General features: G+C 36.6%; 3 protein-coding genes and 1 pseudogene across 4 annotated transcripts; all 4 read left to right on the top strand.

Moving 5' to 3' along the window:
- The first annotated feature begins 18,786 nt into the window (after window positions 1-18,786).
- LOC113317583 (non-classical arabinogalactan protein 30-like) lies at window positions 18,787-19,648 on the top strand. The gene is made up of 2 exons (XM_026565743.1): window positions 18,787-19,114; window positions 19,226-19,648. Exons 1-2 carry the CDS (start codon window positions 18,793-18,795, stop codon window positions 19,543-19,545), a joined length of 642 nt encoding a protein of 213 aa, XP_026421528.1. The 5' UTR covers window positions 18,787-18,792; the 3' UTR covers window positions 19,546-19,648.
- A 33,210-nt stretch (window positions 19,649-52,858) lies between these two features.
- On the top strand, window positions 52,859-54,670 carry LOC113315742 (annotated as a pseudogene).
- Window positions 54,671-55,690: 1,020 nt separating this feature from the next.
- On the top strand, window positions 55,691-59,362 carry LOC113319588 (dynamin-related protein 5A-like). Of its 2 annotated transcripts, none has more exons than XM_026567840.1 (8): window positions 55,691-56,087; window positions 56,302-56,493; window positions 56,597-56,803; window positions 56,901-57,329; window positions 57,463-57,690; window positions 57,783-57,981; window positions 58,108-58,807; window positions 58,926-59,362. In XM_026567840.1, exons 1-8 carry the CDS (start codon window positions 55,713-55,715, stop codon window positions 59,107-59,109), a joined length of 2,514 nt encoding a protein of 837 aa, XP_026423625.1. In that variant the 5' UTR covers window positions 55,691-55,712; the 3' UTR covers window positions 59,110-59,362. The 2 variants fall into 2 exon arrangements, with proteins under 2 accessions (XP_026423625.1, XP_026423623.1); XM_026567838.1 differs by having other exon boundaries at window positions 58,923-59,362.
- Window positions 59,363-59,489: 127 nt separating this feature from the next.
- Window positions 59,490-60,770, top strand: LOC113319589 (VQ motif-containing protein 4-like). The gene has a single exon (XM_026567841.1). The coding sequence runs from the start codon at window positions 59,853-59,855 to the stop codon at window positions 60,546-60,548; it is 696 nt and encodes a 231-aa protein (XP_026423626.1). The 5' UTR covers window positions 59,490-59,852; the 3' UTR covers window positions 60,549-60,770.
- The last annotated feature ends 4,210 nt before the right edge of the window (window positions 60,771-64,980 follow it).

Here is a 64,980-nt window from a genome sequence, read left to right as displayed (position 1 = left end):
TTTGGTTTTGATTTTTTGATTGGTTTTGGACTGGTAGATGATTGAGGATTTTCTTTTGGATTTGATAGAGATTTTATTTAAGTAAAATGAACTGAATTTTGATAAATTGCTGAATTCAAATACTGAATGCAAGTATTGCAAACATTTTGGAGAAATTGAAATACAATGAAAGAAAATACTAAATGCCAAATCCAGACGTCATGAATATTCAAACGCCTAGTACCTCAAATGCCCAATAATTTCAGGCGTCAAATGCTTTAAGCCAATTCTCGTGTATTATTGGCACGGACCTGCCATCCGTGTTGATCAGCCTGTAATATCCTCCAACTATGGATTTAGCAACCAAGAAAGGTCCTTCCCAATTGAAGTTTCTTGCAGAATGAAGGTTGCGCTTAGTTTCTTTGAGAACTAGGTCTCCTTCATGGAATTTATTAGGCTTAGTCGTCTGCGCCTTGAATATCTTCTGTTGATTCGGAATTCCTCGTGCGGTAGGATTCCATGGTTGTGGCACATATGGACACTCATGCAAAGGGGAGTATCCAGAGTACTGTCTGTCATGCTCAGCCATGTCTTCAACAATAAATCTTTTGATAGAATGCTCAGTTTGAAGAAACTCTGTATTCAACCATTTGGTGTAATATTGTCGTGGTGAGGCTATCTACTCATAGCACTTTGCGACGGCTAAGTTGTCAGTGGGAAGAAGTCCCCGGACCAGGGCAACATGATTAAACATTGGTAGTATAGGCGCATGAAGGGGAATCATACTTGCCTGAGTACGGAACCTTTTGATGAAAGAGTGTGCACTTTCTCCAGGTTTCTGTGCTAATTCCACCAAGGATTTAACTTCCTCCAGATGCTCGAATGATGGAGTATCTTCTATTTCTTCTGAATCAGAGATTTCTTCAACCGAAGGCATTAGAGTCACCTTTCCAGCATGAATCCAAGGTCGTCCAAGAATCATGTCATATCCTGGATCTTCCCGGATTATATAAAACTTGGTCTCAGTGCAGATCGATTTTTCTCTGACCTTGAGGGTGATGTAGCCGTATGCATCTCCGAGTGCCCCTTCATGATCTCTGATTGACATGGGAGAATGCGTAGCTTCTTGTCGACTAATGCCAGCGGCTCTGAGAGTTTTCAAAGGAATGATGTTGATGGTTATGCCAACATCAACGAACACCCTTCTAAATTCATTTCCTTTGAGATGCACTGTGGTGAGTAGTCCCCAATCATACATTTCTTTGTCAGTGGCTGGAGGCTCAGGAGGTACTTATGGGATCAGTAGACATTTACCAGATACTATATGATTCAAAGACGTGAACATGTCTCCCCTTTGAGCCTTCGACAGATAAATCAATTCGCAGACATGTTCGATCAACGACTGAACTGCTTCTTTGACTGGTTGTTCAGAGATAGAGAAAGTCCTGACTGGAAGAGGGTCCATGTGTACTCCTTCAGTCCCCAAGTTAAGTTCCCCTGATTTGACCTTTTCATTGAATATGCGCTTCAAGAACCTGCAGTCGCTGGTGGGATGATTGACGAACCTATGGAAACGGCAGTAGCGAGGGTTCTCCATTTCCTCTTCAGTTGGTTCCTTTCTGACATATGATAACTTGAATGCACCGTCTTAGATCCAGGCATCCATCAGTTCAATTACCTCTTCAATGGAGAGAGGGAAGTCAGGTTCCGCCGGATCTGCGTTTTGAATTGGAGCTTGTGCGTCCCTGGTTTGATTACCCTTTCTTGGTGCCTTTGGAGGAGCCGAAGATGCAGGCTTGCGCTGCGGTTCGGCTTTCCGTTTGCTCCCTTCTGCAACAGTTTTTGTGGAAGGATGGAGGTTGTAGTGTTTGTTGATCAGACGCCTGCTACCTCGAGTCTCTCACGGTTCCTCAGCTTTTGTAGCTTTTGCTCTTTCCAGTAAAGCGGGTGCAATAGTCGTTGATCTCTTCGCCGCTTCATGAAGTTCTGAAAAGGTCTGGAAACGAAGATTTTACAGTAAAGCTCTGTAGACCGGGATCATGTCGTTGATGCACAAGTCTACAAGTTTTTGTTCTGTGACATTTGGATCATGACAGTCCAAAGCTTGAACTCTGAACCTTTTCACATAATCATTACAAGATCAGAGAGGGTGATTTGCTCTGAAACAAAGAAATATTTCCTGTAGAAAGCGTTAATCATTTCTCCCCAGCATGTGATACTTGATAGACGCATTTATATGTTTATTTTCATCTCGATTTTCTATATTATTAGTACCGTTTTTGTTCTTATTATGGTGTTTTATGTGTTTGTAGGTATTTTTGGGCAATAAACGTTTTTGGAGAAATCGGTTCGAAAAGTTGCACCCGAAGAACACCTACTATTCGGACTCTCATTTTGGATAAGGGACACATCAATTACTAAGGGGCACTCCACTGATAAGGGGCACCCTAGTTTGTTATTTACACCCCCACGGCTATGGGCACCCCAGTCCGGATAAGGGGAGGTCATCCCCTACCTTTTGAAAACCGAAAATGACGGGAAAACTATTATCAGTTGTGAACTTTCCTGGATATGATTTTCACGAGTTCTTCTCGGAATTATTGGCAGTTATTGATTGGGATTGGTTAATTAAACCAAAACAGGGAGGTTAGTCTCGGGTTCGGTTTATGGAAAGTACGTGCGAGAGATTTTCTCCTGAGATTGAGTTATGTATTGAGAAAGATATGCCAGTTGGAAGACGCGAAAAGAGAAAACAAATCTTCGTATATTGGAAGATTATCAACTTCGTATATTGGAAGATTATCAAAACAGGGAAAGAATTTGGTCTTATGTTGAGTTAAAATGGAAGTTACGTGCAGATAAAATCTCCCAGGAAGCACAACTATCGATTGAGAAGATTCTGGAATAAATCAAACGGCTGAGAGGACAAGAAGAAAAATTGTATTATGTTTTTGGAGAAAAATATTTCCGAGGAAAGAAAGATCGTGTTTTGGGGATTTCGTGAATATTTAATCAACCAGATGTGTATAAAAAGAGGTTCCTGGGACTAACATGAGGAGTCGAGAGTTGAGGGAAACTTTGGGGTTGAGTAGAGGCCGGAGAATTGAAGAATCAGAAATTGCAGGAGTGGTTCTGCTGCTTGCTCAAGAACATGAAGAATATGAGACTCACAGAATCCGTCGCAGAAGCAGTCTTATATTGAACAACAAAAAGCTTTTATCGTTTCTGACTGTACTTGCTTTATACTTTCAGTGACCATTAGTTTCCTTGCAAAAGGCTTTCTGTAACTATAGCTTATTCTCTTCAATAAAAACACTTTTTTGAGCGTGTTTTCACCATGCGGAGCTAAATCCCATCACTGGGATGATGAAGGAAGCCAATTATCATCACTATGGAAACTTTATTTAATTCTTTTTATGATTTTTGCATTAATATAAATTTAATTATGATTTTAAATTAATTAGTTGTCATTTAGTTTGATGGGTTATGCTTAGCTTCAGTGTTTTGATAGCCCATGCTTACCATTTACAATTAATGTTTTATAAAATCTACCTTGGCAAAGATTAAGAGTCAATAATTGTTGTTTTTGGAGCTATAATTGTCTAAGAATTAATAATTGAACCATAAGAACATGAGTTTGGTGAAATCCTGATTCCCAGTAATCTCTCAATTTGTCATTATCTTTTCTCTTAATTGCTAGATTAATTTTATTTAAGTCTAAAATCAACAACTTCACAAGTCCTGGTGCGATTTTGTTGTACCAGGTATATGCTTTGCCTTTCAGAGATTTTGAAAATTCCTTCAGACGGACAACATGGTTATGCTCATGTTCGTCCAATGATTCCAAGAACCGGGAAACATGTTCTCGAGCATTGCCTGTTCCATCATAAAGGGTGAATTTTGGAGAGGTATAACCTTTTGGTAGAGGAATCCTTTGTGTAGCAGAAGGGTATGGAGGTTGGTGACGATGGACAAATGAAGTTTTATCTTTTCCACGGTCCTCCAAGAGGCTCTCCAAGTCTTCACGGGTGATGAAACTGGGTTGTTCCTTCGCTGGCGGATTGTCTGCAGCTTTAGATTTAGGAACTTCATCATCATCTACTACATGGATTGGAGTGACTTCAGGATCAGAGTCCGAAGATGTTTCTTTAGCTTTTCCTTTCTCCTGAGTTTTCTCTGACATCTTGTCTGTGAGAGTTTTGAGATAATTGCATAACTCTTTCTGAGTGGCAGCCATGTCAATATGATTCTTGGCAAGAGTCTCTTTCACCTTCATGAGATCACCTATGGTAGGCGGGTTTTCTCTGACTTCCTCAGGAGAGCGGCCGAAGAGAGAATTGTTCCCGATGTTGGTTTGAGGAGGAGTGTTACCGCTAGTGTCGTTGTTGGGAGCCGGAGCAGTTTATAGAGTACCACCAGTATTGCTAGTGCTAGCATTATTTGGGTTAGGGTTTGTAACTGAACTTGACCTAAGATCAACCATCTTGTGAAAATGTGAGATTGCAACCGAGAGAATGATCTCCCACTGTGGTCTCCAATCTGTAGATAGGGACAAAGGATTCGCTGGTTTTCACTGAATTGAGGAGACGACCGTGCGTAGGAGACTCTTGGAACCGAGCGAAATGCTTAACCTCACAAATATGCACTTCAAGAAGGGAGTGCTTTAAGTTCGAGAGATCAATCTGTAGGACTCCGACCTAAACCAAGACAATGGTCGTTCCAGAATCAATTCGGTCACAAGAGAGGATGGGTCGATATGTAGGAGGGAAGCTGAGAAATGTGTGAGATCAATGGTGATCAAGATTTATTGGTGTGTTGTGTATTTTGAGTGAAAATAATTTCTGAATGTTTGAGTTTACTCAGTTGAGAGTAATTGCTAAGACGATGAGTTCGTGTAGACGAAAGACTGTCTATTGAGAATTGTCTGTTGTTTCAATCATGATTCAGAGACTTATTTACATTGCTAGAATTGTAAACACCTTGATCCCATGAAGTGTAACAGTTGCTGGAGTCAAAGAGTGGGGAAATGAGAATCGTGTTAAAACCAGTTGCTCATGGTGCGGAGACTTGGTTGATTTTCCATCCACTACTCTGTTAACTCCTCCAAATGTAGCGCCCAGATGCTCTAATGAGGAAAATACCAAAATCTCTTGAAGACCAAGAGGTCATGAAACTGGCCCTCGTTGGTCACGGGATCGACTGACGATCATTTTATGAAATTCCAAGTCATTTGAAAGAGTTCTGGACCTAATGCGTGCAATTCTGCAAATATGAAGAAATCAAGGATTTTGCTGAAACTGAGGAAACTTCATAAGACGAAGAAAATAATAATAATAAAATAAAGGAATCATGAAGTGTCCAGCCAATGAGCCCGGTCCCATGGCACATTTCCTAATTTTATATTATCTTCATGATTTTAGGGAAATATCATGAAATCAAGGAGTTTGTTGAAATCAAGGAATTTCCTTGAAGTGGAGGAGTTTCCATGAGATGAGGGAAATAAATAATATTAATAATAATAAAATAAGGGCATGTGGGACCGTCTTGGGCATGGTCGTCCGGCCAGGGCCGGGTCCCGTGAGTCTCCCCTAATTTTATATTATTTTCATAATTTGAAGGAAATATCATGAAATTAAAGGATTTCCATGAGATGATGGAAATAATTAATAAAATAAGGAATTACAAGGTATGGGACCGGTCACGGCTAGGGCATGGCCGTCCGGATAGTGACCACGGTCCCGTGACACCTTTCCTAATTTTATGTAATTTTTGTATAATTTCCTTAATGTGAAGGAAATACCATGAAACGAAGGAGTTTTATAGGATTGAGGAATTTCCATGAGATGATGGAAATAATTAATAAAATAAGAAATTACAAGGTGTGGGACCGATCACGGCTAGGGAATGGCCGGACGGTTAGTTAATAAAATAATTAATAAAATAAGGAACATATTGTTCTCTGGCCGTTCCAGAGTCAATTCGGTCACAAGAGAAGATGGGTCGATCTGTAGGAGGGAAGCTGGGAAATGTGTGAGATCAATGGTGATCAAGGATTATTGGTGTGTTGTGTATTTTGTGTGAAAATAGTTTCTGAATGATTGAGTTTACTCAGTTGAGAGTAATTGCTAAGACGATGAGTTCGTGTAGACGAAAGACTATCTATCGAGAATTGTATGTTGTTTCAATCATGGTTTAGAGACTTATTTATATTGCTATAATTGTAAACACCTTGATCCCATGAAGTGTGACAGTTGCTGGAGTCAAAGAGTGGGGAAGTGGGAATCGTGTTAAAACCAGTTGCTCATCGTGCAGAGGCTTGGTTGATTTTCCATCCACTACTATGTTAACTCCTCCAACTGATTTCACGTGTTAGAGCACTGCTCGGTCAAACTCGCGTGCGTTGCTATCTCAAGCATGTTTGTCAATGTTAGTGATCAAAACTATAAGTCTTGATTTCTAGTCTCTTATAGCTAAGTCTCGGACTAGGATAGTAAGTGTAGTTGAGCTCAAGGACTTCATGGCGATTCATCATACAAGTAGAAAGACTACTCAAGGAACCGGTGGAACTTCTCGACAAAAAGGTATGTGGAGACTTGAACTTATCTGTCACTCAAAAGTCTATCTATTCTATCTCCTGCTTTTTGAGACAAAAGTCATATGCTATATATATAGACTAGATTATACACATTTGGTATTTCGAGCCGAGTATACCTCACCTATCTATATCTCGAAATATGTGTTGGTAAGTTTTTTGCTTCGACCAAGTTTATCTTTACCTAGTGACGAAAGTCATGAATGTTTCAATCACTTTGAAAATTGCTTTGACGAGAAATGGTGTAACAACTATATAACATCCTCTAAGAATGTTTCAATGATTGGAATGAGAGTTTAGATTATAATCAATGTATTCTTTGAACCAAAGTTCTCGAACTTTGTTGATCAAGAGAACCGGAAGTATGGCAAGTGCCAAATCCGCGAACTGCCGAAGTTCTCAAACCCGAGAATTTCTGCTGGAGTTGACAAACTACTTGCGTGAGCCAAGTCCGCGAACCGGCGAAGTTCTCAAACCCGAGAATTTCTGCTGGAGTTTGTAAACTATGTCCGGTGTCTTAAGTCCGCGAACCTAGTCTGCGAACTTGAGAAGGTTATATATCTAAAGATGATCTCTGAACTTAATCTTAAAAGACTAAGGAATGCTTTTGCAAACCGTGGCTATTAAAGTTCATGAACCGATTCTTGTGAATCAAATCATCTTTGCTTCAATTGTGTCTTGTGTAGTTACATAAGATTTCCTTGCAATTTAACAACTCTCTTAACTAGTTCATTTGAGTCATTTGAACTAGTTATGGTGAAGAAGAACATGGTTGGTATGAAATGCTCTTATGGTTAACCTTTTTGGTAAATTATTGTTGAACCAACAATGTACACATTTGGGTGCGGTTAACAAACCTAGAAGCATACAGTCATTTGTGTATGACAATCTAAGTTTTCGATCTAACGGTTGAGAAATATTATCTTGAATCTAAATCAGGTTTTCATCTACCGGTGGATATTGATTGCTTTGTAACTAAGTCAAAACCCTGATTTGAAAGACTATATAAGGGGACATCTAGCAACTCTGCAAAACTAATTCCCATACCTTACGTGTGATACTAGTTTGCGTGATAGAGTCGATTCTCATTTAACCTTTGGTTTTCTTCTTCTAAAACCAGGTTAACGACTTGAAGACTTCATTGGTATTGTGAAGCTAGACCGATATTACTTTTATCGTAGTTTTATGCTCTGATCTTGCATCTTCTATCGTAATAGTACAATCATATTGATTGGCTAGAGATTGTTTTATTTCTTCGATAGGCAAGATATGAAAGTAATCACAAACATCTTCGTCTCATTGTTTGTGATTCCACAACATCTTGTTTTGCTACCATACGATTAAGATTGTTGTGAGGTGATTGATTAATCTAGGTTGTTCTTCGGGAATATAAGACTGGATTATCAATTGGTTCCTGTTCACCTTGATTATTATCAAAAGACGGAACAAAAACTTTAGGGTTTTTCAGTGCGAGACAGATTGATCCTTTGATATACTTGTCTGTGTGAGATAGATTTGTTTATTGTTAAAGCCTGCGATTTTGGGTCGTAGCAACTCTTAGTTGTGGGTGAGATCAGCTAAGGGAATCAAGTGTGCAGTATCCTGCTGGGATCAGAGGCGTAAGGAGTACAACTGTACCTTGGATCAGTGGGAGACTGATTGGGGTTCAAATATAGTCCAGTCCGAAGTTAGCTTGGAGTAGGCTAGTGTCTGTAGCGGCTTAATACAGTGTGTATTCAATCTGTACTAGGTCCCGGGATTTTTCTGCATTTGCGGTTTCCTCGTTAACAAAATTTCTGGTGTCTGTGTTATTTTATAATTGAAATAATACAGGTTGCGCGTGTAGATCATCAATTGGTATAATCCAACCTTTGGTTGTTTGATTGTCATTGATTGATCCTTGGATATTTGTCTTTAGTACCGTCCAAGTTATTCCTTGTGTATGATTAGGACTCGCTGATTTCTATTAGCTTGAGTAAATCAAAACAAGAGAGAGATATTAACTCCTTGAGATACTTTTACCTAAATTGAGTCTGACTGTCTAGTTGATTCTCTAGAAAGTATTTCGGAGTTAGTCCATACAGATTGCTAAGCGAAATATTGGGTGGTGTTGTTAGACCCCCGCTTTTCAGCATGACTTGCTCACATTGTCATCCTGTGTATGAACACACGTGTCGTAGACCGCCAGACCAAAACCCTAGTTAATATCCCCTCATGTAACACGATTGATGTCTCGTGATTGTGGGTCTGCAAGGCAGACGTGTATTTAGTTAGTCAGTTGCTGACTTCATGGGACGATGAGTCCTTGCATTGCTGAGTCGAACAAAAATTCTGGGACTCATGAATTGAACGTGTCTGTTGGTACAGAAGTATAATTGTCGAATAAACCTAAAAACTTGATAGCTAAAAACTTGATAGCTAAGGAATTAAACCTAAAACTATGGTTATATTTACACCTGCAAGTGCACAGGATCTAAAGTAGAAAGTGAATAAGCAGGGGTTTGTCCACAGGGACTTGGAGGGAGCTATTGTTGTTTTCCTAGAGATTTTTGTGTTGTGTTAAAACACAACTGAGCTGTTTTGGTGTAACTGAATTAGTGACAGAAAGTAAATGTGATAGTGAAGCAAAGGTAACTGGAAACAAAACCAAATAAACCAAGGCTGTTAGCCAAGGGCAGGGAGGAGAAGAAGTAACAAAACAGTTAAAAAAAAAGAAAGAAAAGCAAAGCCAAGGCAATGGCTTTAGGCATTCATCTAGAGTGGGAAGAGAACCAGCTTGCTCATTGTCACTAGTGAGCACTAGTTTCTCCCCACTACTCAATCAACACAATGCACCCAGGTTTTAACTTATCATTCCATTACTCAACAGTGAACAACAACTACAGTGAACTAAAGATGGCACTAACAATGACAAAACAATGAGGATTAACAGATATACAACAACCTAGCATGGACAGTGCACTAACATCAAATTAAACATGAAACTAGAAATTAGACTAAACATGGACAGTGTATATAAGACAGTGAAATTGATAAAGAAATTGAAGTTGAAAATCAAAAGAAATTGAAAGTAGACATTAACATGGAATTATCAGTGGGGTTAAAACAACATGCAAACAAGAAATTAACATTAAATTAAAACAGTATCAGGCATAAATTGAAATTGAAATTAAAATTTTACAAACTAAAATTAGACCTAATTGGTAACTTGGCTAGTCCAAGAACACCCCTCACACGTTCTACAAACCCTCCTATTTATACCCTAAATCCCCAAATCAGGGTTCATGGTCCTTCCCCAAAAACAGTCGAAATTAGGGTTTTTGTTTTTACCTAACTTGATTGGACAATCCGAGCCCATGCCTTCTTCCTTGCTTCCTTGCTTTTCTCCATGCCGTTTCTCTACCACATCTATCAAACACGTTCTCAACTTAGAACCCTAAAAGTAGGGTAAGTCAGAGAAAGGGGTTGGTAGAAGTTGGAGAGGGAAAATATCGTCTAGGGCAGGTGGAGAAGGTGGTGCGGGTGGAAGGAAAGAGAAGAGGGGAATGAAGATGATTAGGGTTTCTTCAATTTTTTGCTAATATACCCTAGGGTTGTTTTGGTGTGAGGCGAGATCATCTGAAGTTGATGAGCAGCGAGGAGATCCGTTGGATAATCAGTTACTAATTGAATCGAACGGCACGATGTAAACAAGCTCTGAGCGACCGTTGGATTAGGTGATACAACGAAGTTGACGGCTCCAGATGGGGTTAGGTGCTGTAGTGTAAGGCGGAGATATCAAACTTTGATGAACAGCAAGGGAGCAACCGTTGGATTCAATACCATCTAATCGGAAGGCTTGGAATTTCAGCGCTGTGGTGCTTGGCAGAGACTTCAGATTTTGATGCTCTATGAAGGAGCGACCATCGGATGCTTCTGAGAACTGATCTGATGGCTGAGAACGGAGGCGTTTTTGTGTGTAGAAAATGAGGTTGTGCGCACCATTCTTCGCGGCTTCCTTGCGTGATTTCTCCCGGCTTTTCACTACTTTTCTGCTCTTTTTGCTCCGCAAGTCATCCAGACTTTATTTATTACCTAAAAATGCAAAATTAATTAATAAAAATATTTATTCTTGAAAACAATGAAAATACAGAATATGGGATAAAATGTAGAATTACTGCACAAAAGATGAGTTAAATGCCAACAAAAAAGGATAAATATATACAATATTTGGCACTCATCAGTGTCGTAGACCGCCAGACCAAAACCCTAGTTAATATCCCCTCATGTAACACGATTGATGTCTCGTGATTGTGGGTCTGCAAGGCAGACGTGTATTTAGTTAGTCAGTTGCTGACTTCATGGGACGATGAGTCCTTGCATTGCTGAGTCGAACAAATGTTCTGGGACTCATGAATTGAACGTGTCTGTTGGTACAGAAGTATAATTGTCGAATAAATGTTGATAGTTAAGGTGAACAAATATTGTTCACTTGATGAATTGTTGAATATTGATAGTTGAACCAATATTCCTTAGTCTGAACAAATATTGTTCATTTGAGCGAATGTTGCTCGTTTGATGAATTATTGGTAACATGACCAAACAAAATATTAATTTAAAATATTAGCAACTAAACCGAGTATTAGAATGTTGATCACGGGATCAACGTAAAATTATTAGTGTTTGAATCTGCTCAGAATTATGTTTTACAGAGCTTTGGATTCGAAACCCTAATTTTAATCAATTACTAACCAATTGATGATTTATTGAAAATCAACCACGGAGTGAAGGAGGGACTGGCTAAATGGGATGATGGATCGACTATGTAGCGCCCAGATGCTCTAATGAGAAAAATACCAAAGTCTCTTGAAGACCAGTTGGTGAAAAGATGATCAAATGCTGGTTTAATCATTTATTGAAATAATGATCGTCTGCACCTTAGGTGATAAAACCTAATAAAATATGAAGAGATGAAGGACCGACCAAGAGGTCATGAAACTGGCCCTGGTTGGTCATGGGATCGACTGACGATCATTTTATGAAATTCCAAGTCATTTGAAAGAGTTCTGGACCTAATGCGTGCAATTGTGCAAATATGAAGAAATCAAGGATTTTGCTGAAACTGAGGAAACTTCATAAGATGAAGGAAATAATAATAATAAAATGAAGGAATCATGAAGTGTGGGACCGGCTATGGCCAAGGCATGGCCGGCCGTCCAATGAGCCCGGTCCCATGTCACTTTTCTTAATTTTATATTATCTTCATGATTTTAGGGAAATATCATGAAATCAAGGAGTTTGTTGAAATCTAGGAATTTCCTTGAAGTGGAGGAGTTTCCATGAGATGAGGGAAACAAATAATATTATTAATAATAAAATAAGGGCGTGTGGGACCGGCTTGGGCATGGTCGGCCGGTCAGAGCCCGGTCCCGTGAGTCTTCCCTAATTTTATATTATTTTCATGATTTGAAGGAAATATCATGAAATTAAAGGATTTCCATGAGATGATGGAAATAATTAATAAAATAAGGAATTACAAGGTATGGGACCAGTCACGGCTAGGGCATGGCCGGCCGGCTAATGACCACGGTCCCGTGACACCTTTCCTAATTTTTGTATAATTTCCTTAATGTGAAGGAAATACCATGAAACGAAGGAGTTTCATAGGATTAAGGAATTTCCATGAGATGATGGAAATAATTAATAAAATAAGGAATTACAAGGTGTGGGACCGGTCACGGCTAGGGCATGGCCGTCCGGTTAGTGACCACGGTCCCGTGACACCTTTCCTAATTTTATGTAATTTTTGTACACTTTCCTTAATGTGAAGGAAATATCATGAAACGAAGGAATTTCATCAATTGAAGGGATTTTCATGGGATCAAGGAAAATAATAAAACATGATAAAATAAAGGGAGAAGCATGGGACCGACCACGGCGGCATGATCGGTCGGCCGGTGGGCTTGGTCCCCTTAACGCCTTCTTTAGATATTTTATTATTATTATTTTCTCCATGGTTTGATCGTTCCTTCGTGTTATCGAATGTTCGTTCGTGCATTCAGGTGCTCGTGCATTTATTTCTGAATACACTTGCACCATTTCCTTGGGGCTTACTCGATGGTGGCTCAGATGCCCGTACGTTGAATATTTACTAATAACCCATGGAATTCTGCTGGGAATAACCATAAATTGAAGTAACGAAATATTGTACAGGACGTAGAATATTTTTCTAGGAATTCAATTGATGAATCTTGCGACTAGAAATAATTAATTGATGGCTCTATACTAGCAGACATGCTGTCTAGGAGCATTATAATTATTCGAAAATCGAGGTATGAGCTAGCTGAAGCAGAACGCTCGATTTGAATGTTTATTCTATAAAGTCAGGGAATATTGCGACATCCTGCAGACGTTAGTGCTCTGTACTAGTGAGTAATACATCTAGGAGCCATCCAATCATTTCGATTCTTTACAGAAGTGATTACTGAAATTTCTCAGTATTTATGAGATATGTTGTGGTCTCAGCTGAGAGACTGCATACACATGTTCTGAGGAGTAATATACTCGATCAGAGGCTTTTGAAGATACTCTGAGAGACAGTATTCTCAGTCAGAGATTCTTGTGGCATGAGCTTTCATGCTTTGATGAGAGACATGAGCCTCAATACTCATCTGATGGCTGGATCAGGAGCATGTATAATTATGGTTTTACGATTTTACCCTTTGTCGAAAATCCACCATCTACAGAGAGTTACGTTTGGTTTTCACTCTAAATATCGTATCAGTCGAACCATACATTTTTCCAAGTTCGGCTCATATTCAAAAAATCATATCAGCCGAACATGTTACTGATTTTCCATAAAACACTTAAATTCATACACATTTAGGGGTTAGGCTTTTTATTACATATGTTTTCTGTTGTGCATCCTTTTCATAGGATGAATCAAGCAAAAAAAGTGGAAATTACTAAAAGTGTTAAGAAAGTGAAGTTTGCTGATGGACAATACCAAGTTCGAAATTCAACTCATTAAAATCAAGGAGATGAATGAAAAGACAAACACAAAGCAAAAAGTTTGAGGTCATTCCGACATCGGACGAAAAAGTTATGGCCAAAACAAGATCGAAAGACTTGAGTCTGCAGAGAGAAAGTGTAAAGACCCTCAAGCTTGTCAACGCTATTAGACTAGTCAAGAGACGTATTAGCTAGTATTATCTCGATTAGTTTAAAACGAACGTTATTTAATAGGAATTAATCTAACAACTATTTAGATACGAAACTAGTATCTTTAGATAAGTCTCGAAAAGTTACGTAGAATAGACTACTCGAATGTGTCATTCGGATACCGGACGAAGAAAAAATCATCAGATTAGTACGAAGGGTAAAATCGTCAATTTTCGGATAAATTCTATTCTTACAACACGGACACGTCGTGGCTACCCTTATCGAAGAAAGTGGGTGACCTAGAAATACCCTTGGCCTTATCACCTACACCAGATCGAGAAACTCATATTCATTTTCCTTTCTTTTTCATTTTTCTTCTTCTCTCTTGTTCTTAACCCTGTTATGCGTCTGTGGAATATTTGAGAATAAAATCAGAAACTCTGTGATCGAGAAAAGAGTAGACTTGGCAAGAAACTAGTAATGATGATGATGCTACTCCAAGTAATTGATTCAGACTCTAAAGAAAGAGTAAAACAGGGCGATTCAACTTAGGGTTTCGTCAGTTTTGATGTTGTTGTGGAACCGACATGTTTATCGAGTTATTGATAGGTAAAGATTAATAGGGTTGTTGTTTAATTGACGGTGTTAAGTTGTTTTGATGAAGTTTGATGAAGAATCAAGAGTTAGGGTTTGGGAGAAATTCAGAAGAGGAATTAGAAGATGAAATTGAGTATTTAAGTAACAGATTAGAGATAGGTTTGCCGTGAATTGGAGTTTGAAGTTGAAGACTAGCGTGAATTTGGTAGTTAGGGTTTTAAAGTTAAATTCTGATATTCATGTGAAGTTGATGAGTTGAAGCTTCTGAGAGAACTGGGGGTTCAATTCAGGTAATCTTTATCTCCTTAATTGTAGTTTCATGATCTTTGAAAGGTTGTTGTGTAGTTATCTGTAGATTTAGGCATTCACTGTGATGGTTAATGAAGTTTGAGATAAGTTAGATATGATTATGAATGAGGGAGTTATATGTGTCAGTATTGTAGTAGGAATTATGATTAAACCCAATTGAGTTAGTAAAGGAGAAGTTGAGATTGTGCAACTGTCAATGATGATGCTGATGCTGCTGCTGTTAAGAATTGTAGATATGAAGATAAATCTGAAACTAACATTGGTAGCATTGAGATTTGATGAGGTTTCAGTTGAGCTGCAGATGCAGGAGGGGTTAGAGTTGTATGTGTTCGCCAAAGAGATAGATTCTGGTGAAGTGGTGGTGGTACGTTGATTAACACAGGGAATGGGAGATGCTGAGTATATCTGAACTGTAATGCAGGTAGAAGGTGCAAGTTGAACTGTCAGTTGTAATCCGGGGTTTGGAGTTGAAGTGTTATGTTGGCATTAGTAATTGTAGAATCAGAATGGGTAGTCTCATTGAGAGCTTGCAACTGCATTCGCAGGTAAAGCTAAATTTGCAATTGAAGTTAAATCATGAAGTTTTATTGCAATGTATATGTTTGTTTGTAATGAGGGTTATAGGAATATAATGATGTAAGAACCTTTAGTCTGCTCTTTGGCTCAATCCTGAAGTGTTAGTTGTAGGACTGAACATATTCAGTCCTACTTAGATTTCCTTTCTGTCTGACTCAGTTGTCTGACTGAGTCGACTCACCTGACTCACCTCAGTCTAATTGACTGAGTTGAATCCTTTGATTAATTTAACCAGTTGACCTGACCTTGACCCATTGACGGTTGACTTTATCGGACTTTGACCTGGACTTAGACGTTGACCGTTAATTGACCATGTTGACTGTTAGAGACCGTTAGTTGATACTAGTGTACCAGGACTTGTGTAATGGGCTTTGTTTCAGTGGACTTGGTTTTAGGTTTAGTGTTCCTATTTTGATGTATTGGACCTTTATGGTCTGAGTAACCTTTGGTTCCTTCTACAAAGTTATAGGTACCCATAAGACTTAGTTGTTGAACTTTAGAATCAACCTAACTGAATTAGTAAACCTTAGATATGATGAAGATAGATAATAAAAAGGTGTAAAGTCATAAATGGGCTTAGAACTATTAGATATAATTGTATGAGTCTTGTATGATCCTTTTGGATAAATTCTTAGAGTGCTTGTGTGGTTAACAGTTAGTCTATTTAACAACGATCGGTTCAAAGGATGAACCAGTGGATCGTGGATCTCGAGGTAGGCGTGGCTTGTCATCAAAAGAGGTGGGAATACTTTTAACTCTTTTGAAACCATCGTTGTTTTACAAAAGTTTATGTTTAACAAACTCGTGCATTGTCAGTTGTGCATTTCATGCATTGTTTAGTTTGTATTATGATTGTTCTGTTGATTCTTTGAATCTTTCCATGAATTGGAAAGGACCTGTAATGTTTTGTTGTCAATATGAATTGTTATGGGAAATGAGAATTTCCACGTGTGGTATATAGGATACGCTCCTTCATTTATATCTACATGAATTCATCTTTTATGCTTATTAGGTGTGGAACAACCCGGCATCAATATAGCTATGTAGGTGTGGAAAAACCCGGCATCACTAATATATATTGTTTGAAGAATGAGTTTGTCCATATACATTGTTTGTGTATTTCCAGTGACTTGGTTACTTTGATGTTTGGGAAAACATGAATTGTTTTCCAAATCTTGCTCATGATTTCTTTAAAGTTAAATGTTATTCCTGTTGGGAACCCCTTTTAGGGATGATGTGCTCACCCATTCCCACTTTCAGTTTCAGAGACAGATCAAAGTTGCGCAGCGAAAGCTCGAGGAGTTGACTTCCGTTAATTTGTTAACTTCTGCTATGTCTATTATGTTTGCTTATTCTATTCGCAAATAAAATAACTATTGTATATGTATCATTTGAGAGAAGTTCTTGTATATATATATATATATATATTTCTGAGCGGGATTAGATTTGGGATAAGTTTTATAGCGGATTTCTTAATTGATTGTTTAAATAAATGATCTAGATTCTTAGTGCTTTTTTGTTTAGTTAATCTCTTGGATTAGTCAGCTGCCAGGTTTGGGGGCGCTACAGAAAGTTCGGCTGATAACTCACCAGCACGAGCTAGCCGAACCTAGAGCCTGCAAATCAATATTTTCGAAGTGTTTACAGAGAGATGTTCGTCTTGAAAGTGATCTAATCGAGTCAGCCGAACCTGACAACCACCTGGGGTAAATTTCACTTCTCAGGTTCGGTCGGGAAAGGTTGGCAAGGTATTAGCCAAACCTGACACTGTTCTGGGACATATTTGGACACCAAATTAACTTTAATCTCAAGAAAATACGATCCTGGAAGGATTATAAAGCCTAACTTTGAAAGCTTTATATAAGAAGTCATCCAAATCCCTAGGAAGTGAGCCGAATCTCGATGACGAATACGTCGATGAGGAACCCAATGCTACAAATACACATATATAGTTAAAAATGAAGTTGTGGTTCGGCTCATTTACTTAATATCGAATCAGCCGAACCATATATCTTTTAGGTTCTGCTTGTATATTGAATATAATATTAGCCGAACACCTATTAGATTTTTTTAAGTTAATTTAATGTACATTTGGGGTTCGGCTAAAAACTGATATTTACTGTTTAGCCGAACAGTTCACAGACACTTTCAGGGTGAAAATTCAAGAACAGTTCGGCTCAAAACTCAACTTAATTATCAGCCGAACCCACTACTGTAACCTTCAGAAACTCTAAATTTTTAGTAATTTAACCCATTCAATCGATGAAAAACAACAAATAAGAGATTGGGTTTGTAGAAAATACCTTCTTATCCTCATTTCAGGAGTTGGACCTTTAAATGGTCGAATTTCCGATTCAATTACAGTTTTTACACCTTCATCTTCAATTGGTTCTTCTTCTTCAATTCATAGATTAGAAGAGGATTTAGAACGCCTGACGTCTGCTTTTTTCTTTATACGATCTATTATATAGTTTACTTTAATCGACGATCAAATTTTCACAAATCGACAAATAATCACGGCGACGGAAAAAAAATTCTGAGAGAGAAGGGAGGTGGTTCGGCTGAAGGAAGAAGAAGAAATGTTTAGGATAAAAACATATTATGTTTTTTGTTTTTTTATTTTTAGGTTCAAGGGTATTTAGATAATTGAGCTACCCGATAGACACCCCTTATAAAATCACCTAGGATGGGAAAATCATTTTGTATGCGTTGAATTCTTTTGATATTCCCTAAAACACAATTTCGTAACAAATCCTTGTAAAATCTAAGTTTCTCTGGACTTAAGCCAACCCAAATCTATACATAGTTCCGTCCCTGGCTAATGGATCGTTCCAAGTTAAATACTCCTAATTTGGTAGCAACATAGATGGACTACATAGTGACATTATCCACTTATATGCACTTCACTAAACATCTAAGTTCAATGAGCTTCCTTGTGGATTGTGGTCCACCATAAGTTCTTTCGTTAGATGGCTATTGGGGAACATTGCACCAGGTCTGATCCCTAGTACTTAGACCTGTATCTTTAAATATAGACTTGACGCATCAACGTCCAAAAGCATAACATATGCTTTGTACGAGTTTATGTAATGTAACATCAGATACGAGATACTACCGTTTTCCCTATTCGCTTGCGAGCTTTTGCCGTTTAATTTGTCTTCTTATTTCTCCACATAAAACCAAAACCCTCGGGATTGTACTCTTCCACAGTTCAAATTTCAAATTTAGCATGCATACCCAAGAAAAGATGCATAGGGCACTGCGACGTTTTTGTCTAAATTCTAAAGCGCCAAATTAAAGCCTGTAAAAGTTGCCAAAGTAGGGGGTCTTGCATAATTCCAATGCTTCTAAGGTTCATGCATGCCAAGCCATGCAACACTTGTCATTCTCATTCATCAACCACGACAATTCCCATTTGATCACTCCACCTCTTTCTTTGATCCGTGTTTGTTAAAGATACTCTCTCCATCTACACTTGAATCCCTAGTCCCTTGGCGTAGCTCATCCCTAAGCTCATGCTTGGCACCTTATATAATCCCCATTTCATAGCTCCTTGAAAAGCATCTACTCCGTGTACATCTTACGGATAAAAAGCCAACATGGGTTTCATTTCTCATAAACTCCCAATCGACATGATTTGTGTGGTTAGTCTTCTGTTCATTATGAGTTTAACCCTTAACATGGTTAGTAGTAGTGAAGTGGTTTATGATGATCATCCAGGAGAATTTGATGATGATGTTGATTTCGATGAGATACACACTGTTGGATCTTCCCCATCCCCGGGTTCGAGTCCTGCTCCAGCTCCAGGTCCGAGTTCTCATCTCCCACCCAGAAGTCTAGTGGCTGTTCAAGGCGTTGTTTACTGTAAGCCATGCAAATATCATGGTATTGCTACTCTTTTGGGTGCCACACCACTGCCTGGTAATGATAAAATCCCTGGATAAAACCCTTTGCAGTTTTGTTGCAAATATGAACTTTGTCAAATGGGTCAGGTCCGAATTTGATTGTGGTAATATTCTTTTGATTTTGTAGGTGCGATTGTGAGGTTGGCATGTAACAACAGCAGGTATACTATAAGAGAAGAAACGAAAACAGACAAGAACGGTTATTTCTTTCTACAAGCATCAAAGAGGATTACTACCTATGGAGTACATAAATGCAAGATGTTCCTAGTATCATCACCAGTGAATACATGCAACAAACCAACTGATCTACATTTTGGGTTAAGTGGTTCCAACTTGATCATGGAAAGGAAACAACCTCCTTCACTCACTGCATCACCAGTTCCTTATACACTATACAGTACTCGGGGTCCTTTTGCTTTTGATCCAACCTCTTGTCCCCAAACTTGATTTTACAATTCATCATCAACAGTATTCACTAGCTACCTGGTTGTTTAGATCTTATTTATGTACTCGTATTTTATTTGTGTGTAAGTGTATGTGTGCGCTTTGTTTCCGGTAGTTTCCTTGGTTTCTAGTGTGAGCAAGAAGGGAGAGTCCTATATATGGTTTATATTGAGACTTTGAGTACTCCATGAATGGTACTAGCTAGTTTGTGTCACTGTATCAATCTTGGGATGTATTAAGACTTGACAATTCAGTGTCACACTCTCACACGGATACTTTCTATTATGTCATTTTGTTCTTTCCATAATTGATGCCTTCATAAATCTAGAACTTCATGGACCTTTTTCTTTTTTTTCGAAAGAGAAGGTCATATTAGAAAGGAAAAAGAGCACCAAGGATCATTCATGGACCTTTTTTCAAAAGAGAAGGTTATATTAGAAAGGAAAAAGAGCACCAAGGATCAGACCAAGTCAAAGAGAAGATTATATTAAAAAGGAAAAAGAGCACCAAGGATCAGACCAAGGTCAAAACAAAGAAAATTACAGACACATTAGAAAAGAAAAGAAGGATTTTTTTGGATAAAATCAAATCACAACAGAACTTGAATTTGTAACCAAAAATCAAAGAAGGATTTTTTTGGATAAAATCAAATCACATGGTAACATGAATTTGTATCCAAAAATCACAATTGAATTAAATGATTTTTCATCACAATTTGCACAATGACATATAATACTTTCATATTTTGTAAACAAAAGTTCATCCTTTTTTCCATCAAAATAATGACATAAAAGGCTTAATTTTTGTATTCAAAAGTTCATTCTATCCTTTATCAATAATTTCATACTGACATAATAGAAATAACTTTTGAACAAGTATGGGGCAGTCAAGGTTCACGGACATAAACAACATATCCCATAACAATTTGCAATATATGAAACCATAAAGATTAATACTGCAAAATCATCTTCTAAAAACTACAAATGAGTTTAGAAGATAAGTACTCCAAGAATCCAATTGTCCAAGTCCAAGAAAAGTGGAGCAAGTGCGATGAAACGGAGCAAAACAATCAAAAACAATAGTCGGGACAAATACCAATCTTAACTCATCCAAATCCAAGAATTCTCACCACCATTTTGAAGAGAATTCAAAGAGGAAGAGAATACAAAAAGAATGAGGTCATTCCGAGTTCGGACGAAGAAGTTACGACCAAAACAAGTTTTACTGAATATCGACGTCTACAGGCAAGTATGCATATGGGTTTGCAAACGAATTTTCATGACCTGGAGCAGTATGCAAACGGGTATGCGTACTAAAATCCCTGAATTTTGATTTTAAATGATGGTATGCACACTTGGTATGTGTACCATGAAGTCCAAACATCCTGAACTAATATTTTCAAACCTAAACACTTAAGAACCTTAAACACAGATCAAGTTAGGTAGAAATGAACAATAAGCAAGGTACATGGATCATTATAAGTAATCTAAGCAAATAGTAAAAAACATAAATCTTGCTCAAGTTTATAGACATACCTTTTTAGAGGAATCCAATCGAATTCTACAGCCTTACCAAACATCATCTGTGCGCTCCAATTTTCGTGCTTCCCTCATCGTATACATAACAGGGCATTCCTTGGTGAGGATGCACTTACAACACAATCAAGTTGTGTTGAGGTGAACAAGGTCTTGCTCACCACAAGTGAATGAAACAGACTTTTCTGCAACTATGAATTTTTCACCATCTATAGTTTTTGGCTTATTCTGTTTCACTTTTGGATTATCATGAAAGAGATCGCTTTTAGAACCTTTCACATCCAAATCCATCTTTCCAAAGAACTTTTTAAGTTCCAACATCATGGATACTGCCTTCTCCACATTCATGGAATTTTCTGAGAGATCATTCATTTTCACACTCAAAGCATCATTGACTTTCTTTGGTATCCACTTCTGAGTGCGTTCAGGAACAACCAGAACCTTCTTCCCATTACTCTCTTCTAGATTTCTCGAAAGAGAATTGGATTGACTATTCTTTTGCAAGTTAATCTTTCTCCAATCGGGAGCATCGGATCTTGTCTTCGTCTTTACAAAGTTATTCTTTTGATAATCATTACAATTTTGAAAAGATTTCGTATGACGTTTATAGGAAAATCTAGGAATATCACAGCACTGATTCCTTTGCCTAAAGGTTGGGCGTTTAGAACCCGTAATGTCAAGAGTGTTAGCCTTAACATATGATCCCGGTTTAATCACTTCTTTTGACACCCAAATAAGAATATCATGAAGTTTTTCATTCCTTATACGAAAATGACATCTCCTTTCCAGGTGACCTTTGTTTCCACAATAATGACAAATATAGGGAACGTTCTTACCCGGATTCATGTGTGCTGGTTTTGGAGGTTGATATACTTTTCTCTTTTGAACCTTCACTGCCGGTGAACGTATTTCACTTTTTCCATCAGTGGAAACCTTTTGTTGAGAAGAATCACTAGCCTTGACAAATTTTACCTCTTTGCTAATACTTGGAGCATCTATTTCCTTATAGCCCAATCCTCGTGTATCACGATGATTTTTACTTGCTCCTAGCATAGTGGTTAACTTGCATGAACTAGTATTGAACTTTTTCAAGTCATCTTCCAACATCTTGATTTTATCAAGAGCAGCAGCTAAATCCGCCTCAAGACGTTTTTATCGAGCGAGAAAAGCGCTTTCTCTGTCATCAAAACTAACTTGTTGAGAGTTAATCCTTGCTTCAGATTCTGCAAGTTTCTCTTCCAACAAACAATGAAAAAGTGGGGGTACAACAGCCTCACCCAATATTTCGCTTAGCAATCTGTATGGACTAACTGCAATATACTTTTAAGAGAATCAACTAGACAGTCAGACTCAATCTTAATAAAAAGTATATCAAAGACTTATATCTCAATTTCTCGATTCAACACTTACTCAAGCAAATAACAATCTGCGAGTCTAATTGAATACAAGGAAAATTAACTTGAACGGTACCAAAGACCAATGTTCAAGGATCAATCAATTTCAATCAACAACCAAAGGTTGGATTTACCAATTGATTGATTCAACGCACAACATGTGATATTTCAATTATATAAAAAAATATAATGCGGAAAAGAAATAACACAGATACCAGAAGTTTAGTTAACGAGGAAACCGCAAATGCAGAAAAACCCCGGGACCTAGTCCATATTGAACACACATTGTATTAAGCCGCTACAGACAGTAGCCTACTACAAATTAACTTCGGTCTGGACTGTAGTTGAACCCCAATCAATCTCACGTTGATCCAAGGTACAGTTGCGATCCTTACATCTCTGATCCCAGCAGAATACTACACACTTGATTCCCTTAGCTGATCTCACCCACAATTAGGAGTTGCTACGACCCAAAGTCGAAGACTTTGACAAACAAATCTGTATCACACAGAAAAGTCTACAGGAATAGATAAATGTGTCTCTCACATAAATACCTATGAGTTTTGTTCCGTCTTTTGATAAATCAAGGTGAACATGAACCAATTGATATACCGTACTTATATTCCCAAAGAACAACCTAGAATTATCGATCACCTCACAATAATATTAAGCGACTAGCGAAACAAGATATTGTGGAACCACAAACGATGAGACGAAGATGTTTGTGACTACTTTTTATCTTGCCTATCGGAGATATTAATCTCGAGCCAATTATTCCAGTTGCACTCAATACGATAGAAACAACAAGATCAGATCATGCAACTACAGAGAAAATAGTCAGGTTTGGCTTCACAATCCCAATGAAGTCTTCAAGTCGTTAACCTACGGGGTCTCGGTAGAAACCTAAGGTTAGAGGAGAATCGACTCTAGCCTATACAACTAGTATCACACAGGAGGTGTGGGGATTAGGTTTCCCAGTTGCTAGAGTTTTCCTTTATATAGTCTTCAAATCAGGGTTTGCAATCTAAGTTACCTTGGTAACAAAGCATTCAATATTCACCGTTAGATGAAAACCTTATTAGATTCAAGCTAATATCTTTTAACCGTTAGATCGAACTTAGATTGTTATACAGAAATGAAATGCACGTTCATTTAGGTTTATGTAACCGTACCTAAATGTGTACACCTAGTTGGTTCAAAAGTAGTTAACCAAATGGTTATCCATATGAGCATTTTCATATCATCCTTATTCATCTTCACCATAACTAGTTTAAATGACTCAAAAGACTTAGTTAGATAGTTGTTCAATTGCTTAGATCTCATAGAAGTATATAAGACACAGTCGAAGCAAAAACGATTTTGATTCACTCGAATCAACTCATGAACATTATAGCCACGGTTTGCAAATACGCGTTCCTTAGTTTAAATATGTCTTAGTTCACGAATAAACCGTTTTTAGAAAATAACCCACTCAAGTATGCATACCGGTAAGCATACATAAATACCCGATTTGAGTTTGTTTTCAGTTCACAAACTTCAGCAGAAATTCAAAGGATGTGAACTTCCGGTAGTACGTGTACGGGTACATGGACTTAGCTTCCGGACTTCCTGAACCATTAAAGTACGCATACTTTAGTTCAAGGATTTTGGACTTACACAAATATGAGTTCACATACAATGTTTATATCCATTCAAGGTTATATATTCTAAACTCTCATTTCAATCATTGACATTCTTAGGGGATGTTAAATAGAGGTTATTCACACACTATTTTTCATCAAAGCAATTTTCAAGATATTGAAATAATCAACATGACTTTCGTCATTTGTATAGATGAACTTGGCCAAAGCGAAAACTTATCAACACATATTTCGAGAAATAGATAAGAGAGATAGACTCGGCTCGAAATAGCAATTGTGTATAATCGAAGTCTATATAGCAATACGACTTTTGTCTCAAGATAGGAGATAGAGTAGATAGACTTTTGAGTGATAGATAACTTCAAGTCTCCACATACCTTTTAGTCGATGAAGTTCCACTAGTTCCTTGAGTAGTTCTTCGTCTTTGTATGATAAACGCCGTGGAGTCTAGAGCTCAACTACACTTTCTATCCTAGTCCGAGACTTAGCTATAAGTAGCCTAGAAATCAAGACTTATAGTTTTGGAAACTAAACTTGAAAATCAAGCTTGAGATAGGAACACTTGCGAGTTCGACCGAGCAGTTCTCTAACAATCTCCCCCTTTGTCAATTTTAGTGACAAAACTATCAATACATATGGAATACAAAATAAATGAACTTTGCAGCTTCTCTTCCACATGCATGATATCCTTGGTTCTTCAACATTACTCGAAATCTTTGTCACTTCCAAGTACTCCAATGATTCCAAAGATATCCAATGCAGCATCATCGTTCTTGAAGATCCGTAGCCATAACAATGAGAAACAAAAGCTCTCAATCACTGTTACACAGTGTCATAGTATTATTATACAACATCAAAGTTCAATTGTATCAAACTTTGACAACAATAATATGGTGATATGTATCACTCCCCCTTATTCAATACTTCATCTCACATGAAAACCACTCCCCTTTACATAATGATCCGAAAACCATATGTATTTGTATTGTGAATTACACATTAATTTCCCCCCTTTTTGTCAATAAAATTGGCAAAGGTACGAAAACTAGTGGGATCCTAATAAAATTTCCATAGAGACACTTCATGACCAAAAGAAAGTATATATCAACATTTTAAATGCAATCATATAGCCGAAACTAAATGCATCATCAAGGAGTTTATAAAGATACAAGATAACTCCTATAATATTCCACAACCGCGCTCCCCACAAAGATTTGGCAATTAAGCACAAGTTCAATTAAGAAATCTCCCCCATAAAATGTCATTCCCGAAAAAACAACAAGAGAAACCTTACTTTCACAAGAAAAGAATGATTTATTTGGACATAAGAAATCACATGAAACATGAATTTTTATCCAAAAACTCAATTAAATCAAGCACGAGAGAACCCATGATTAATTTAATCGGAATTTCTCAACATAAGAGAACTTGCGGAGCCACACAGTATATACATAAAAATATGGATTAGGGAAGATCAATACTGCGGAATATACAAGGATTCATTCTATTTTCCATCACTATTTGCACAATGAAATATAATAGACTTAATCCTTGTAAAGAAAAGCTCATCCTTTCTTCCATCAATATTTGTGTAATGACATAAAAGGCTTAACTTTTGTTTGTTAAAAGTTCATTCAATCTTTTATCAATATTTGCATATCGATATATGAAAGACTTAACTTTTGACCACGTATGGGACAATCATAGTTCACGGACGCAAACACACATATCCCATAACAAATTGCAATATATAAAATCATAAAGATTAATACTGCAAAATCATCTTCCAAACAAACTTTAGAATTTAAACAAATAAATCTAAAAACATTGAAGATGAAAATCATTGGACATAGCTATGTGTAATCACAATAATGGTTATTCCAAACTCTAGTTATTCTTCTTAAAAACACAAGAATAAAATTCTCATAAGAAGTTTTCCTAGACAAAATAAAATCAACAAACTAATGAGCAAACACAGACTCCTAAGCCAAAGCCGAACACGAACTGAAATCAAATAGACGTTACGGAATCCTCACGAGCCTTGAGGTCTTTGAGCTTGTGATTGACAGCATCTACTGCATCTTCCGAGAAGATATCCTCACTGAGAAGATCTTTAACATGTGTATTGATGAGACCAAGGTCAGAAGTAACCTTTTTCAACTCAGTTCTTAACACATCAAGACTCTTCATAGTATCAACGAGTTGCAGTTTTGCATCCTCAAAATATTTAAGAAAACCATGAACCACTTCAGCAGAAATCATATCCTCATTCTCAATATCCTGATGTATGTAGGAATAATAACATGAGACATTAGGATGATCATCTTCTACAAGGGTTCTTTTCTTCCTCCCTTTGGACTCAAAACCAATACCTTTATCAAGAAATCCTTTTGCAAAATCACCAGAGCGAGAAGATGAAGGCATTCTTGACAAAACACAAAACAACCCAGAGTATGCGTACGTGGCTCAGTGGTTTGGTATTTATATGGTTTCTTAGGGAAGTTAATTTTTAGGGTTTCCAAAATTAATTCGTAACAGTAACACGGGCACCCGTACGAACACAACTTGACCCAAAAACGAAAACTCGCAAAAAGGTCGTAATTTTACGACATGACAGAATTTTTGCTATGTGAATATTATCACACTATTTTTTGGCTTAATAAATTTTATATCTCCATAGAGAAACAATTTAGAGAAAAAAAGTAGCAGGCAACAAAAACCCCTTCTCACCTTTTTTAAAATAATAAAATAAAATAAAAGCAAAGAAGAACGACATTAGACACAACCAATACTTTAAGCAATGTTGTCTGCAGACAATAGTTTCTCTAAAGACGATAAGAAAATAGCTCAACTAAGCAGAAATTAATTTTTCCAATAGTATACCTGAATAACACATCTTACTCAACAGAATTTTTATGAGTAAGTTTTCAGCCCTTGTGATTAATTAGCACAAGTATGAGCCCTAAGCTCATTAGGTGAAATGTGTTTACAGTTGAGTCTCTTTTTCCTTTCGAATCTAGGAAAGAATTCCTTTTGATGTGAGAAATTATCATAAAACTTACTGTCATCAAAATACGAGACATAGTTTGAGTTCTTACCAGAAGAAGTTTGACTATAGGAAGTTGACATCCTGTTGACGATTTCTTTATAACCTTCAATTATCACCTTTAGGTTATTTCTCATATCATCATTTCTGCTTCCTTCCTCTGTTACTTTGTTCACATCAAAAATAATATTATCTCCCTTTTTGACAAAAGAAAATTTCTGATCTCTTCTTAAACGATTTTTGTTGAAACGTTTGTTATGCTTCTGAGCACTTGAGGAACTCATCGAACTGACTTTCCTGGTAGAATACACAAGGTGAGTACTGAAACCAATCGTTTTAGACATACAAACGTCAGTTACACCTTTGAGGATTAAATCTAAGGTGTGTTGAAGTCGGACAATGGAATTTCTATTCAACCGAGAGTTTCTCTTTTGCTTAACAGTCCCTTTTGAATCACAAAAGAGATATACTTTCTGATCACGAAGGTGATTAGATAGTACATACTTAACATCATCACTCAGAGATTTTTTCCTTCCATGTGATATGCAACATCCTTGATTAGTGGAGGTAACAAGCACATCTTTTCCAGTAGGAAGGGATTCCGGTTTTACTTCTGGAACAGGAACTCTCTCAGTTGTAATAGAAGTAGATGGTATAGAGGACTTTTTGGAACATCCTTGAATCGAGAGTTTATTCAAGTGATGTTCAATTTCCAAAGTATCCTTTTTGAGGATTGCCTCAAGTAAGATACATGAAGACTGAATTTCAGCATTTTTGGAATCATAGTCTCTTACTCTACCGAGAAGAACATTAACATTGTTTTTCAACCAATTAAATCTATCAACTTGGATCTAACAATGTTAAGAATCTGTTTGCTCTCTTCAGCTGCTTCTCTTTCATCGGAGTCAGACTCTTTTGAAGGGTAATCGGGATAACACGTGTCATTGTTAGTCTGTTTCGTTAGAACACTAGGTTCGTCTATATATGAGATTGAAGAATCTTTCTCTTTTATAGAAATTGTCGAAACAGACCTTTTGTTTCTGGTGACGCGTTTATCAGAGATATTACTGTCCATAGAGTCAGATCACTACAAACACAGACTTATAAGGTATTTAAACGTGTTTGCCTGCTCTGATACCAATTGAAAAAGTTGGGGTACAACAACCTCACCCAATATTTCGCTTAGAAATCTGTATGGACTAACTCCAAATACTTTTAAGAGAATCAACTAGACAGTCAGACTCAATCTTAATAAAAAGTATATCAAAGAGTTATATCTCAATTTCTCGATTTAATACTTACTCAAGCAAATAACAATCTGCGAGTCTAACTGTATGCAAGATAAATTAACTTGAACGGTACCAAAGACCAATGTTAAAGGATCAATCAATTTCAATCAACAACCAAATGTTGGATTTACCAATTGATTGATTCAACGCACAACCTATGATATTTCAATTATATAAAAAAATATAATGCGGAAACGAAATAACACAGACACCAGAAGTTTTGTTAACGAGGAAACCGCAAATAAAGAAAACCCCCGAGACCTAGTCCAGATTGAACACACACTGTATTAAGCCGCTACAGACACTAGCCTACTAAAAACTAACTTCGGTATGGACTGTAGTTGAACCCCAATCAATCTCACACCGATCCAAGGTACAATTACGCTCCTTGTGTCTCTGATCCCAGCAGGATACTACGCACTTGATTCCCTTAGCTGATCTCACCCACAACTAAGAGTTGCTACGACCCAAAGTCGAAGACTTTAATAAACAAATCTGTATCACACGGAAAATTCTACAGGAATAGATAAATCTGTCTCCCACATAAATACCTACGAGTTTTGTTCCGTCTTTTGATAAATCAATGTGAATAGGAACCAATTGATATACCGGACTTATATTCCCGAAGAACATCCTAGAAATATCAATCACCTCACAATAATCTTAATCGACTAGTGAAACAAGATATTATGGAATCACAAACGATGAGACGAAGATGTTTGTGACTACTTTTTATCTTGCCTATCGGAGATATTAATCTCGAGCCAATTATTCCAATTGCACTCAATACTAGGGGTGGGACTTGGGTTTGTTGGGCGGGTTCGAAGGCTTGACCAAGGCAGACCCGAGCTAGGAATTCTTTTCCCAGATTGCCCATCGAACCCATGGAATCCATTGAGGTGTTTCCCAAGTACGCCCAAGTTATGTTCCTCGGGTTCCCCGGGTTTCTTGGGTTGGCCGAAGTTCCACTACACATACAAGTTTTTTAATGTGATAATAATAAATTTAGTAATAATAAAATTTAATTGCTTTATTTATTTCAAATGTCATATGGCTAACCAGAGGAAGTTAATTGATATCTCCATTTCTATTTATTTAATTGCTCTATTTAATTTATTATTATAACCAAATGGAGATACTAATCCTTTTTCTTTTACCAGATTACCAAAAAATCAGTGCGGATTTTGAGATTAGACATGAAAATTTATACTATAAATTTTTGATTGGGTATGATATGATACACCAATTTGAAAATGAGTTCAAACCATACTCGATTTTTAATTAGTTTGGGTATGGAATCATATTGTTATGAGATTAGGTTCGATTATAAAATGAGTTTGGCCTAAATTTAAGAACCCTATTATTGGGGCTAAGGGTGGGACTTGGGTTGGTTGGTCGGGTTAGAAGGCTTGGCCGAAGCAGACCCGAGCTAAGAATCCTTTGCCTAGATTGCCCATCGAACCCGTGGAACCAATGGAGATACTGCTTAAGTCCCCCCAAATTATGTTCCTCGGGTTCCCCGGGTTCCAAATTGATAAACAAATCTGTCTCACACAGAAAAGTATATAGAATGAATAAATATATCTCGCACAGAAATACCCAAGAGTTTTTGTTCCGTCTTTTGATAAATCAAGGTGCACAGGAACCAATTGATAACCCGGACTTATATTCCCGAAGAACAACCTAGTATTATCAATCACCTCACAATAATCTAAATCGTATGATGGCGAAACTAGATATTGTGGAATCACAAACGATGAGACGAAGATGTTTGTGATTACTTTTTATCTTGCCTATCGGAGAATAAATCTCGATCAAATCTTAGATAAGATAGTACTCAAACGATAGAATCGGGCAAGATTAGAACACACAACTACAAAGAAAATATTTGGGTCTGGCTTCACAATCCCAATGAAGTCTTTGAAGTCGTTAACCTAAAGGGTCTCGATAGAAACCTAAGGTTAAAGGAGAATCGACCCTAGTTTATGCAACTAGTAACACACAGGAGGTGTGGGGATTTGGTTTCCAAGCTGTTAGAGTTCTCCTTTATATAGTTTTCAAATCAGGGTTTGCAATCCAAGTTACTTTGGTAACAAAGCATTTAATTTTCACCGTTAGATGAAAAACCCGATTCAACCAAGCTAATATCTTTCAACCGTTAGATCGAACTTATCTTGTCACACACAAACGAAATGTACCCTCATTTAGGTTTATGTAACCGTACCCAAACGTGTACACCATGTTGGCTCAACAATAGCTAACCGAAGTTATCCATATGATTACTCTCATATTAACCTTATTCATCTTAACCATAACTAGTTCAAATGACTCAAATGAAACTAGTTAAAGAGTCGTTCAATTGCTATATTCTCATAGAAGTATACACGAACAAAATGGAATCAAAATCGGTTTGAGTCACTCGAATTTGTTCATGAACATTATAGCCACGGTTTCAAAGATTGCATTCCTTATTTTATAAATGTCTAAGTTCATGTACAACCGATTTTAGAAAGTAACCAACTCAAGTATGCAAATGGGTACGCATACTTAAGTATCCGGACCGAGTTTGGTTACGCAAGTACGCGTACGGGTGCGCATACCTATTCACACTTCCAAGCTCCAGCAGAAATTCACGGACGTGAGACTTCCGCCAGTATACTTTCCCAGACATCCAACAACCGCCAGTACGCGTACGGGTACGCATAATGGTTAAGTGTTCTAAACTCTTATTTCAATCATTGAAACTTTATTAGAGGATGTTATATAGTTGTTATTCACAAACTATTTTTCATCAAAGCGATTTTCAAGTTATTGAAATAATCATTACGAAACATTCCAAGACAACACCAATGATTGTATCACACAAACCATGTAAGATGTTACTTGGTAATTTTCACATGATATAAGATGAACTTGGTCGAAGCGAAAGCTTGCCAACACATATTTCGAGAAATATGTAAGCGAGTTAAACTCAGCTCGAAATCTCAAATGTGTATATAGAAAACTATATCGTAATACGACTTATGTCTCAATATAGGAGATGGAGTATAAATAGACTTTCCAAGTGATAGATGAGTTCAAGTCTCCACATACCTTTTGTCGATGAAGTTCCACAAGCTCCCCTTAGTAGTTCTTCGTCTTAAAATGATGGCGTCGTGAAAATTAAGCTCAACTACACAATCTATGTCCTAGTCCGAGACATCTATAAATAGACTAGAAATGAGGACTTATAGTTTTGATCACTAACATTGACAAACATGCTTGAGATAGCAACACATGCGAGTTCGACCGAGCAGTGCTCTAACAAGATCACCTAAGGGAATCAAGTGCGCAAAATCCGGCGTAGTTCTAGAGGCGTAAGGAATGCGACTGTACCTTGATCAATGTGAGATTAGTTAGGGCTCAACTACATTCTAGTCTGAAGTTAACTTGGAGTAGGCTAGTGTCTGTAGCGGCTTAATACAGTGTGGTGTTCAAATCTTGACTAGGTCTCGGGGTTTTTTCGCATTTGCGGTTTCCTCGTTAACAAAATTTCTGGTGTCTGTGTTATTTCATTTCCGCATAATATTTTCTATATAATTGAAATATCACAGGTTGTGTGTAAGTTCAATCGATTGTGAATCCAACCTTCCGGTTGTTCATTATATTGATTGACACTTGGATATTGGTTTTTGATACCGTCCAAGTTATTTCTTATATTCAATCGGGTTCGCAAATTCCTATTTGTTTGATTGCAGATTGAATTGAGAAATTGGGATATAACTCTTGGATATACTTTTCATAAGATTGAGACTGACTGTCTAGTTGACTCTTATGAAAGTATATTGGAGTTAGTCCATACAGATTGCTAAGCGAAATATTGGGTGTGGTTGTTAGACCCCGCCTTTTCAATTGGTATCGGAGCAGGCAAGCACGTTTAAGACCTCATAAGTCTGTGTTTGTAGCGATCTGACTCTATGGACAGAAGTGTTATCTCTATAAACGTACCTCCAGTCTTCGATGTCTCGAATTACTTATGGTGGAAAATTACTATGTGTGCCTTTCTTCAAGCGCGTGATTTTCAATCATGGGTTTATGTTGTTAATGGCTATAGTGTTCATGAATTAATACATTTATATATAATAAGGAATGCAATCTTTTGCAAACCGTGGCTATAGTGTTCATGAATTAATTCGAGAGAATCAAAATCGATTTTGCTTCAATTGTGTCTTGTATATTTCTATGAGAATATAAACAATTGAACAACTCTAGAACTAGTTTCATTTGAGTCATTTGAACTAGTTATGGTTAAGATGAATAAGGTTGATATGAAAGTGTTCATATGGCTTTCGGTTAACTATTGTTGAGCCAACAAGGTGTACACGTTTAGGTACAATTACCCATATCTAAATGAAGTCACTTTTCATTTGTGTGTAACAAGGTAAGTTCGATCTAACGTTTGAAAGATATTAGCTTGAGTCTAATCAAGTTTTCATCTAACGATGAATATTGAATGCTTTTTTACCAAGGTAACAAATATTGCAAACCCTGATTTGAAGAATATATAAAGGAGAACTCTAGCAACTGGGAAACCTAATCCCCACACCTCATTTGTGATACTAGTTGCGACTAGAGTCGAATCTCCTTTAACCTTAGGTTTTTCACGAAACCATGTAGGTTAACGACTTAAAGACTTCATTGGGATTGTGAAGCCAGGCCTAACTATTTCTCTGTATTTGCGTGTTCTGACCTTGTTGTTTTCTATCGTATTGAGCACTATCTTCTATAAGATTTGCTCGAGATTTATTCTCTGATAGGCAAGATAAAAATTAGTCACAAACATCTTCGTCTCAACGTTTGTGATTCCAAAATATCTTGATTTGTTACCATACGATTAAGATTATTGTGAGGTGATTGATATTTCTAGTTTTTTCTTCGGGAATATAAGTTTGGTATCTCAATTGGTTCATGTTCACCTTGATTTATCAAAAAACGGAACAAAACTTCTAGGTATTTCTGTGGGAGACAGATTAATATATTCAATAGACTTTTCTGTATGAGACAGATTGGTCTATCAAGTCTTCGACTTTGGGTCGTAACAACTCTTAGTTGTGGGTGAGATCACATAAGGGAATCAAGTGCGCAGAATCCGGCATGGTTCTAGAGGCGTAAAGAATGCGACTGTACTTTGATCAGTGTGAGATTAGTTAGGTTCAACTACATTCCAGTCCAAAGTTAACTTAGAGTATGCTAGTGTCTGTAGCGGCTTAATACAGTGTGGTGTTCAAATCTTGACTAGGTCCCGGGGTTTTTCTGCATTTGCGGTTTTCTCGTTAACAAAATTTCTGGTGTCTGTGTTATTTCATATCCGCATTATATTTTCTATATAATTGAAATATCACAGGTTGTGTGTAAGTTCAATCCATTGTGAATCTAACCTTCCGATTGTTGATTAAATTGATTGACACTTGGATATTGGTTTTTGATACCGTCCAAGTTATTTCTTATATTCAATCGGGCTCGCAAATTCCTATTTGTTTGATTGCAGATTGAATTGAGAAATTGAGATATAACTCTTGGATATGGTTTTCTTAATATTGAGTTTGACTGTCTAGTTGACTCTCTTGAAAGTATATTGGAGTTAGTCCATACAGATTGCTAAGCGAAATATTGGGTGTGGTTGTTAGACCCCCGCTTTTTCAATTGGTATCAGAGCAGACAAACACGTTTCAAACCTCATAAGTCTGTGTTTGTAGCGATCTTACTCTATGGACAGAAGTGCTATCTCTATAAATGTACCGCCAGTCTTCGATGGCTCGAATTACTTATGGTGGAAAATTGTTATGCGTGCCTTTCTTCAAGCGTGTGATTTTCAATCATGGGTTTATGTTTTTAATGGCTATGATCCTCCAATGGTTACAGTAGACGGTGTTTCTATTGCAAAGGGTAATGGTAGATATGAACCTAACGAGATTATCGCTGCAAAGCAAAATTCTAATAGTTTAAATGATATCATTCATGCCATTACCCCAGATCTTCAGCACCATGTGACTATGTGCACTCGGTCTAAAGATGTGTGAGATATCTTAAAAACTGTATTCGAAGGGGATACCTCTGAAAAGGAAGCTAGGATTGAAAACCTAAATTCTGATTGGGAAAACCTTCGTATGGCTGATGAAGATTCATTTGATAAGTTTAATCACAAGTGTCCTAAATTGTTAATGCATCTTTTGCATTGGGTAAGACTATTCCTGAAAAGGACATTGTGATGAAAATTCTCAGATCATTGTCAGCCAAATACGACTCTAAGAAACATGCCATCATTGAGGGAAATAACCTTAATACTTTATCCAGAAATACTCTAGTTGGAAAGTTAAAGATCTTTGATCATGTGATCATGAACATACATCCAAATCTGGAAAGGATATTGCTTTCAAAGCACAAAAGAACACAAAATTACTTGACAAAAGTAAAAGTGTTGACATCTCTGAAGATGATCCTTCTGAGACTGATTCATCAGATGAAGATCTTGAAAAGTCAGTCTCTTTGATCACAAGACAGTTTAGAGATCTTCTTTTGAAGAGAAGTAAACGGTTCACTAGAGATAAACCTAAGTCATCAGTTAAACCTCATAATCGTGTTCCTCCTAAAAAAAAAGGGATACTGACGATACTGATGACGAGGATATGCCACGGTGCTTCAAGTGTAAAGGTTTTGGTCATTTTGCAAATGAGTGTCCGAATCGTAGAAAATACACTGGAAACAAAGGTCTTGCTGCAACTCTTGATGAAATGTCTGATCACTATGATTCTAATGAAGACGAAAAGTCAAGTGTTTCACTCTTCTGTGAAAATATTGATTTTGATAATTGTAGCAATACGTACATCAACCTCGATATTCTTCCGGGAGAAACTTCAACCACTTTGGAGGATAAAATGGATTTCTCTTCGTCTGCTGGAAATTTCATTTCTAATTTTTCAGGCTCTACCGCTTGTCTAGCAGCTTGCACAGCTATGGTGTCTGAACCATCCTCTCTATTGACATGTTCTTATTGTACTCCCAAGGGTCATGAACTCTCCAACTGTTTCAAGTACAAACATAAGATAAGATATGTCAATAAACTTCAGCGGAGAGCAAATCGATTAGAAAACAAGCTTTAACTTGTTCACAAGTCATCTGAGGTATGTAATCTCAATCCCTCTCTGAAGAAGTTAATTTCTAAAGAACTAATTAGACCTCTCCGGAAAAGAACAAGGTCTAAATAGTCTGTGGAAGAGGTTTTTAGTAACTCTTTCCAAAAATTTCATGGTGGACAAATTATTGTTCACCCCAACACAACTTAATTGTGTTGGTTGTGCATCTTGTCTCAAGTGCCTGATTCCGAAGAGACAAGAGTTAAGCACCCACAGATTTTAAGAAAAAGAAAAAGTTTTTTTTTTGTGTTCTTCTTTCTTTTCGATTTCAATTGATCTTTTCATATCCTAGATTGATATTGAAAGAAGATTTCCATGTTTGATCAATAAAAAAGGATTAAAATCAACAATTCTGTCTTCTTTAGGGTTGTGAGTTGTGCGTACGTGAATCCTTTTAATGTATAAAGGTTATGTAACCTTACATTCCTTTTTCCTTCTCTAAAAATTTTTTTTATCACAAGATTGCTTGTTGAGCCTGATTTATGAATTCCTCTCATAATCTCATACTGGTATGGAGAATCCAAGCATTATGTATTCTGATGGAAAAGGTGTTAATATGATTGTTAAGCCGTCAATCATGAAGGAAAAAGATAAATCTCATGTACATTCAACTTTGAAAAGAAAAAGGAGGAACGTGAGGAAACCAAGAGCTGTTCCTTTTAATCTATAGAAGTTTTCTGGGGTTCTTGAATAGTTGAAGGAAACAAGAAAGGAAATTCCTATTGTCTTGAGGACTCTCGAAATTCAGACGGCTCTGGTTCGGCATCAGTCTAGAAGGTTTGTTGGAATCGACTCATTTCTTCATGAACCTTATGTTCCAATGACTGTTGACGACAAGGAGTTCGGGGACGATAAATTTCTTATAGAGACCTTAATGTCTAGGAAACTTCTTACGAGAATTTATTCTTGTGTTTTAAGAAGGATAACTAGGGTTTGGAATAGCCATTATTGTTAGTACACATAGCTATTTCCAACGATTTTTATCTTGCAATGTTTTTAGATTTATTTATATAAATTCTAAAGTTTATTTGGAATATTATTTTGTAGTATTAATATTTATTGGTTTTATATATACCAAAATTTGTATGGGATATGAGTGTTTGCATCCGTGAACTATGATTGTCCCATATATGTCAAAAGTTAAGCCTATTATGTCATTATGCAAATATTGATGGAAGATATGATAAGCTTTTGATTACAAAGATTAAGTCTATTATATATCTTTATGCAAATATTGATGAAAAATAGAATGAATCTTTGGATATTCCGTAGTATTGGTCTTTCCCTGATCCACTTCTATGTGAAAGTACTGTGTGGCTCCGTAAGTTCTCTTATGTTGAGCATTTCCGATTAAATTAATCATGGGTTCTCTTGTGGTTAATTTAATTGAGTTTTCTGGATACAAATTCATGTTTCATGTGTTTTGTTAATGTCCAAAGAAATCCTTCTTTTCTTGTAAAAGTAAGGTCGCTCTTGTTGTTCTTTCGGGAATGAAATTTTATGGGGGAGAGATCTTAATTGAACTTGTGCTTAATTGCCAAATCTTTGTGGGGAGTGTGCGGTTGTGGAATATTATATGAGTTTTCTTGTATCTTTATTAACTCCTTGATGAATGCATTTAGTTTCGACTAAATGATTGCATCTAAACAAAGTTGATATGTTTTCTTTTAGTCATGAAGTATCTCTATGAGAATTTCATTATGATCCCACTAGTTTTCGTACCTTTGCCAATTTATATTGACAAAAAGGGGGAGAATTAATGTGTAGTTCACACTACAAATACATATGGTTTACGGATCATTATGTAAGGAGGAGTAGTTTTCATGAGAGATGAAGTATTGACTAATGGGGAGTGATACATATTACCATAGTATTGTTTTCAAAGATTGTACACAATTGGACTTTGATGATGTATAATGATATTATGACACTGTATAACAATGATTGAGAACTATTGTTTTCTCATTGTTATAGCTACGGATCTTCAACAACTATGATGCTGAGTTGAACACATTCAGAATCATTGGAGTACTTGATAGTTTATTTATTTTGTAATCCATATGTATTGATAGTTTTGTCACTAAAATTGACAAAGGGGAAGATTGTTAGAGCATTGCTCGGTCGAACTCGTAAGCGTTGCTATCTCAAGCTTGTTATCAAGTTTAGTTGCCAAAACTATAAGTCTTGATTTCTAGTCTACTTATAGCTAAGTCTCGGATTAGGATAGAAAGTGTAATTGAGCATTAGACTTCACGACGGTCATCGAATGAAGACGAAGAACTACTAAGGGGAGCTTGTGGAACTTCATAAACAAAAGGTATGTGGAGACTTGAACTCATATATCACTCAAAAGTCTATCTACTTTATCTCATATTTGAGACAAAAGTCGTATAGCTATATAGACTTCGATTATACACATTTGATGTTTCGAGCTGAGTTTATCTCACTTACATATTTCTCGAAATATGTGTTGGCAAGCTTTCGCTTTAACCAAGTTCATCTTATATTCTTGACGAAAGTCAAAAGATGATCATGTGAAAATCGACTGGTAACATCTTACATGATTTGTGTGAGACAGTCATTTGATGTAGACTCGGAATATTTCGTATTGATCATTCGATCACTTGAAAATTGCTTTGAAGCTAATAGTTTGTGTGAGACAGCTATTGTCGTCTTCCGAGAATGTTTCAATAATTTAAATGGGAGTTTTGAACAAATAACCATGATTGGATATAGCACAGTATGCGTACCTGTATGCTAGTTTGTGCAAGATATTCCAAAGTTCGAGAACCATGGTATGCATACCGCATGCGTACTGGTTGGTTATTGAAAGTTCGGGAACTAAGTATGCATACCGGTATGCGTACTGGAGTGAGTTTCTAGTTCCGGAAATTCAACTGAGTTTTGGAAGGTATGCGTACCCGTCCACATACTGGCGAACCCAAACTTGGTCCGGCCACTTAGGTATGCATACTCGTTTGCATACTTGAGTAGGTTACGTTATAAAATCGGTTTGTTCATGAAATAATACATTTATATAATAAGGAATGTAATATTTTGCAAACCGTGGCTATAGTGTTCATGAATTAATTCGAGAGAATCAAAATCGATTTTGCTTCAACTGTGTCTTGTATACTTCTATGAGAATATAAACAGTTGAATGATTCTAGAACTAGTTTCATTTGAGTCATTTGAACTAGTTATGGTTAAGATGAATAAGGTTGATATGACAATGTTCATATGGCTAACTTCGGTTAACTATTGTTGAGTCAACAAGGTGTACACGTTTAGGTACAGTTACCTATATCTAAATGAAGTCACTTTTCATTTGTGTGTAACAAGCTAAGTTCGATCTAATGGTTGAAAGATATTAGCTTGAGTCTAATCAAGTTTTCATCTAACGGTGAATATTGAATGAAATAATACCTCATGTGTGATACTAGTTGCGACTAGGGTCGATTCTCCTTTAACCTTAGGTTTTTAACGAAACCCTATAGGTTAACGACTTAAAGACTTCATTGGAATTGTGAAGCCAGACCCAACTATTTCTCTGTAGTTGCGTGTTCTGATCTTGTTGTTTTCTATCGTATTGAGCACTATCTTCTCTAATATTTGATCGAAATTTATTCTCCGATAGGGAAGATAAAAAGTAGTCACAAACATCTTCGTCTCAACGTTTGTGATTCCACAATATCTTGTTTCGCTACCATACGATTAAGATTATTGTGAGGTGATTGATATTTCTAGGTTGTTCTTCGGGAATATAAGTTCGGTATAGCAATTGGTTCCTGTTCACCTTGATTTATCAAAAGACGGAACAAAACTTCTAGGTATTTCTGTGGGAGACAGATTTATCTATTCAATAGACTTTTCTGTGTGAGACAGATTGGTTTATCAAGTCTACGAATTTGGGTCGTAGCAACTCTTAGTTGTGGGTGAGATCATCTAAGGGGATCAAGTGCGCAGTACCCGGCGTGGTTCTAGAGGCGTAAGGAACGCGAATGTACCTTGATCAGTGTGAGATTGGTTAGGGCTCAACTACATTCCAACCCGAAGTTAACTTGGAGTAGGCTAGTGTCTGTAGCGGCTTAATACAGTGTGGTGTTCAAATATGGACTAGGTCCCAGGGTTTTTCTGAATTTGCGGTTTCCTCGTTAACAAAACTTCTGGTGTCTGTGTTATTTCTTTTCCGTATTATATTTATTTATATTATTGAAATATCACAGGTTGTGCGTAAGTTCAATCAATCGTTAATCCCAACTTTTAGTTGTTGATTAAATTGATTGACACTTGGATATTGGTTTTTGATACCGTCCAAGTTATTTCTTATATTCAATCGGGCTCGCAAATTCCTATTTGTTTGATTGCAGATTGAATTGAGAAATTGAGATATAACTCTTGGATATACTTTTCTTAAGATTGAGCCTGAATGTCTAGTTGATTCTCTTGAAAGTATATTGGATTTAGTCCATACAGATTGCTAAGCGGAATATTGGGTGTGGTTGTTAGACCCCCGATTTTTCAACAACCCCTTAGCCAACTATTCTCTTATTACTCATTTTATCCCTGATTAATTAGTGTTAATTAATCGTTTTAGGTGTTAATTAACCGTGTTATATGTGAGATTAAATAATGTAAATTGATCTTCAAAACATCAAACAAGCGAAAAAATTTATTTTTTTCCCCGAAAACCCTACCCAAGATCGGTTTACGTTCATGCACTCGTAAACCGATTCTGGGTTGGTATTTTGGTATTCACGAAGGACATCAAGAACTGGTTAAAGTATGCATAGATAAAACATGATTCCTATAATCTGATTTTTTAGGCATCATATATATATATATAAACCGATTGTTTCATTTTTGTAAGAAAAAAAAATCATTCATACTTTCATACATTTCAAATCTACTCCTTTTCATAGAAATCGCGGATGCTGGTTTCCTCGTTAACAAAACTTATGGTGTCTTGTGTTTTACCATATCCACATTATATTGTTTATCTTTATAATAATTGGATATACACAAGTGTGTATTAATATTAGTAGATACGTCTATATAATTCTGATCGATCAAGAGACTTGTTTAATGTAGAATTCGTATCTTGAAATATAGATAACAAGTTTATTACTTGGAAGAATTCCAATTGAATTATTTGAATACGACTAGATTGATCTTGGATATTCATTTTTGGGATCGCCCAAGTACTATTCTTAGCAATCAGGTTCGCGAACTCCTTGGTCTAGACTTTCTGATTGAGAAGAGGTAGAGATATTAACTCTATATACACATTGTCTAGGATCATGAAGTTGGTCTACTTGCAATTATATTAGCTTTCGTTCGTACAGGTTTCCGAATGAAAAGGTTGGTGGTGTACTTGGATCCCTCTCTTTTTCAATAATTACATGGTAATGTCATGTGTCTTTCATGATGACTGTAGATCCGGGGATTACTTTAGAATTTTGATATTAAGTTCTTCTATAAAATACTTTAAAGTAATAGTGAGGTAAGTTGAGTTCAAGTTCATGGGGAGGTATGAGTTTAAATTGTTATAAGGACCAAAAGTGACGTAAATAAATAAACTAATTTCAAGTCAAAAAGTGATGTTAATAGTGATTGAAGAGTCCCTATCAAATAATGAAATAGAGAATGATCAATCTACACCACCCAATATAGTTATAATCTCAACTATCCTAATCTATTTAATAATCATCTATTGTAAGCTTTTTGAATGACACCATTCAATTTTACTACCTAGAATAAGCTCTCTAATTGTAATCGAGTAAAAGACATTAGAATCCGTGAATTTGGGTAAGATTTTAGTCACACGCTCGTAAGTTCGATCGGATTGTGAACTAAGGTAATATCCTACATCTCAATTGATTAAAAATATCTATCCGTGCAACAATCATGAATTGCTGCTTACTGTTATCGACTCTCGATGAGTCGAATAATTCCTAACTAGTAATAGAATCATCATCTAACTACTTGATTGCGCAGTTGAACAACTAGAGAAAAACTCATACACATTCAAGCATGGTAGAAGATACACACCAACTAAAGATAAAGATTAAAATACTTATGCAAATCGACTAATACCCATATTTCATGATATCAAGTTCAACCCTAATCAAAATAAACTTAGCTACACATATTAGAGTTTATGATAATAAAATTCAAAAAAAACAAAAACAAAAAAAAACTGGAACACTTGATGTGAAACCCCAAGTCGTGGTTGTTGGTGTTAGTTCATGTTGTACTTTTCATGATTACATAACTTCCCTTCATATATATTTTCAAATTAGACAAGTTTCTTAATTATTGGACTCCAAATAATCATCAATTATAGTTATTAATGCATCAAAACCGACGGCTTCAGTTCACTTTTTACCATGTTATCTCGACCAAGAAAACTTTTTCAGAATCCCACTCAAACTCGAATTATCTTCAGCATCATCCTTAGTTTCCAAAATATCTCCTAACCTATCACTTAAACCCACACGATCCATATCAACAAACCAGTGACACAACTTAGGTTCTTGATTGATTTCCCTCTAGATACACTCGAGCTAAGACAAACCCATTTCACGAAAACATTGTACTACATGTTTTATATCCTACTTGGCTAAAAAACCCTTCTCAATCCCCTTCATTTATCAACATAAACTAATGGAAACAGTCGTTCTTCTTTGTTGTTGTACCGGCTAATACCAAAACACCATAAATTGAGTCGTAGATTTTTTTCCCCTTATTGTGTTTGAACTTCAAACCAAACTTTTGGCAGATGAGCATCAAATTGTAGATAGTAATGACAACAACTTGGAGAAAAATATAAGAAATTGATAGTAAAATAAGGTATTTTAGACACTTATCATACGCGACTAGCTGGTAGCCTTTAGTTTCCAAGATTTAGATCCATTACCAACGATGACATATATGATAGATAATACCATGTGTTATCCATATGCCATCTCTGACAACACAAGCTGGTGGTTTTTATATGAATCTTAACTTGTCCTATAAGCAATATTTATCCTGCTTTTCTAATTATCTATTTTTCTTTTTTTGTGCTTGGTACGATACTTTGCCCAATAACCCATATCATGACAATACACATATTAATTCTCATGCAGACGTATTTTTCGTCTTAGAACACCCTATACCTTTTCCACCATCATCAGATTTTTTTTCTTTCCTATTAAACGATGTTTTGCAATGATCACAACCCTACATCATTGCTTGCAATGTCTTTTCAATCCATATTCTTTTATATCCTCATTATACAATATGGTGATGAATTTTTTGGATGTCAGTTTCTCCTTGCCAAGTATTAATGCTTTAGTTACGGGCTTATAATTGTCGAAGCTTGTTCCTCATTTTCCATGATTTCATCATCATTAATCAACTCAACAAGAAGTTTTTTTAAAAAAATTAGGAGTACTATCAGAGTTTCACCCTACTTCATGTTGTATCGGTATAATTTTTTTCTTAGAATATATCCTGGTCGCCACACTATTTACTAAATATTTTTTTCTTCAATTTTCCCGAAGTTCTTTAGCTGAAGCTTTGTACCCATAGTTCACTCTTATCATTGCTGAAAAATACCTTCTAATTTGAACGAGATATAACTTATTGAGATTATTCCACTTCTTGTCAATCATCATCTGGTCTGACTTTCTAGAGCTTTGTCTAGGTCAAGATGTACAATTACATTTGTTTTCCACATATAGAAATTATTGGTTTCGATGAACTTTTCAACCTTGATCAGTTATGCTCTATGAAAGTCAAGTGTTTCTTATTTTGTTTGATTATCCTTAGTGTAAATACCGTGGTTTCTTCCAACGTATTCTTTAGCTGTTATTTTTCATCTGTTGGCGCAAAAATTCAAACGGAGATAACAAACTAACCCTGTTAAGATTAGTAGTGACCCATGTAATTTCACAGACCCCTTCACGATAACATTAAAAATACCCTAATTAAAAAATGTAACTTAAGCTTTCGATACCAATTGTTGCACCAAAATATGCAGAAATATTAACACAACTATGCAACGAATTTCACAAACCCCTTCATAATAATTTTAAGAATACCATGTGTCCAAAATGTAACTTAGGATCTTGATACCAATTTTTGCAATAAAACCTGCAGAAATATGAACAAAACTACGCAATAGTTATCTATATATTACACTACATATGTTTTTCGTACCTTTGCCAATTTTTATTGACAAAAAGGGGGAGAATTAATTAGTAGTTTCACACAACATACATATGGTTTATGGATCTTTATGTAAGGGAGAGTGAATCAAGAATCTATAGGTTTCACCTATTATGCAAAAGATGTAACTATTGACTAAGGGGGAGAAACATATCACCGTAGTATTACTTCAAAGTTGTAATACAATTGAACTTTGGAGAAAATAATAATACTTTGTTTCTATATAACGACTATTGAGAATATCTGTTTTCAAAAGTTATTATCGCTATGGATATTGATCTTCAACAACAACGATGCTGAGTTGAACATGTTCAGAATCATTGCAACTTGAAGTAACTAAGAATTCAAGGAGTTAAAAAAACCAAGGAAATCAAGCATGATGGATTCGAGGAGTTTTTAAAGATTTATTTTTAATCCATATGTATTGATATTTTTGTCACTAAAATTGACAAAGGGGAAGATTTTTAGAGCATTGCTCGGTCGAACTCACAAGTGTTGCTATCTCAAGCTTGTTCTCAAATTTAGTTGTCAAAAATATATCTTGATTTCTAGTCTACAATTAGTTAAGTCTCGGATTAGGATTGAAGATGTAGTTGAGAAAATGACATCACGACAGTCATCATTGCGTTCTACCGTTTGAAGGCGAAGATCAACCGAAGCTTTTAGAGAACTTCTTCAACAAAAGGTAAGTGAAGACTGAACCACCTATTTCTCAAGTTATATTCACCTTTCGATCTATAAGACGATGTCGCATAACTAATTAGACTATCGTAAGCATATCAATAATTTCGAGTCAAGTTTATCTTGGTAATTGGTTCTCGAAATATATGACTAAGCTTAATGAACATTTGTTCATACTTGATGAATTTCGGTTAAGGACAATCCATTGTTCGTAATCTAAATTATGATTCAAGATTATCATTTGAAAATAGTCTGGAACAGTGATACGTGTCATTAATGTAATTTCAGAATGTTTCGAATTGATATAGAACCACTATTATATTCGGATACAAGACAACATGCATACCCGTATTACAAACTGGGATAACTGCTATAGGTCCGGAACCGTAGTACATGTACCTAGTACACGTATGAGAGTAGATATATGTCGACAACAACTTTTTGGTACGCATACTAGTATATATGCCTTAAAAAGTATGTGAACTCGTGAATTCGGAAAGGTACACAAACCAGTACGCGTACTGAAAAGTAACTGTCAGTTTTGGAACCGGTGTGGTATCCATACTCGGTACACATACCGGAAAAGTTTTGTATGTTCCAGAACTCTAATTTTTTTAAGGTTACACATACCCGGTACACGTACCATAATAAACATGCTCACGAACAAGGTTTAAGTATAAGTACTTGCCCTTTCGAATAATTTCGGATGCACATAAAATTATTTCTGTGAGATAATTAGCATTTGAACAATCTCTAAAAACACTATATACATATTTTATCACATGATTGTGACTCAAGATTAAAGTCTTAAGTGCTTTATGAAAATGCTCAAGCTTATAGTTCAGTTAGCTAGTTTCGGCTAACCATTCATGAACGTTGTCTTTATACACGGTTCGGTTACGGTTCATCCTAACCAGAGTGTATATCTTGATATTTCAATCACATTTCAAAGATTCATCTAGCGTTGGATATTGTTTTCTTGGTTCCAAATCTATCTTGGCTTAAACCTAAAGCAACCTATGCTTTGAAAGTCTATAAAAAAGGAACCTCAAAAAACTTGGATCTTTGAATCCCGACACTATCTTTATGTGTCCTAGTTTTAAATTAGAGCCGTCCTTTTCCTAAAACCCTTCTAGGGTTAGCGACTAAAAAGACTTCATAGGGATTCATGAAGCTAGGTCCAACTATCTTAGATCTTGATAGCTCAAATATCTTAATCTTGTTCGATTTTTGACTTGCTCATTTAAATAAGATAGAGTCCTCTTTGTCTCAAACTTTGATTGATTCCACAATTTTAATACTTGTGAGGTGAATAATAATCTAGGCTGCACTTCGGGTAGCATAAGTCCGGATTTTGAGGTCAGCTAGACTTTGTCTATTGCTATCAATTTTCAGTCTCACCTTGATCTACGATCAAAAAGGAAATCACACATATAGGCTTATCTGTGGGAGACAGATTGGTTTAAAGTCATCAATTGAGTTGAAGCAACTCTTAGGCTATAAAGGGGGTCGGCTAAGGGAATCATTTGTGCAGAGTGCTGTTTGGATTCAAGAGGCGTAAGGAACGCGACTGTAACTGAATTATTGTGAGGGTTTAATTTGGTCTCAACTACATTCCAGTCCGAAGTTAATTGGTAGTAGGATAGTGTTTGTAGCGGCTTAATACAGTTTGATGTTCAATCAGGACTAGGTCCCGGGATTTTCCTGCATTTGCGGTTTCCTCGTTAATAAAATTTCTGGTGGTTGTGTTATTTCTTTTTCTGCAGTATATTGTTTGTCTTTACAATTAAAATATCACAGGTTATACGTTAATCAATCAAAGTAGATACATCCATCCTTGTTTGTTGGATACGACTTGATTGAATATTGATTTTTGAGATCGTCCAAGAACTCTCACACGTATATCAGGTTCACAAATTTGGCTATGTAGACTTTCTGATTGTGAGAGAAAGAGATATAACTTTAAATATTATTACTCGATTGAGATTTGTTAAGTTGAACTCTCGGAATTGTATTTAGGTTTTGTCCATACAGGTTGCCTACGAAAGGTTGGTGGTGTATTTTGGTACCCCCAGTGTTTGCAATTGTTAGAGCATTGCTTGGTCGAACTCACAAGTTTTGCTATCTCAAGCTTGTTGTCAAAACTATATCTTGGTTTCTAGTCTACAATTAGTTAAGTCTTGGATTAGGATATATGATGTAGTTGAGAAACGGACATCACAACAATCATCATTGCGTTCTACTATTTGAAGGTGAAGATGATCCGATACTTTTGGAGAACTTCTTCAACAAAAGGTAAGTGAAGACTGAACCGCATGTATCTCAAGTTATATTCATCTTTCTATCTATGAGACGATGTCACATAACTAATTAGACTATCGTAGGTATATCAAGAATTTTGAGTCAAGTTTATCTAGGTAATTAGTTCTCGAAATATACAACTAGGCTTAATGAACATTTGTTCATACTTGATGAATTTTGGTTAAGGAAAATTTATTGTTCGTAATCTAAATTATGATTCAAGAGTATCATTCGAAAATAGCCTAGAACAATGATATGTGTCATTGATGTTATTTGGGAATGTTTCGAATTGATTTAGAGAGAAATATAGAACTACTATTATATTCGGATATAAGACAATATCATACCAGTCTTACAAACTAGAAGAACTATTATAGGTCCGGAATCATAGTACATGTACCTAGTACATGTGCCGGAGTAGCTATATGTCGACAACAACTTTTTGGTACGCATACCAGTATGCATACCTTAAAAAGCATGTGAATTTGTGAACTTGGAACGGTACGCAAACCCGTACACGTACTGAAAAAGAATTATCGATTTTAGAATTGGTGTGGTATCCATACCCGATACACATACCGAAAAAGTTCTGTATGATCTAGAACTCTAATTTGTCTAAAGGGTACACATACCATGACAAATATTTTCACGAACAAGGTTTATGTATAAGTACTTGCCTTGTCGAATAATTTCAGATGCACAAAAAATTATTTCTGTGAGATAATTATCTTTTGAACAATCTCTAAAACACTATAGACATATTTGATCACATGATTGTGACTCAAGATTAAAGTCTTAAGTGCTTTATGAAAATGCTCAAGCTTATAATTCAGTTGGCTAGTTTCGGCTAACCATTCATGAACGTCGTCTTTGTACACGGTTTAGTTACGGTTCAAAATAACCAGAGTGTAAATCTGGATATGTCAGTTACATTTCAAAGATTCATCTAACGGTGGACATTGTTTGCTTGGTTCCAAAGTTATCTTAGCTTAAACCTAAAGCAACCTATGCTTTGAAAGTTTATAAAATGGGAACCTCAAAAAACTTGGATCTTTGAATCCCGACACTATCTTTGTGTGTCCTAGTTGTAAACTAGAGTCGTCCTCTTCCTAAAACCCTTATAGGGTTTAGCGACAAAAAAGACTTCATGGGGATTCGTGAAGCCAGCTCCAGCTATCTTTTATCCTGATAGCTCGAGTATCCTAATCTTGTTCGATTATTGATCTGCTCACTTCAACAAGATAAATAGAAATAATCAAAGTTCTCTTCGTCTCAAACTTTGATTGATTCGACAAGTTTACTACTTGCAAAGTGAATAATAATCTAGGCTGCACTTCGGTAGCATAAGTCCGGATTTTGAGGTTAGCTATACTTTGTCTATTGCTTTCGATTTCCAGTCTCACCTTGATCTACGATCAAAAAATAAATCACACATATAGGCTTATCTGTGGGAGGCAGATTGGTTTAAAGTCTTCAACTGAGTTGAAGCAACTCTTAGGCTGTAAATGACGTCAGCTAATTGAATCATTTGTGCGGAGCCCTGCTGGGATTCAAGAGTCGTAAGGAGCGCGAATATAACTAAATTGTTGTGAGGGTTTAATTCGGTCTCAACCACATCCCCGTCCGAAGTTAATTGGTAGTAGGCTAGCTCTGTAGCGGCTTAATACAGTTTGGTGTTCAATCTGGACTAGGTCCGGGATTTTTATGCATTTGCGGTTTCCTCGTTAACAAAACTTATGGTGTATGTGTTATTTCTTTTTCCGCATTATATTGTTTATCTTTATAATTGAAATATCACAGGTTGTACGTAATCAATCAAAGTAGATACATCTATCCTTGTTTGTTGGATACAACTTGATTGTTTCTTGGGTATTGATTTTTGAGATCTTCCAAAAACTCTCACACGTATATCAGGTTCACGGATTCGGTTCTGTAAACTTTCTGATTGTGAGAGAAAGAGATATAACTCTGGATATTATTCCTTGATCGAGATTCACTAAGTTGAACTCTCGAAATTGTATTTAGGTTTTTTCCATACATGTTTCCTACGAAAAAGGTTGGTGGTGTATTTTGGTACCCCCGGTGTTTTCAATTGGTATCAGAGCATGCAAACACGTTTAATACCTAATAAGTATGTGTTTGAAGCAATATGACTATATGGACAAGAGTAAAATCTCGATAAACATATAACCAGTACAAAATCATTCGGTCGACTTTCATGGTTTGGGTTCACGTGAGAAAACTATCACATCCAAGGAATCATCTAAAACTGTGAACAACTGGGAGACACGCCTAGAGGAACAGTTGGATGAACTTTCTGACGAATGTGATGCTGATATTAATAAAGATGCGGATGAGGAAGACTCACAATTGGCTAGGTCCAAGATGTTCAACCTACCCGTTTGTAATGTGTTTTTCAAAACAAAGAACAATATCCACAATCAGCTAGGTCCAAGATTCACAAACTTGCTGACTTCAATGAAGAATAAGGTTCTAATTAGCTAGGTACAAAGGTCACAACTTAGCTAATTGTAGTGTGTTCTTCAAATGAAAAACAAGATTCATAAGTGTCTAGGTATAAGGTTCAGAATGTGGACGATTGTAACGTATTCTACACGAGCAAAAAATAAAGCTCTAATCAACTAGGTCCAACTCGATTGACCTAGCCGATATAGATTTTTTCGATCAAAAATTATAAACCATTTTGGCATAAGGTTTTTTCACTAAACCTCTACTCCCATACCCGCTAGGTTGGTCATAACCCAGAAAAGGTGCAGTCTCCTTTTTATGACAAACTAAATGCTTAGCGTAAAAGATAATTTATCCATTTTAATATAAATTAGATTTCGCAGTTTAATAAGTAGTAAGACAAACTTTTTCGAAAAAAGGATAACTTAATCTTAATCATTTTCAAGACACTAGAACATCTGATATCCCACAACCCAAGTAGCTTCAAAATAAAAAAATAAATAAAAAAAATGCAACCCTGAAAATAGGATGGTGAAATGATAAGTGATAAATGTTATTACAACCAAGCATTATGGTTGATGTTTTCACTTTGCTATAGCTTAATTATAGCAGAATCCAATTATTATGGCACTTCGCTTGGATTTAATGTGGCGATTTCTCTTCACTTCATTTCACTAAAGAGTACTGAATCGGATCTGATTCATCCTTAAGCTAAGCGATAGGACAACTCACTTTCCGTGTAGAACTTTACTATACAAGAACTAAGTTTCTGTACGGTTTTGGACGAAAACGTATCCGCTTCTTTTATTTAACACACCTAAAATTTAGGAATTTCCCAATTCCCCCTGTATATCCGAAATAAAAAACAGTACACGAAAAATCAGTTTCTGTATTACAATTTTGACTGAGTTTTCGTCTGAATAAGCTAAGCAATGTCTATTTTCCATAGTGAGGTGCAATTTCTCTTTCATTTCGCTTGGCTACATTTAAGTTATAGCCAACCGTGAGAAAATTAAACGCAGGCCCAAAATAAATAATATTCTTATTGTCAGGCCCACAATTAATTTTAGTTTCTGTGACACCCAAAATTATCCGAAATTATTAAGAATCAATAGATAACTCGTTATGTATACTATTTTTTCAGGGGTATAATTGTAAAGTAAACTTGAATATAACATATCTAAAAATACGCGCCTTAGAATTTAACAAATTTTATTTCGTTGGAAAGCTTTTAAAGAGAGCTACACAACGAGCACAAACAACAACATCAAATTTTTGTTTTTCACGAAAAAATCGGAGGTGATCATCATTTTAGGGAAACATTTCGAAAACTGACTACATATTCGTTATGCAGCCTCCAAAAAAGATGCATGACACAATAAGCATACACCACAAAAGATGCATAACACGTTATGCAGCCATATTTTTTTTTCATGCATCAATTATTTTGGTTATGCAGCCACTAAAACGATGTATATGCCTGAATCCAACAGAAAAAGCAGACGCATAACGAATTATGCAACCACTTTCTCGACTACATAACAAGTTATGCATCTATAACAGGTTATGTAGCCATTGTTTTGGTTGATTTTAGTGCATACAGATAAAATTGATGCATAATGCATTATGCAGCCATATTTTCGGATGCATAACAGGTTATGCATCCATTTTCACGACTGCATAACATGTTATGTAGATATTATTGTAGGTGCATGACAAGTTATGCAGTCTTTGTTTTTGTTGGTTTCAATAGTGACAAAAAAGTTGGTGCATAACGTGTCAAGCAACCGTTTTCTGGACTGTATAACAAGTTATGCAACAAATTTTGTAGATGCATAATAGGTTATGCATCTACTTTCACGACTGCATAATATGTTATGCAGACATTTTCTCGACTGCATGACAGGTTATGCAATCATAACAGCATCATCATCTTCTTTCCTGTTTCAATATCTCCCATACAAACCAAACAACATTAACACCTTTCCCATTTCTCTACAGCCAACAACATTTTCACCTTCCTGTACTCTGAATTCCATACAAAACTTAATTTGAATCCGAGTACAAAAATCCCTGAATTTAGTTGATGACAAACTAAATTCAAACCCTTCTCATACTCTGAATCATCTTTTTAACCTCCATCAGTTCATAATAACCTAAATCTTCAACAAATTCAAACCTTATCGTCTCAATCACCACGAGAATCCTCAATAGCTAACAGCTCCACCATCAACACGATCTCATCACCCTATCTTACTGATATTGTATTCACACACAAACCCATCTCAGATTCACCTGATACTTCCTTCATTGGGCCGACCGAGCGAAGCGAGGAAGGACCTTATATGGCCACTTTTTTGTAAAATCTAAGTCATCAAATTGAAACAAAAAGATTGGAAATGGTTAGGACTGAAAAACCAAAAATGCCCCTCATATAGCTGGAATTTTGACAAATTGACACAAAGGTCGTGGAGTCGACTCTCGGCCACCCCCAAATTTTAGTTTCTTTTTTTTTTTTTCTCTTTTTCTTCCTTCTCCTTCGATTTTTTTTCCTCCAAGCATTTTCTTAAAAAGCTAATGCCCGACTTCATCTACTGCTGCTGCTTGCTACGGAATTGAGAGATTTCGAGAGAGAAATCAGTAAAGCACCGATGGTAATAGAGGATCTAATGATCGTTTTAGACTGAATTTGAACCAGATCAAGAAGAAAATGATGTCTCTATGGTTCTGATATGGATTTTGTTGATTAATGGGTTTGACTCAGATTCGGTGAGTGGAAGAAAGAGATTTCTGATTCAAATTTGAACCACCAGCAACACCATCACCATCAGTAACACCACCAATTTCATTCCCACCAAAAGAACCTCATCTTTAAGTCGAATATGAGTGAACCTAATCTGAGCGAATTAGGGTTTTCAAAATTAATTAGGAATTCAATTAGGGATGGATGTTGAGAAATTAAAGGATGGGTTTGCATGATTTGAAGACCTGAATTAAGATTTGAACTCGAGCAAGGGAAAAGAGGATTTAAGCTTGTATTTTAAGGTTTCTGAGAATTAGTGATGGTGATGAAGAATTTTTTAGGTGTTGGTTGAATTGAAATGGGAAATTGTTGATGGTCTTGAGATGGGTAGCTGAATCGAATCAAAGTGAAGCAGCAATTGATATCAGTTGCTTGAGTGGAACTAATTTGAAGTAATGGTTTTTCTTGGTTAACTGAGTAAAGTTATATATATTCACATCTGAGTTCACATGAATTGTTAATGGAGTTGTAGTTGTAGTTAAGTTTGTGATTGAATTCAAGTGATTGGTACATATTGGAGATGGAACAAGAATTGAGTTTTGAAATTTGCTTTGCATCAACAGTTGAGAGTAAGGGCTTGATAGTGTTAGTCAGCTGCACTGAAATGGCAATGAGTTGCAAGTGGGTGTTTACAAGATATGAATATATTGTTATTGCAATAATGGAGATGATTGAGACTAAGAGAGTGATACTGAGACTGTAATGGAGATGCAAGCTGAGATGATATTGAGACATGAGCCAGTTCTGCTGGTGTTGTTTAATTTATGAGATGATGGGACTATACTGGGTTGCAGATGAAGTTAATTGTGCTGGTAAGAGCTCGGTTTGAATGTGTAGAGGGTCATTTAGTAAGCAAATATAATATTGCAGTTAAGAGAGGACTGATTGTTTTGAAGCGTAACTGAACTTAGTAATAATACTATAATGGTGGTGTTGCTAATGCAGGAAAGAGGTCTGAGCATTCAGTAGTAGACCAAAAGGTAGTTCAGCTCAAATTGGTGAACATGTGTAACTTATTTGTTTTACTGCCGAACTAAATTTTATAGGTTTTCACTGTAAAACATGGTAAATTCACTGTCTTTGGGGTTTATCTACTGGATAAGCATGTTATTCAGTATATCCTGCAATGAATACGTCGTCGGGATTTGCAGAAACGATACAGTTTTCATTTTTTTTACTTATTATACTTGCAAGGCAACTTAAACCTTAATTTTTTGAAGCTTGGTAGATTGGTTCAAATTTTAGATTCTCTAACTAAATATGCAATCATATTTCGCTTGGTAACCATATTAAAATTCACAATATTGGAAAACCTGAAGGGCAGTTAATTGCTGAAACATGAATTGGTTTTAGTGTTTTACTAATATTTTATTGACTGAGCTGCATAAGTTGAGCAATATGGCTTAGTTACTCAATGTTGAAACCATTTTCTTATTGAAACGGGGCTGTTCTACTTTAAGGGTTCTTGCTGCCACTGCTATGCGAAGGTTACAGCCGGATAATGAAGGTAGCTTTGAACTTGTCATGTGATCATAGTGTGTTTATGATAGTCATGTAACTATCAAATTAAATATACAGACTCAAATGGAAAGATAGAAACTGAAAATTCAAAGAAGGATCATCTCATGCCAGATCTGTGTGTCATATGCTTGGAGCAGGAGTACAATGCTGTTTTTGTTCCGTAAGCACCTTATCATGCTTTCCCACTATCTAACTACTGGCTTGCTTAATCTGTATCTCATGTTACATTACCCCTTATTGCTGATCAGTATATTTTCTAGTCAGAATATATCCGTTGGGTGAGATGCAAGGGTCTTATACATCTGTGAGTTAACCGTGGCAATATAATTAATCGTTAACACCACTCAGCTTTCTTGAACTTGTTTACCCTCTTGGGTGACTCAAACCATGCTATCCAAGTTGTGGCATCTCTTTTGAGAAAGACTTTAACCTAGCATCATTGACCCACCTCTTCAATTGGAGGATTTAAGTCTTCTGATAGGGATCTCTTAGGCAACTCCATATTTCGATTAATACCTGAATGAGTTTCCTGATGCATTGGTAGATGTCACTATAGCCATAGGTCTGAGTCATTTAGTTCTCCGTTTATTCTTACGAGTTCTTATACTGCTATTCTGAATGAAATATTTCTTTTTAGAAAGTCAAAAATATGAACTTATTCATGGAGATGTATTCATAAAATTTCAGGTGTGGTCGTATGTGCTATTGTACAACATGCTCATCTCACCTAACCAGTTGCCCACTCGGCTGGGTATCAAACAGGTGGTAAAAACTTTCCGCCATTGATAGAAGCTTGGAGGATTCAGACCAACCAGGCCACATGGCAAGGGACAAAAAGTTGAGTTCCTTGATGTTGTATTACTTTTTACAAGTTCCGGAGAATTTTCCAAAATAACTTCAGTGATCCAAAACAAAAATTGCTATAAAGGTTAATTTGGTTCTTCAGTTGGAAATACCATATGTACATGTTTTCCTTGTAAAATTGGAATTGCTCAACTTAGGGGTGGTTCCTACTGCCAAGCTGTCTATCTATCTATTTCATATTGATGATTGTTATTCCCTTTGTCTTTGCATCTCTCTGTGGTTGATATTATTTTTGGCACTGCAATTCGAATATATGTGTGTGCAAATTAACCATGCCTTCACTAATTCTGAATCACCATCTCTTTCAATTTTTCAAAGTTGCTTTCTTTTGGATATCACAAAACGAATGAGGGGCATAGAATTGATCAATAATATGAAACAAATACTAAAGTGTGTAATTCTTGCGAATTGTTTGCTTGAGAGAGTTGCAGGAAACTTCTAGAAATGTTAGTGATTATGAACATGTGTAATATTTTTTTTCCTTTACAAATCTGAATCCATGCATTCACGTAGTGGTGTCATTTTGTCAAGCTCTTCGGTCGGCCCTTCTACCGTGGCAACGGTTGTACTAGTTACTTTCTTGAACAACACCAGATTCAACCCCTAACCTCAGAAGCTAACCCATCTTTTCTCACCGATTCGACCCATAATCAATAGCATCAGATCTCTTATTTTTGTTCTCTAACTTCATCGATTCTTCATTCAATTACAAACTCAGGTCCTGTGAAACCCTGATTTATAATCTCAATCTTCAGAAACAAATCTCTTATATTGTCCACGGCTTCAATCAATATCACCCATTTACTCGATCCGCAACGTCATCTTCTCGATCTCCACCTCTGATTTCACCCGTGAATTTCTCTGCATAATGATTTCTGATCGAAATCAGTTTAAAAGAGAGAGGACGAAGAATAAAGGAAGTCATGAAAGAAAAAACGAGGAAGGATAAGCGAAGAAACAATTTTAAAAATTCTGGGTGTGGGAGAAATTTTCACCGAAAAAATGGGTGCGCATCTGAACTTTTTTGTCGGTGGGTTTCACAGTGACCGAAATCTTAAAAATGGATGTGGCCGTAGTTTTCACATAACCACCGTGTTTGGCCTTGAAGGGCCTTTATCAGTATCCATATCCGACGTCTCATTCCATTTTTTACAAAGTATCGAACTCAAATTCAAAATTTCAAATTCCCTCCCTCCCTCCTCTCTCTCTCTTCTCTTTCTCTCTCCACATTTCCATCGGCAATGGGAAGCTCAAATGCTCATCCAACAACCCCTACAAAAACCCCAAATCCTAGATCAGTTTCAGTTTCTCCTTCCATTTCTAGAAGGACTCGCAACCCTAACTCCATGGATTCTTCCACCACAACAACATCTGAATCTAAATCCAGATTCGAAGCTTACAATCGTTTACAAGCGGCTGCTGTTGCTTTTGGTGAGAAACTCCCCATACCTGAAATCGTTGCCATTGGAGGCCAATCTGATGGCAAGAGTTCTCTCCTTGAAGCCCTTCTTGGTTTTCGATTCAATGTTCGTGAAGTCGAAATGGGTACTCGTAGACCTCTCATTCTTCAAATGGTTCACGACCAGACTGCCTTGGAGCCTCGATGCAGGTTTCAGGTTCGTCCTTAACTTAGGATTTTAGGGTTTTGTTAACAATTTTCCCATTTATGTAATTTTAGGGTTCGTATTTCAATCTAGGTTTTCATTTGTTGTTAATGATAAAGGTCAATTTAAACTGTTAGGGTTTGTTCGGTGTATATTCCAATTGTCTTATACTGCACAAGCTATGATTTTAATTTTGTCGCCACTGTGCTGTGGTGAGGGAATACAGGAAGAGGATTCTGAAGAATATGGAAGTCCAGTTTTGTCAGCAACCACAATTGCTGATTTAATCAAATCCAGGACTGATGCGCTTCTCAAGAAGACTAAAACCACAGTTTCTGCTAAGCCGATTGTCATGAGAGCTGAGTATGCACATTGTCCCAATCTCACTATTATTGACACTCCAGGTTTCATTCTTAAGGTGGTTTTTTGCAACTTCTCGTCCATGATTAATGAGTGTTATACTGTTTTCATCGTGGTTATCATTGTCAACTAAGATATGAAGATTTTACTGCAATATGCAGGCAAAGAAGGGTGAACCAGAAAATACACCTGATGAAATCCTGTCAATGGTGAAATCTTTAGCAAGCCCTCCTCACCGCCTTCTTGTATTTCTTCAACAAAGCAGTGTTGAATGGTGTTCATCACTCTGGTTGGATGCTGTCCGGGAAATCGACCCAACATTTAAAAGGACCATTGTGGTCGTCTCCAAATTTGATAACAGGCTTAAGGTATACTTATTTGTGGAATTCATGACTACTGACACAAGAAACAGTGATATCACTAACAAGTCTAAGAAGCTATTTTTCTCGGTAATGAAATGTGCAGGAGTTTACTGATAGGTGGGAAGTGGATCGATATTTGAGTACTAGTGGTTATCTCGGAGATAGTGTACATCCATACTTTGTGGCTCTGCCCAAGGACAGGGGAACAGTTTCTAATGAGGAGTTCCGCAGACAAATTGGTCAGGTCGATTCAGAAATTCTTCGTCATCTGCGTGAGGGTGTTAACGGAGGATTTGATGAAGAAAAGTTTAAGCCGTTCGTTGGTTTTGGCTGTTTAAAAGAATACTTAGAATCTGAGCTTCAAAAGAGGTACAGAGAATCTGCACCAGCAACCCTAGCTTTGCTGGAACAGCGTTGTGATGAAGTAACCACTGATTTGGCTAGAATGGAGTCCAAGATAAGGGCTACTTCTGATGTTGCCTATCTTCGGAGGTCTGCAATGATGCACGCAGCATCTATAAGTACTCACGTGGTAACGAATTTTGATGCTTCTCATTTTTTAAAACCTATTTGTGTTTAATTGTTTCTCCTTCTTATTCTATTGCTAATCACAATGCATATAAAAACACCATTAAGAAGAATTTGTTTCCTGTTAATGAACAAAGGGGGCATTGATTGATGGAGCAGCAGATCCATCCCCAGAGCAATGGGGTAAAACAACTGCCGAGGAGCAGTCGGAGAGTGGTATTGGCAGTTGGCCTGGGGTTAGTGGCGAGGTTAAACCTCCAAATTCTACCCTTAAGCTTTATGGAGGAGCAGCATTTGAGAGGGTGATGCATGAATTTCGCTGTGCTACTTATTCAATTGAGTGCCCACCAGTGTCCAGGGAAAAGGTAATTTCACTTTTACTTGCCTACTCCACTACTGAAGTTATTAGCATCTTCTCTTGGGTTAAAGGGAAAACTTATCCAACTACTTTGAACAGGTTGCTAATATATTACTTGCCCATGCTGGCCGTGGTGGAGGTGGGAGAGTAACTGAAGCGGCTGCAGAGATAGCACGTGCTGCTGCTAGGTCTTGGATCGCTCCCCTTTTGGATACTGCTTGTGATCGGCTTGCACATGTTTTAAGAAATCTTTTTGATCTTGCTGTTGAACGCAATCACAGTCGTGATTCTTCGGACTGTAAGCAGCTCCTTTTCAGTTCTTGTTTTCCTTCTCCTACTGTATTTACGCATTTGTTGAATAATTGCATCAACGAATATTTACAAACCATGTGTTAATAGTTCATCTTACTCTTGACGGAAACAGATACAAGAAGCAATGGTGATATGGATGGTTATGTAGGCTTTCATGGTGCTTTAAGGCATTCGTACAATTGCTTCGTGAAGGATCTCGCGAACCAGTGCAAGCAACTAATAAGGCATCATCTTGATTCAGTTACAAGCCCATACTCCCAGGTCTGCTATGAACGCGACTTATTAGGAAGTTATGTCCAAGGTGGGTCATCCATCTACAGATTCAATCAAGCGCAAGTATCTCCATTTTGCATTGAGTTATCTGATGGTAAGACAACTGATCAAGATGAAATAATGGGAGATGAAGAAAATATTCCTCCTGAAAGAAATGCTCAGCAGACCACTCCAGGAAAGAGTACAACCGCTAAAGACGCTCTTCGTGAAAGCCAGCTGACAGTACCTGAGACTCCATCTCCTGATCAACCATGTGATTTAGTTTTTGGAGTAGGTAAGAAGAAAGAGCAAGTAAACGGCAATGAACTTGGAGCAAAGAAGCGGCACGCAAGAATGGTGGGCAACAGCAGGAATTTGGATCACCGCCGACTCCATAATGGCGCCGAAAATTTATTTGGAAACAGTGACATTGGCTCTAGATCAGGCTCAGCTTATTCTGACATCTGTTCTACTGCTGCACAATATTTTTCTCGCATACGTGAAGTTCTTATTGAGAGAAGTGTACCATCAACACTGAACTCTGGATTCCTAACTCCTTGGTAAGCTCATCTCTTATCTGATCCATTAAATTTTTCCAAAAGCAATCATGAGCATGCTGCTTTCTGATTCTTCTTCGTTGATCTAATTTATTTTTTCACTGGTGAATGTGAGCAGCAGGGACAAGTTGGTGGTTGCGCTTGGGATAGACCTTTTTGCTGTGAATGATGAAAAATTCATGGACATGTTTGTGGCACCTAGTGCAATCAGCGCCCTTCAGAATGAAAGGCAATCTCTCCACAAGCGCCAAAAAATACTGCAATCTTGTTTGCATGAGTTCAAAAATCTTGCTCGGTCACTTTGAATAGACTATTTTCAATCAGTTTACTTGGTGCTGTTCGCGGAAAACCCTTTTTGTGGTTGCAAAGACGGGATTGGGAGAATGAGGCTTGTATAGTATGTATTCACTTCTTCACATCTAGTGAACTGTGTTTTTTTTCTTCTTTTTTTTTGTCTAAGCTGCTTTGTGCTTCCCATTAGTATTTCTCTGAAGTTTTATCAGTGGCCTCCCCCAACAATTTTTTACGAGATATATAGTGTGTTTAGTTATTTCTTAAGAATACTGGCACTTTTATTCTGTTTTGGAGTAAGAATTTTCTTTAGAAATGCTAGCACTTTGATTGTGTTTTGGAGTAAGAATTCTTAGCTTAATCTGTGTTACAGGTAATAAAGTGCAAATTTATTTGACAGGAACTTTCAAAATTTGGTTTGTAGTTAGTAGGGTCTTTCAGGTCAACCCCCAGAATAATGAACCAAACATTGACGACTTTTGACTCAATCAGACTCCTTAATATTTTGTATTTTAGGATGACCCTGTCAGGAAAGATCTGAAAGAACTCAAAAGTAAACAATAGAGAGTGGGAAAGAGAAGAAGGCAACCTAGACATTGTCATCCCAGCAGCATCTTATTATAATAAATCAAATGTCAAGTTGTGTTGGTATGAATTCCCTCTTTCTGGAAAGAAAAAGTAGAAAGCAGAGGAACCATCTTTCTCTCTCGAGTCCACAAAGTTGCAGAAACAGAAAGTTTACTACTAGTGTTGATCAATGGAGAAATCCACAAAACTAGAAGAAAAACAGAACCTGTTTCTTCAACTATCATCATCATCAGCAGCATCTCACATTAACAATGGTAAAATTACTATCAATAACTCATATCCACCAAGTACAACTTTCATTCAAGCTGATACTTCTTCTTTCAAACAAGTAGTTCAATTTCTTACTGGATCATCTAAACATGCAACAAAATCATCACATAATTCAGTCGTCGATCCGGTTTCGAAGAGCACAATTCCTCCCATTAAAAACAAACCCAGGAAACAGGGACTCAATTTATTTGAGAGAAGAAATAACAGCTTCAAGAATACGATCAGAATCAGTCCTTTCACTCCCGGATCAAATTTCAACCAAAAGCAGAACAGTGGGTTTTCTCCAAGGGATAGTAAAAACATAGAATTGTTATCGCCAAGTATACTTAATTTTCCTTCGCTTGTTTTAAGCCCTGTTACACCACTGCTTCATCAGGATAGTTTTAATCGGTCTGCATCAACTTCTGGTCTATCATCTCCTGTAGTTGATAAAGAAGACAAGGAAATTGCTGAGAAAGGATTCTATTTACATCCATCCTCATCACCATCAATTCCAAATACTCCTAGAGATTCAGAACCTCAATTACTATCTCTATTTCCACTAACATCTCCTAGATTTTCAGGTTCTCCTACTACTTCTTCCTCTTCTTCTTGATCAGTTCTCGTGTTGTTTGAGGAAGTTATTATAATTGTATGCTATTTGTGTTTCAATTTGGAGAAATAACATAATGTATTAGAGAATGAAAGTAACTGAGAGTGAAATAAATACAAATATTTTGTGGGTCTCATTTCTATACTTCGATTTGATGTCTTAGTTCATTTAAACTTCGTAAGCAGGCCATTATGGATTTCTCATCGAGCAAAAAGATGATAAGGATATTCTCTCTTTCTTTGTACTTTCTTTTTTCTCCCATTCATTTGTCCGTGACGAGCACTCACTGCCTTGGATCCAATGAGTGACCCAGACTCGGAGACTTTTAGGTGCAGCAATACTTGGATCCGGTCGAGTGATGAATGTCTCATGTCTGGAATGGTCCACTCTTCTTCGCAGAGACTTGTGGGTCGACTTCCAAAAAGTCAGCTTTTTTGGCGCGTCAGTATCGACCAACATCTTAGTTTTTTTTTTTTTTTTTTCTAAAGTGTTTAAAGCCACCTCATTCTTTTGAGCTAGAAAAGAATTAAAAAGAGTTTGGTAGTCCAACAAAAGAAGAGAAGGCTTGGTGGTTAGCAATTCGGAATTCGGTAAACGTACGGAACGTGATACGTATGAGTATTATTCGGATTCGTATAAGCCAAATTCGGTCAAAAATATGGTCAACGGTTCTTGACACGGTAGTAGTTCGGAACAGTATGCGTACGTGTATAATTCGTTTTAAAAATATCGATTCGGTATTGACATTTTGGCATATGTTAAATTAATAAAAACACATTTTTAAAGGTCCATAATGGATGAAATATAGTTTAAACGAAGGATTTACGCTATATAAATAGGAGGGAGGATCCCCTCACACTTTTATTCTCACATATTGGATGTCGTTTTTGTGGATAAAAACTAAACCATTACGAATTTGAAGCCAATATTTTAGGGATATGTTCCTCTTGAGAAGCTTTATGTTCTCACCAAAAATGAGCGTATTCCAAAATGTATAATATCACCATCTACTATTTTGAAAATGAGCCGTTGAAATCAACAAATTTTTAACCATTGAAATTAAAATCGGTAGATGATAGTGTTATATATTTTGGAATGCGCTCATTTTAAAGGTTTGCAAGAGGAACATGTCCCAAAATCTTAGCTTCAAATTCATTGATATTTGTTTTTTTTTCCACGAAATAAGATCCCAAAGTGTGAGATAGTGTAAGAATAAAAGTGTAAATGGATCATTGCACAATAAGTATCAATCACCAATTAGCGGACAGTCCAATGGTTGGAGAGTACTCTAGGGGTGTAGAGGTCGGAGGTTCAATACATACCACCAACATGGATGGACTCAGTCCAACCAGAGTCCATGACACAGAAGACAGCTGTGCGTCCGAATTAGATTAAAAACGGCGAATCCTAATTATTCATCGAATTGCTAACTAGGGGCTACACTCCCTGTTTGAACTCTGGTCACTTCATTAGATAGTTCATTAAATAGTGGAGAAAATGGGTTAAATGGACGAAAACCCATCAAACCTGATCAAGATGGACGAGTAAACTATTTGGTTGGGTGAGATGGACAAAAAAACTTAAATATAAAACTGAACATTGTACCCCTGAATATTTTTTCTTTATTTATCTCATCTATTTCTCTGTCGCTCCACCGGAATTTTTCTCCCAAATCAATAGAAAAAACTACATGCTCCATTTTTTTCCATCGTTCGTACACCAACAGAGAAAATATATACTCCATCTTTCTCCACCATTGACCCCGTTAACATCAATAATATCACTAACACTACCAACACCATCGTAAACAACAACGCCAACTTAATTCAGTCGACACCACCATCAACAACATAAAACTCATATGCTATTAAAGATTTTTAATGCCTAATTTCATTATAATTTCTCAATTTCATCATTCCGTAAGAACAATAAGTTGATTTAATTTTTAAATCATCAACATAACTCTTGATAATCAAAAAACACGTAAGTTTCCTAAACCTAATATTTTTTTTTTATCTAACTGCAGAACTGACCATTGTAAAATCTTTTTTTAAAATTGGTTGAATATGGTTTGGATTCAACCAATTACTGATTGAATCAACAATTGGTTGATTACATGATTTGTTTTCATCTTAGTATAACTACGTATGGTTTAGATTAGGTTGTATATTTTCAAACTAGGATGAAAGCAGTTTCATCCTGTTTTAGATTCAATTGAATTTGTTTTCTATTTTTAAACTAGGATGAAACCGATTTTATCTTGTTTTATATTGGATTGAGTTTGTTTCCTACTTTTAAACTAGGATGAAACCAATTTCATCTTGTTTTAGATAGGGTTGAATTTGGTTTCACCCGTGTTTAAACTAGGATGAAATTAGTTTCATCTTAGTTTCACCCATGTTTAAACTAGATGAAAATGGTTTCATTCTGCCTTAATTTGGGTTGAAGCTGGTTTCATCTTGTTTAAACTAGTTCAGGTTTGATATCCATGTTTCATAAACTATGATATCATAATATAAGTGTTGCTTGGTTCATTATCTATTCATAAGAGTCTTGTAGCTTCCTATTTTTTACATTTTTCCATTGTCATGCACGTTGGGATCAACATAATCACACAATCAATTCCAATGCATTTTTGCGTAAGAACATGAGTTGAATTTGGTTTCAGCATGTTTAAACCATGATGAAACCGGTTTCATCATGTTTTAGATTCAGTTGAAATTGGTTTCATCTGTTTCACAATATAAACTTTTAGCATTGCGCGCGATAACATGTTTTAAAAACTAAACTAAACTAAACTAAAAGCCAGATTTGAATGCCTTGTTTGCTACCTCTAATTTACTAATACTATCTGCTAGTGCCGCAATTGGTGTAGTTCGTGGTTTTCTTTACGGCTATTTTGCACGTGGGTGGAACCCTTCTAAGGTATGTACATTGACTGCAGCTTATCATGTCCTATTCCTCTTTGTTTTGTTTAAATACCACTTGCAGGAATTAGGTCTAGCATTTCCAAACCAAACGTTCAACAGTACAAGGGAAACTTAATCTTAAGATTTTCATTATCCCTTTTTGCATTTCTATGATTTCTGTCAAGTCAATGCCTCTTTCAAAGATGAAATGGTTTTGATATAGTCCAAATAAAAGATAACATTGTAGCTGACTTTGTGCATGATTCAGGAGACAAAAATACTCGAGCCTTAGGCCATTCAGCTAGTTGCAGACTGGAATAAAGAGAAGAATGAGTTGAAAGTGCGGATTTCTTGTGACAAATAAAACGTAGTGAATCTTGTGAAAGGGATACGATTTATGCAATTTACCGTGTCTTGTAGTTCAAAGTACATGGTCTGTCATGATTCACGTGCTCAGTATCTGAAATATTATACCAAGTGTCGTGAATCGACAAGGTAAATTTGATTAACACATTGTTGATGGTGGTCTTTAGTTCAGGGTTAAGATTGTAAAACCTCGCATTTAATAGGTCGTCACTTTGCAAAAAGACAGAGCCACGTAAAAGTGATGAGTGTTCAACCTCTTCACTGGCGCATTTATTGAGCAACTCAATATTTTCTCATGAAATTTATCCAGAATGGTGCATGTAACAACAATCCCAGATATTCTGTAAATTTTGGAACCTTGCCTGTGTTATTCAGTTAATATAAGTTTCTTTGAATGCTTTCTGTGCTATGTTCCCCGGCTGAACCCTTAATGTTGATATGGCACGACAATTTGTGTTCACTCGCGGCAGAGTAACACGAATTTCCAAGTATCAAGGTTAAGGTCCTTGCATAAAGTATTTAATCGGAAATCATACTGCTCCCTGTCAATGAAATTAAAGAACTCTGTGTCAAAACATATAATTCAATCAATTTTGTGACAATTAACATGATTCAGATATTACCCTGACTAATTTTCAAAAATTAGGGTTTTGCGCCCTACGCAGTATATTAGACCTTGCATGTCGAAATTAAGCCTAGGCGGACTAGGTAATTAATCCGCCATGGATTAGTAGGTGCAAAATCCTACCTAAAATCAGAAAAAAAGGAATAAAAGGAGCCGCGGAATAGGACCATCAACAAAGGAAGGTGTGGCCATGCCATACTCCAGTCGGCGCCACTTGCAAGTGGCCACACCCCATGTTGCTCAACCAGACCCTATTTCCTGTCGACCAATCAGGTCGCCTTAAACCCGCCACACACACATGAGTTGTGGCTGGGCCCATACTTGCCGGTCCTATTTCTCATCGACCAATCAGGTCGCTTTAAACCCGCCACACGCACACCAGAAGTGTGGCCACGCCTATGCTTGGTCGGCCCCCTCTTTTTTCGACCAATCAGATCGTTCTAAACCTACCACAATATCAAAAGAGGTAAAGTTGCGCCAGAAGGCCAGAACGCCAAATTGGCTTTCCAGAAGCCGCGCCAACATGCCAAACGTG

Source organism: Papaver somniferum, chromosome 10 (genome assembly GCF_003573695.1).
Source record: "Papaver somniferum cultivar HN1 chromosome 10, ASM357369v1, whole genome shotgun sequence".
Taxonomy (NCBI): domain Eukaryota; kingdom Viridiplantae; phylum Streptophyta; class Magnoliopsida; order Ranunculales; family Papaveraceae; genus Papaver; species Papaver somniferum.
Note: the sequence above shows the minus strand (reverse complement) of the source record. Positions and strands in the feature narration are given on the sequence as shown.

Excerpts from the sequence above, each read along its gene's own strand:
- LOC113319589 (XM_026567841.1), top strand. The coding sequence starts at position 59,853 with ATGGAGAAATCCACAAAACTAGAAGAAAAACAGAACCTGTTTCTTCAA.
- LOC113317583 (XM_026565743.1), top strand. The coding sequence starts at position 18,793 with ATGGGTTTCATTTCTCATAAACTCCCAATCGACATGATTTGTGTGGTT. Across the intron at positions 19,115-19,225 it reads GGGTGCCACACCACTGCCTG|GTGCGATTGTGAGGTTGGCA; the intron begins GTAATGATAAAA and ends TTGATTTTGTAG.
- LOC113319588 (XM_026567838.1), top strand. The coding sequence starts at position 55,713 with ATGGGAAGCTCAAATGCTCATCCAACAACCCCTACAAAAACCCCAAAT. Across the intron at positions 57,691-57,782 it reads CACCAGTGTCCAGGGAAAAG|GTTGCTAATATATTACTTGC; the intron begins GTAATTTCACTT and ends TACTTTGAACAG. Across the intron at positions 58,808-58,922 it reads TCTGGATTCCTAACTCCTTG|CAGGGACAAGTTGGTGGTTG; the intron begins GTAAGCTCATCT and ends GAATGTGAGCAG.